A 71819-nucleotide genomic window follows, 5' to 3' on the forward strand; every position below is an offset into this window, starting at 1 on the left:
TATCTTCAAATTATGTCATTCATTTTAGGATAAAGAGAGAATATAGTGAACAGGGTATGGATATCTATTTCAAAGCACAGCTTTGACATAATTATTACTGTGCTCCGTATATTAAACTGAGCAACACACCCATACATCATATTATACAAGTAATTACTAGCAAGTATATCAATAAACATTGTTTGTTTGTTTGTTTGTTTGTTTGTTTGTTTTGGCAGAAAAGAAATTCAGTGTAATAAGGATACAGCCCTTCTCTGGTCTTTCAGAAAAGGTAGCAGAAGAATTTCTACCACAGTGTCATAAATGAAATGATAGCCTATGAAATACAGTTTCCCAACATAGCCATTAGAGGGAAGAAGAAGATAAAAAATGGTTGATTACTATACCACAATGTTTGGTGCTATTGCTGATAACTTTCATAACCAGGAGAAACTATAAAAATGATTCCTGAAAAGATGTAACCCTAAAGCAGAGGTGAGCAGCTCCATAGAGACTCAGGGCCATTTTTTTATCCCCACCCCACCATGGCACCCACTTGCCGTGGGCAGGACCATCACCACTGTGGGCTATTGTTTTTGGCCACAGTAAAGCACTAGAGGAAGGTTATGGGGGGAAGTAAATCAGCATCCCTTCTCAGCAACTAGTAGGACTGGGTACCTATATAATAAATTCTACTCAGACTATCCTATGGCCAATGTTTCAATTCCCTATGATTGTCTAAATGGGGCTACTGGCTGGAGTGCATTCCCTCCCATGACAATGGAAGATGAATTTCCAATAGTATATAGTATATAGTATAGAAGCAAACAAATGAAATTGAAGTGCGGATGTGGCCCATCTCCCATTCCAAGAGCTATGAAAACTGTACAAGTAGGTTTTTAGAATGAACATTTACTCCCTGCTCCATCCTCAGCCTTTGTTTTGATTTGAAAAGTGTACAGTCATCCCTCCATTCTTGCTGTTTTGGAAACCTTGTCTCTCACTTCTGCGCGAAGGATGAATAGAACGAGAAATAATGGGGTGTGTGCCCGAGGCATGCACACACACCCTCCCACAGCTGCATGCCTATATTCAAGCCAATGGGGCTTGAATATATGCAAACTCTGTTTTCATGGGGGGGGGATCCAGAACAGATCCCCCACAAAAACAGAGTCGACTGTGCTCTGTTCAACTATATTTGAAGCTTAATGTATTGTACTTAATGGCATCACCACTTGTAACATCACCACTTGTAATATCACCATTGTAGTATCAGAGAGTCCACTTCTTCTGAGGAGTTTTCCCCACATCTCAAGTTTTGTCCCTGAAAAATTAAAGCCTGGGATAGTCCTGACCTGGTCACCCTAGAAGGGGTTGCTGTGGAGGCACCTCATAGTAAACCTCACCCTGCAAAGTTGGTTCATTTTGTCTAACTGAAACAGTTGTGTCTCTGATAATATGGAATGTCAGAAATTAAATTATAGGAAGGAAATTATCAACATGGCAAAATACAGAAGTTGCCCGAACATTTTGATCCCTGAAACAAAGAACAAGATAATTCCATGTATGAAAGCCAACCAGAGTAGTAGCTGAATTTTACTTCAACACTGAAAATGCAACAGCATCTTACACTCCACTTATTGCAGAGACATGTGATAATGGCTGCTCCCAAACTGTTATGTTTCCGGTTTTTTTAACAAACACAACTGCTGTGAGAATGGGGCATGTGTAATAAGGTCTTCAGTCAACCAAGCTGTAGCAGGGTGGGATATCTATCTCAAACACAAGGTCATGGAACATGGCATTACCAAATACCTGTGAAGGTTTTTTATAATAAAAACCAGCACTCTGGAATATTTTTCTTAAGTATTTGCTCCACAATGGGAATTGGAGTCTGATTAACTTCAGGGACACTTGAGTGAAGATGATGAGTGCTATCATGAACCCTGAGCACATTTTTTAAATATCAAGCTGACATAACATTCTTTGGAGGTTATTCCTCACTTTTTTTAACTGGCTTCAGCCTCCTGGGCTGGAAGCAGGATGCAGGATGGAGGCCAAGATTATTGCTCACTAAATCACCACCAAACCACCAGCTGCCTTCAGCCCGGGTTCAAGCTAGGTCCCAACCAGGCTCCATCAGCACTTTTTAGAAGTGAGTTTAAAAAGGTGAGCAATAAAAAAGGTGGCACTGTTTCCTTTGTGAAACAGATGATGGAGCCTGATTTTAAAATCTAAAATGTTTTGTTTGGGGCTACATCAGCAGAAACCCGCCCTCCCAATCCAATTACTTTTCAAAAGTCCACTGGTTCATCCATTTTTTAAATATGCAACCAAAAAAGAAAAAGGAAAAAAGGAAAAAAAAACATTTCAAGGTGTAAAATCATTTATATCAAGAGTGGTTTAAGATTATTTCTTTAATTATAACATCTGTAACAACTTAAAAATTCAAGGAGAACTCATCTACACAAAGTTCCTTCGAGATAGTGTTGAAAAAGGATTTCACTGATCATTTTTGAACACCTGTGCACGAAATACTTTCTGCTCAGCTATCTGGGGAACAAAGTATGAGCACTACATTTTAAGGAAATAGGTTCTGTCTGAAATAGCTCTCCAACTCATACTGCAAATATTTTTCACTTTTCCCAACTACTCCTACAGGCACTTCAGTTAAGCAAGGTTATCTAAGTTGGCCTCAAGTTTTGCTATCGGCAAAATTCAGGAACAAATCCCACTTGAGCTGAAACTTTTCCAGCAATGCTGTCCTGATTGCCCAGAGGGTTGTCCATTCATGGGCATTAGGGGGATGACAGCGCGCGCGCACACACACACACAATCCCAGTTTTCATTTTTAAGGGGAACTATGCAGCTACTATTTTGCCCCTTTCTTGTTTCAGAAGCTAGTTTCTCCCTTCCTCCTTTTTAGTTTCATCACTGAATAAATAACACAGGGGGTGGGCCTGCGGTTGAGAAAGTATCAGATGTAAGTTCTACAAAGGTTTTCAGCATTGTTATACCCATTTTGCTGGAGGAAATTTGGAGAGCAGAATTCTCATTGGGGGGCAATACCTTCATCCCCCCCCCCCATAACTATAGTGTCCTCCCCTATTTCTAAAGAGGAAAAAAGGGTAATCGATCAAAACATCCCTGCTCTTCTCCTAACTGTGCAAAACCTGGCAGGTTTACTGCAGGTGCCTGTCAGTTTCAGTGCTCCGAACCACCTAAGTGGTTACAGATGTTATAATTAAAGAAATAATAGATTCTTGTGGTGGCTGCAGACCCCTAAATATGAACATTGCAGACAAACAAAATCCTTCTTCATCTTGTCTACTCTCTAAATGTGATGCAAAGGGACTAATCCACAAGCACTGCTTAGGCCCCTGAATACACACATTAGAGAGATGGCACTGCTGCAGGAAATAATAATAAATAATAAAAAGTTTATTTTTATCCCGCTTTTCCAACTTTTATCAAAGTGCAGAAACCCCAGAGTAACCTGGCCTTAGGTTGTTTTATCTCTCTCTCTAGCTGTCTCTCTCTCTCTCTCTTTTCATGTTACTCTTTTATTTGTCAAATAAATTTTAAAAAATAGATTTTCTCAGATTTTCAAGCTATGAGGATATTTTTCTAGAAGATTTTATTCTTGATGTTTTACTAGCATCTGTGGCTGGTATCATCAACGAAAGGTGGCATGAAAGAGAGTGATTTATATATACTGTTGATTGAGAGGAAGCAATTTACATGTTAATTTGTGTATTGTTCTGTTGTTGAATGGCAAGGCCTCAGGATGTCTATTTAATTAATGATCCATTGTCTGCTGGGAAAACCCTCTCACCCTCAGTCAATTTCATTTGCACTTCCTTTGTCTTGATCTTGGTGTTTTTCAGGACTGGTAGTCAAACTTTGGTTATTTCAAGGGTTTCTTCTTTCCTGTTGAAATTGCCCAAGTGTTTATGGATTTCAATGGCTTCCCTGTGCCTTCTAATCTGATAGTTGTTGGCATGGTGCAGAATTTCAGTGTTATCAAACAGTATTTTATGCCCAAAATGGTTTGTAACATGTTCTGTTACTGCTGATTTTTTTGGCTGACGCAGTCTGCAGTGTCTCTCATGTTCCTTGATTCTTGTTTGAACACTTCACTTTGTAGTCCCTATGTAGACTTGTCTGCAGTTACACTGTATATGGTAAACTCCTGTGGCCATGAGAGGGTCTCTCCTGTAATTCGCTAAGCGCAGCATTTGCTGTTTTTTCCTGGTCAAGCTGTAGATTATTTGGAGGTTGTCTTTCCTCACAATTTTCCCTATTCCATCTGTGACTCTTTGACATATGGTAAAAATGCCTTCCCTTTGGGCTGTTGTCCATCTTCTTTCCTCTGGGTTTTTCTGGGTCTGGCAGCCCTTCTGATGTCTGAGCTGGAGTAACCATTAGCCTGTAGAGCCCAGTCTAAGTGCTTCAATTCATCTTCCAGGAAGTGGGAGGAATGGATCCCCTGAATGGATCCCCACTGTACACTGTTTTGAGCTTATTGGGGGAATAGTAACATATGAGTGCAACAAAGACACTCATCAAAGGCATTGGCAAAGTTAAGGTTTCCTCATCATACAAACAATACTTCCAAGAAATACCTAGAGGATGAAACAATTGGGGCAATGTGCCCTTGGACCCCACCATGCAAAGGCCTCCTTCCTCGGGTTCTGTCTGTACCACCAGCATCACCCTGGCTCTTCCATATTGTTCACTAGAAAATGCAGAGGGCTTTGCAGGAACAAGCAACAAAAGCCACAACATCATATCTGCCACAAGCCTTATGGACCCTCTGAGTAGCCCTGAATATCCCCACTTTTGAAAGTGAGCCTTTTCCATATTATGGAAGCTAGGTTTGTGCTCATTCCCAAATGGATTAAATAAGAAATCGAAAAAAGGTTGCTAAAGGAGAGGAAATATCTAGAGAAGACAAAAATGAAGGAACATATCATTACTGACTTCAAATATCTGAAGAGTTGTCATTTAGAAGATGGGGTATATGTTCCCTGTTGTTTAATGTTTTCAGCAATGTTCTAGGAAAAGTTATATACAGCAAAACGTATGATGAGTTGGACCATAGCTCATTGGTACAGAATATCTTGCATTCCAAATGTCTGGGAGACTGGACTTCTGTAGAGAAACCCAGCTTTAAGTCTCTGCTTGGCTACAGGTTGGCCTTAGGTCAATCACTATCTCTCATCACTTATGATTTCTATCACAGACAATTACTTTTTGTGAGCCTAAACTACTGATCCAAGCTCCTGAAGGGCTCCGAAAGAGATTCCAGTAATAGAAAGTAATGTGTGTGAAGGGTATTTAGGTTAAATGTTCTTTCAGTTTAGTTTTTTAACAGGAAGTGATAGTGACTGAAGAGTATTAATCTCCATGTAATTCTTTCCTTATGAGTTTTATACATGGGAAGATCATGGCTGACAAACCAATTAAACAAACATGTTCTGATTTATAACTGGTATACTGGTTCTATATATAGGCATGTAAAATCAAGTTTTTAATGCCTGCATATTTTGCATGAACCTTGTCTGTACCTTCAGATGTGCAAGAGTGCAGAAATGCCAATGGAATGGATCCCTAAAAGAGTGGTAGGAAAACATTTTTGCCCCTGAAAGCAACATGCAGGAGTGAGTCAGTGGGCATGGTACATATGAGGAGCATGACTAGAGCCTATGTAGGATGGAACCTGAATGGCACTGGAAAGAAGACAGGGCCAGTGACCCCACCACCACCACACACACACCTCAAACACAAATAAGTGTGTATATGGTGTGTGTGTGTGAGAGAGAGAGAGAGAGTGCATAATCTCTCCTTTTGCTGCTTTCCATCAACTACCTACACTTAAGAACTTGCTAGAGAGAGCTGCCTCATCATTGTGCATTCAAGTGTTGCATCACTTGTGATTAACTGCATGAAGCAACAACTTTTAAAAACAGAAACACTGGCAAAATCTAGCTTACTCAATTGAATATCGGAACTCTGGATGCAACATGCAATATGTGGGGAAAACCACCATTGATCTGGACAAAAATCTAAGTGTTGAGATAGATAGATAGATAGATAGATAGATAGATAGATAGATAGATAGATAGATAGATAGCCTCTTCCTCACTCACACCTATACATACCCACACTACATCACACATGAGTGGAAATGTTACATGTTTTAATAATAATAATAATAATAATAATAATAAATTTTATTTATACCCCGCCTTTCCAAAAAAATGATCAAGGCGGCTTACAAATGTTAAAAACAGTTACAATAGGATTTACAATACAAATTAAATTGCAATATAAAAGTTAAAAGACTAAAACCCACAGGATCCCCTGGTCAATATGGTCAGTGTCCATGCTGGTTGGGGATTCTGAGAACTTTTACAATCTTTTTCTCTCACACTCTCATGGACACAGTCCTCCCCTACATAAACTGCCCAACACACACAAGTGCACACTATGCCATTTGCTCAACCACATCTGTGCAACACCCTCCTGTTGCTCATCTCTTTTGGGAATCATGCAGCCCTTCAGATGCTGTTGGAGTCCAGAATAGGTAAGGAATGCTGGGAGTTGCAGTCTAATAAAGGAAGGCTGTGGCATTTACTAGGATAATTTGTAGGTTTGGTAAAATGAGGAGGCCTCATTTACATAGTAAGGATATATAAATGCAAGCAGGAGCATTCATACATACTGTCCCTCATAAGAAAAGTATGCTCCCTCCAACTCACCAAACAGTTCTGTGGAGCTCATCTCTGTTTGGTGAATCATAGGTTTCAGCAGAATCCAGTTGAGGCAACCACATCTGTTAGTGTTGGAGTACATTACCCATTTGTGCTATACACTACCATGAATGTGTATTGTTTTCTAGTTCAGAACCACTTTATGTTTTGGCTTTGGCATTACCTGATTCTGAAGTCAATACCTCTGACAAACCTTATTCACCTTCAAAGGGCAATGTCACACTTTCAGGAAATTGATAATGTTGATCTAAGGAACATTGAGCTAGGTAACCTGAGAGAAACTGCACCCAGACAAAGTCAAGAAAATTAGGTGAAGTGTGGCTGATTGACAGATATAACAATGAGTGGTTTTTCTGGGTGGCTGATTTTGAATGAAACAGATACCTTGTATGTAAATATTCCAAGTCAAAGCAAATGTTGTTCAGCCAAGGTTTCAAGTTATCAAATACAGCTGAGGGAGGGAGAGTGGTAGGCTGTCTCATGTACATATCACAGAATGCTAGGGAGGAGCATCCAAACCAGACTCCTTATACTCTGAGGTGAATTAAAAATAAAGTTAAGTAACAGAAAAATAATACCATGAGGAAAAGAGTAAGAGAACTGGACACTGGAAACTGAAATTCAAGGTATTGTAGTTTCTGCCTCATGCTCACAAGGGTCCAAGGTTACTCTATAGACAGTGCAGAGTTCGATTTATCAATCAATGGATAGTAAGAAATAACTCTTAACTGTGACTGTAACAAAATTCTCTGACCATCAGCAATGGTGTAGCATTTTCTTATTATGACAGCTCTAATGGGTCTGAAGTATTTCCTCCAATAGTTTTATTAGTGATAATCTTGCAAGGGCTCAAAACGTATCTTTCTCCTTGTTTATTTTCAGAAGAGAAGTTTCACATCCTGAAACTTCACCATATTAATTATCTATAGTGCTGTATTGATTTAAGTGGTAGAGATCAGATAGGTGTGCTTTGCTTTCTTTCCGAATGATTGTTTATGTATCACCAGCACCAAAAACTCAAGTTTGCCTAAATATGCTGATATGTACATATATTGAGATGTAGGCTTAGAAATGGTTGTTGTTTTTTTGTGCTTTCAAGTCATTTCCAACATATTATGAACATAAGGAGACCCTATTATGGGTTTTTCTGAGGCTGAGGCTGTATGGCTTGCCGAAGGTCACCCAGTGGGGATTCGAACTCTGATCTTCAGAGTTATAGTGCAGTGCTCAAACCACTATGCCACACTGGGATAGAAATGAATTACTATAATTTAAATAGAAATATAATACATCAGATAATTATAGGGGGGAATGGTAATAAAGAGTCCTGCCTGCCAATTTTGTCCATGGTCCAGGTAACCTCCTTTCTGAGGTTTTATCTTTCATACAGACTTGGGATGAATAGCTTTTCAAACAGCAGAGATAGTTGTCTGATGCATTTTTAAATACAGAACTGCCTTCTGCCAATAATAATAATACAGCGAGCCTGCGTCATACGCGGGCATGCTTTACGCAGACTTGAGCTTACGCGCTCAAGCCGCAGGAAGCGCACGGGGCTGAAGGGGTGGTGCATCCCATTCAATTGAATGGGCATGCCCGCCCATGGCGCCTGCGCACCACAGCGCTGCCGTGCACAAGCCCCATTGTTTGCAATGGGGCTTGAAGATAGACGGAATTCACCTTACACAGAGGGATCCGGAATGGATCCTCTGCATAAGGAGAGGGCCGACTGTAATAATATTTATTTATATCCCGCCTCTCCCTGTATTGGATCGAGGTGGGTAAGAAGATATCAAACACAATAAAATCAAGTAAAAAAAACACACATGGAAACAATAGTTAAAAGACATATTACATTTCAAGTTCCCAAACTCCCTCCCACCCTATAAAACAATAAAACAATTCCCAGTCGATGGTCAATAAAATCAATCAAGATCATTCAATCCAATGGGAACAATTAGGTAAGTGGGAAAATTGTAAGTCAATTCAGGAAGGCTCCCAGAAAAGATCCATTTTTATTGCCTTGTTGAAGGCACCTAAAGATGTTATTTGGCAGATCTCATCCAGTAAATCGTTCCAGATTTTTGGAGCGGCAATGGAAAATGTCCTCTGGGAAGTGGTTACTAGTCTAGTTCTCTCTGACTGCAATAGATTGATCCCAGAGGACCTGAGAGTGCAGTAAGGATTATATGGAAGGAGGCATTCCCTCAGGTATGTTGGACTCAAGCCATTTAGAGCTTTATAGGTAATAACCAACACCTTATACTGTGCCCAGAAGCAAATGGGGAGCCAGTGTAGGGGTTTTAAAATAGATGTAATGGATTATGGTACATGGCCATCCACTTTGCAATCTGGTATAGTAGTAGTTACTCATATGCTGTCAATCCAAAGAGAAAAGAGCTACACCAGTTTGTGGGATCATAAGTAAATCATGGCATAAATTCTGTTAGCAATAGCAATAGCAAGTACATTTCTGTACTGCTTATCAGTGAACTAGCACTCCCTAAGCAGTTTACAATGTGTTTGCCAATTGCTTAATTAAGACTTAATTAGGTTCTGAGAACTCAGGCTGTAATGCAGAGTGATTACAGTATGTCATTTCATTGCATTAACATTGCCTAGTAACACACTTTGTTGTTTGTTAGATATATTTGTTTTCCATGCTGCTTCTAAAGTGTTCAGTGATGGTAACATATGTGGATCTCTCTTTTGTAGGCTGGGAGTGTCTAGCCCAGTGTTACCCAGTGAGTTTAATGACTTAGTGGAAACTAGAACTCGAATCTCCCAAGTCCCAGTCCAAGACACTAACCACTACACCAGAATGGCTCTTTCATTTAGTTATTATTGCTGTTTGAGGATTAGACATCTTCTGGAGTTTGAACTAATGAAAGTTGCATAAGGTCGAACACTCTGAATGCCCCACTAGCATTTTGATTTTTCAAAATTTACTGCATTATGGCTTTAGGTATAGACTTGTAGTCTTACACCATAGAAGATTATCATATGGGGAAAAGGACATCCCTGTCCTGTCCTTTCCCCGTCCTCATCCTATCCTTCCCATGCAATCGCAGGAAGGACTTTCACATGACGTTGCACCGATCCTGTCATTGTCCCATACTGGAAGTACAAATGACAGCAATTGCACAAAATACTTTCATATGATGTCATGCTGATCCTGTCTTTGTTCCATGAATGAAGTGGAATTGTCCCCTCATTTCCTGTCATTTTGTATTAATGGAAGAACCCATTAATACAATTCCACTTCACTGACAGGACAATGACCGCATCAATGCAGTACATATGAATTTATTTTGTGTGATTGCATTCACAGACAGGATAAGGAAAGGAGAGCAACCAGCTCCCATCCTGTCCTGTCCTGTCCCTGTCCCCCTGTGATAATCTCCATAGAATCAGACTGTGTGCTCTTAAGTCTCCTGCCCTGAATCTAACTTCTAGCCACAAGTTCCTAAACTTGCAGCTGAAGGACTTTCCAGGATGTTTGAGTTTCTATTAAACATGGCAGTAAATCAAAGTTTACCTTGGTGGCACATCACGTAAATGAGGTTTTATTGTGTGCTTTTAGAAAGGTTAATTTTAGTGACAAAAGGAAAAGTTGCCTGTCAGTTATGCATTGGTCAAAGGTATATTTGTAGAAAGAAAACATTTAACAGAGCTGTTTCCCTAACACTTCTTTTTAAGTTAATTCAAGAGATAAGATGAGGATTCTTTCACTGTCTTTGGCAGTTAATGTATAATGTAGTCAGCAGAAAACCTTTTGGCCTTTCTGTTCAAGGAAATGCTCCTTGTTATTTGATTGCTTTTTCTACCATATCCCTGCCAGTTCACATTTGTTGCTTTAACATATAACTGGATAGCTGATGTGATGGCGGTATCATGGGGGTGAAGGAGTATGACCATACAAAGTGGGTGACCTTTGCTTTATTTCATTTTAATTTTTTATACTTAGGATGGCATTCTTTATCAAAAGCCAACCAAGCTTCATTTAGAGTCTCTAACACCTCTGCTGTTTTTGTCTGCCAGTATATGAACACTTCCCTAAGGGAAGGAAGCCAGTGACTACAAGATGGACTGTCTGAGGGACTGTAGACCTTGAAAGAGCATACCCTTAGATGTTTTTTCCCCCTGACAGGTGCCAGGCTAGAGAGAAATCCCATTAACAAGATGCCACCATTTTCAGAGCCAAGAGCTTTCTCACTCTCCTCTGCTCAACTGGTAGATTTTCTCTTCCAGAGCCCATCAGTTTTTTCTGCAACTACCAGTATTTGTGTAATGTAGAAATGGGCTCCAGTGTAGTGTTATGAAAAAGCAAATGGAAAATCGTTTACAGAAATGACATAAAAGCATTCCCCATTGATGCATCTAAAGGGACAGCCCATATAGTCTGGATACGGGGAGCAGAAGATTTGGAACAGAAGATCTGGCTGAATATTAGACTTTCTTTTCTCTGTTTTATACCACAAGATGGTGCTGCTCTACCCATGAATGTGTGGCTCCTGTTTTCTGTAACTTATCATTAATATTTTAAGTATTTTATTATGATCAGTTTAACAGTGTAACAACTAGCCTGCTTATGCATATTTGTTGAAAATTAAACCCCACTGAGTTCAATAAGGGTAAGTTCTTTGCTAAGCTGTACTTGGATGTGCAGTATAAAGCCAGCCAACTGGGAACTGTGGTCATGAAGAAAGCAGCCATCTATTATCATGGCTGTGTATGAAGGACAGAAACCATTAATTGTCCATATTGCCTAAATTTAAAACTAAGAAAGGCGTGAAATTTCTCCCATAAAGAATGGGAGAAGTCTATGAAAACACCACAGTTTAACATTATAAGTGACAAAGTGGTTTCAGTTTTGTTATCCATTGTAGCTGTGTTTGCCATACAAACTTGCACAGCAGCTGTTTCCATAATATCACCAATAAAGTAATTCAATTTAACTCAGTCCTCTGACATGCAAAACTCATCTAGATTTCCCTTCTGTCCTGACCTACTAGCTGTTATGTAGCCACGTCAGCATCTACTGCATTTTGCAACAGGATATAAACTGTCTGCATTCAAATGCCAAGGGAAAGCAGCACAGAAGTTTTGGTATTTCTAAAAGAATATACTAAATGCCAGGGAGGCATGGCAGAGAGTTGCTTTTGTAAAGAAGACACCTGATTTGGACAGCATTAAAGAACACCTGGTTTATCTTATACAGAAGAGCTTGGAAAAATTACCTTTTTGGACTGCAACACCCAGAAGCTCCTAACCAGCATGACTTTTTGCTATAGTGGCTGATGGTATCTGGGAGGTATAAGATGAAAAAGCTAACTTTTCCAAATTCTGTTCACATGTGATTACTAGTTCATTCTACAAGTTATACAAGTTTTCAACTCATGCACCTGCTAAAACTGAAAAGTTTTGAGTTGTCCAAATACCTTTTTTTAAAAGTTCCACTGGTTTATGCAGTGGGACAGAATTGTGGTCATATTCCTTTGTCTCAATAAAGACCTACAGCAGAGTCAAACATGACAGTTGTAGCAGATGCACAAGACTCGTGCATACCACATCCTCTCAACATAGCTCACAGCCTGAATGTTTGAGATGTGCCTGCTTCTTCATCAACACTGTCACTTTCTCAGACCTGTTAATTATTATTAAAGGGGACTAATGAAGAGGAACACATATCAAAGTCCGCTGTGAGATAAAGAGGCAACAGTCAACGCCTTTTGGGCAGTCATCATGAGCCAAACACCAGCCACCACTGAGCCACCTAGCAACAGGCCTGAAGAGAAAGTCCTTGTCTTAGATGTTCCTGACATCATTGTTGTTGCAACTTATTTCATCTTTGTCCTTGCTGTTGGAATATGGGTAAGTTTCAGATGCAAGCCATTTCTCAATTATTAGGAGCTCAGTTATTAGGAACTTTATAATTTGCACTAATGCCCCAATTTCCAGAGATCAGAAATGTCACATTTTTTTACTACAGTTTCCAGAATCCCTGAGCCAACATGGGCCACAGATAAGATAAACATGATTGGAGAATTCTAGGAGCTGTAGTCCCAAAAGTGGCTTTGCCCAATTCTACCTGTTTCACATTTTATTCTGTGCATGCTTGAACAGAACTAGGTTCATGTTTGAAATCAAGAGGTTCTACTTGGATAAGAATTTATTGTAGCTAATTTTCTGCTTATAGCAGGGTGGGCAACTGTAACAGGAGTGGGAGCAGAAGCTGCAGCCCCAGTTTTTCAGCTGCAAATTTGCTAAGAATGGTCCTAAAGTAACAGGAAGTCTACTTCTGGTTTTGTTTGGGTTTTTTTTTTTTGGGGGGGGGAGTTACTTCTGGGTATTAGAGGCTGATGTTTGTGTACTTTTGGGTTGGGGGATGGAGGTCAGGCAGTATTTTGTGGTATATTTTTGTTTCAGGTTTTTGTTTTGTTTTTTTTAAAAAATGAGACATCCAAGGAGCTTGGAGGCTTTAGGTAGGGTCCTGGGGTGCTCACATTCTGCAAGCTTCAGGCGTGCCACAGAATAAGCTTCTCATCCTTTCTACATAGTACATTGTATATGGCTACACAAAGAATATGTGCTGCATTTCTAACTCAAAGTCCCGAGGTTATGCATTCTCCTTGCACTCTGTGTTCTGACAGCTGCTCCTCTTAATCCCAAAGATTTGAGCGGTTCTTAGGGTTGCTAAAAAGTAAGAAAAGTGGTTTGTTATTCTGACAGCACATATGCATACACATGAGTCCTGGGGATTATGGGTGGTGTAGCCCCAGGTAACTTTTCCACACTCATGCATAGCATACATGCACTGCTCTGATACAAACATGCCATATTCTATCAGAAATACTGTCCTGGATCAGGCTGAGTCCAATGATCTATGTTTCCCTCAGGATCTGAAAAACTCACAAGTGCCTCCTCACACACATGTATGTGCATACACATGCACACACGCACACGTACACACACAATGCTTTCTCACCATCAAATAAATCAAAGCTATCCTGCCTCTAAATATGGAGTTTGCATTAAACTACTATGATTTACAGTTTTTCTAAACACTATTTTCAATGAATATATCTAATACATTTCAAAATCCATCTAAGCTCAATGCCATCATTGCATTAATTAATTCAATTCCTAGCTGGCAATGAAGCCCACTGGGTGACCTTGGGCAAGTCATATGCTCTCAGCTTCAGGGGAAGGCAATTGCAAACTTCCTCTGAAGAAACCTCTCTGCTGCTCCAGAGAACAGAACCCGGAACAATGGATGCAAGCTACAGGAAAAGAGATTCCACCTGAACATTAGGAGGAACTTCCTGACAGTAAGGGCTGTTCGACAGTGGAACACACTCCCTCGGAGTGTAGTGGACTCTCCTTCCTTGGAGGTCTTTAAACAGAGTTCCTGCATGGCAGGGAGTTGGACTGGATGGCCCTTGTGGTTTCTTCCAACTCTACGATTCTATGATTCTATGAAATCTTGCCAAGAAAAACCCATGATAGGTTTGCCTTAGGGTTGCCATAAGTTGGAAATGCTTGAAGGCACACAGACATATCTTGATTTTAGTAAAGCCTTTGACAAGGTCCCCCATGGCATTCTTGCAAACAAGCTAGTAAAATGTGGATTAGACAAAGTGACTGTTACATGGATTTGTAATTAGTTGACTGGCAGAACCCAAAGGGTGCTCAACAATGGCTCCTCTTCATCCTGGAGAGAAATTACCAGTGGGGTCCAGCAGGGCTCTATCCTGGTTCCAATGCTATTCAACATCTTTATCAATGACTTAGATGAATAAATAGGGGGCATACTTATCAAATTTGCAGATGACACCAAATTAAAAAGAATAGCTAATACCCCAGAGGACAGGATCAAAATTCAAAATGAACTTAATAGATTAGAAAGCTGGACCAAAGCTAACAAAATGAATTTCAACACAGAGAAATGTACTGCACTTGGGGGGGGGGGGGGAATGAAATGCCCAGATATAGGATGGGGGACACATAGCTTAATGAGACTACGTGTGAAAGGGATCTAGGAGTCCTAGTAGACCACAAGTTGAACATGAGTCAACAGTGTGATGCAGCATCTTAAAAGGCCAATGCAATTCTAGGCTGCATCAATAGAAGTATAGTGTCTAGATCAAGAGAAATAATAGTGTCACTCTATTCTGCTTTGGTCAGGCCTCACCTGGAATACTGTGTCCAGTTCTGGGCACCACAATTAAAAAAGGATGGAGAAGATGGAATGTATCCAGAGGAGGATGATCAAAATGGTGAAGGGTCTGGAAACCATGCCCTGGCAGGGCTGGGTATGTTTAGCCTGGAAAAGAGAAGGTTAAGTGGTGATATGACAGCCCTGTTTAAATATTTGAATCGATCTCCTATTGGGGATGGAGCAAGCTTGTTTTCTGCTGCTCCATAGAATAGGACCCAGTTCAATGGATGCAAGTTACAGGAAAGAAGATTCCACCTCAACATTAGGAAGAACTTCCTAACACTGTTTGACAGTGGAATACACTCCCTCGGAGAGTGGCGGAGTCTCTTTCCTTGGAGATCTTTAAACAGAAGCTGGACGGCCATCTGTCGGTGATGCTTTGATTGTGAGTTCCTGCATGGCAGGGGGTTGGACTGGATGGCCTTTGTGGTCTCTTCCAACTCTATGATTCTCTTATTCTAACAACAACAACAACAACAACAACAACAACAAAACCCATGAAAAAATCTAATGGGACCTTCAGTGGAATAGAACATGAGAGGCTATAGATGGGTGGAAGAGTTGACTCTAAATCAATTTGAGGTGTTCTCCCTAATCCAGAAGTCCCTCCAACCACCACTCCATGGTATAGAAGGATGCCTGATGCATCTAGAATCAGATGTTAGAATCCACCACTACCCCGTTCAGGATAGCCCTCTCTCTTTCAAAAACAATTATTTTTGGTGGGATTCAGGGGAGGATAGGTTCCATGAAACATTCCCTCTATAAGCAAACTTTTGTTCACTTATCCTAAGACCCAAACTAGTAGAGGTTTCCACACCCTTTTCATTTCATTGTTCTTCCATTTCAGTCTTCTATTCGAGCCAGTCGGGGAACAGTTGGAGGCTATTTCTTGGCTGGAAGATCCATGACATGGTGGCCTGTAAGTCTGTAACACAATTTTAAAGTTCTTTAATTTACAGTGTAATGTACAAGGGATGCAATGCACAATACAAACTATGTTCCTACATGTTGCCATGAGTGTAGGTTTAACTCAGCTGCCTTTTCTCCTTGGTTACAATTTCCTCATAAACTTGTAATACATGCTGAAATACAGGTCAGTGCTAAACAGCAAAATAATCTAACTTCTACAGCAGAAAATGTAAGTTTCCTTCCCCATCTGTAAGCCAGTTTCTCCCTTTAGTATCACAGAATCGTAGAACCATGCATGAGTATACAATTAAAATACTCCTGAAAGATGACCATCTGACTTATGTTTTAAGACCTCCAAAGAAGGAAAATAACTTTTGCAATCAAAATGTCACTATATATTGTGGTTTTGATGGCCATAGAGGAGTGATAGGAATGTAACACATTGCATTATCCTTCAGCTGCCCCAACCTGCTTCCATTACTTGGCTCTGTCCCCATGCCTTGTCCACCTCCACCACATGCCGGGTGCCTCATTCTGACCTCAGAATGAGTGACCTGTGGTGGGACAGGATGTGCTGGATGGATTGGCGGGCTACCAATTCAGGCAGTCAGTATTTGGGAATGGGGACAGAGGGCTCCAGATCTTCCCAGAAGGTCTGGAGTAACAAGTAAGGCCCTAAACAGACTGGCACTTTGTGCCAGCCTGGGGCCAAAAACAGAGCTAGATAGGGCTGGGCATTCACATGCGCCCAGCCCTACTTTTGCTGCCTCTGTGCCATTATGACACGCACCTGTCCACACGGGCATGCCATGATGACGCACGGGTGTCAGAGCACCCAAACGGTGCCACCTCTTCCAGGAATCTGCTTTTAGCAGTTTCTTTTTGCTCTCAAGAGAGAGCGGGTTATTGCCGTGCCATGTGGTTGCCACGGCAATGATCCGAGGCGACATTTCGCCACCCGTCTGTTGAACCCTTAAGTTTTTAAAATTTGTATTTAGGCTGTTTTGTCCCATTTCTGGTGTGAAATGTGCCAGATGTCATCTGGACTGCTTGTACCAGGAACGGGGTTAGGGATGTGTGTCATCCAAACAGGACGATGCCAGAATGCGGGGGGGGGGGGGGGGCAACAGGCCTTTGGGGCTGTGCAAGCAAGGCCAGAATCCTCTGCTGCTTATCTCTGTAGGTCAGTCTTTCTCAGGCTTCCAGAAGCTGCCTAGTCATGTCCAGGTTTATTGCCAGAGTTATGAATGCTATATGCTGATGCTCTGTCCCTCTCAATTACCTAGCTGCCATGTTCTACACGGCCTTTTAAAAACAAAGAGATGGTAGCTGGAAATTCTGTACAATCGTAGTAACAAATATCCATAATATCATACCCAATTATAACAAACTAAAAAATTCTGGTGGGTAGGGCCAGCATTTATGCCTTGGATGTGATTTAGACAAATAACACAGAATAGTACAGAGCTAGGAAAGAGGAATGAATTAAAGAAGGTGGCATGGTTCTTCCTATAGCAAAAAGGGAGATGGAGAGGGGAAAGGATGCCAGTGTTCATTCTGGAGACAGGAGGGAGAGAAGATTAAGGAAGAAAATGATACAGATCGATGCTGCCATAACTTGTAGGCAATTAGGATGGTTGTATCAACTGCTGCACTCCGTGTCAGAAATCATGTTGCACCACAATTGCCTCTGTAAGCACCAAATAAACATTTAGATCACACATTAAATATTTCAAAGTTATGTTAGTCTATCACAATGTAAAAAATAAAATAAGGGTTGTGGGCAAAGAGATCCAGTAGCACCTTTAAGATTAACTTCTTCATTTTTGGCATGACCTCTTATGAATATTAATCCATTTCTCAGGCACTGTAGCCCAGTTATTTATGTTCAGTTACATAGCTGTGGGATTGGGATCAGAAAGTAATTGGATATAAAATAATGTCATTTAAGAGCAGTGCAAGATGCTACAAGGCTTTCAGGTAGCTGTTCTGTAGTATAGAGATGTTCAAAAGAGTTTTTGGCAAGGGCTTGCTTAATGGAGGTATGCCTGTTATAATATACATTGTGGTGGTTCCAGATTCTTTCTTTCCACCATCCCATATTCAATTATATTAAACACTTGTAAATTTTGAATCATTATAAAATATACTGTTTGGAACTATGTGTGTGATAGAGAAAGATAGGGTGAGTGCCAGTTTAAAACACATATCCATACTAATGAATCACCAAAAAATTGTAACAGCTTTAAAAAGATGCCAGTGAAAAAAGTTCTTAGGCTGTTGAGATGCTGGCCACCATTTCTTAGGCACTACAAACAGCCTTCTGTTTCTGGCATCACAGATCACGTAAATATTTGCTTATGTGTGCATCTGTGCATGCACACACATGCGTGCACGTACACAAATATGCAATTTCATTTGTATAGTAGTATTGACTGTTGCAAAATGAAGGCGAAGACCTTAAATCAAAAAAGGGATTTTTTTTTTAATGATAAAAAGACTCTTTTAAAAAAATAATGGGAAAAAGTAAACTCAGGTTCAAGAGCAGTTACCATTCCTCCCTTGCCTGAAACAATGGCAAAGTCTCGTTTGCACTGCCTAGTAACTTCTTCATTTATTGAGCAACTGCAGTTAGGACTGCAGCACTCCAGCACTAAACTACCCATATATAAATCTCCAAAATGATTCACTGGGAAGGCATAAACCTTTTGAAGGACACATTTTCTTTGGAGCAGAAAGGTAATATAACAATAATTTAAAGACCCAGAGAAATAAGTGTCAGAGGAGTAAATATTCTTTTTACTCTGTGACAAAAGCACAGGGCAGTAGATCTCTCAAGTGTTTAACTGAAAGCTGAATGCAGTTTCAGACACCAACTTTGTCTTGTATCCTGTGGGTTACATTAACTATAATTTCTGTAAGCTACATTTTCCCATGCCACCTCCGCCTCTTTCCTCCCTTCATCCTCTCTCTATATATGTAAGAAAAGTTGTTATTGTCCTAATGGGCTTTGTGTTATAGTTTCTCCTAAGTCATGTTTGAGGATTGGCTTTCCTCTAGTCTATCTACATGGTTACACAGCAGACATTTTAAAAGGCTGACAAGAAACCAATTCTTGTTATTGCAGTCTTCCCTGTTAAGCCTGGTTTTCTCTAGGGCTGCATCTACACTGCAGAATTAATGCGGTTTGACACCAATATAACAACCATGGCTTAATGCTATGGAATTCTGAGATTTGTAGTTTTGTTGGATATATAGTCTTCCCTGTGAGAGAGCTCTGGTGCCACAACAAACTACAAATCTCAGGGTTGTATAGGATGGAGCCATGACAGTTTTCCTGACAGGATTTATTCAGATGAGGTTTGTAATTGCCTTCCTCTGAGGATGAGAGAATGTGACTTGCCCACGGTCATCCAATGGACTTCCATGAATGAGCTGGTATTCAAACCATTGTCTCCAGAATCCTAGTCCAATACTCAAACCACTACAGCATGCTGTCTCCCTTTCCTTGTTTAATCTAGGGATTGCTAATCTAAAGACATCATGGGGCAGGTGCTTTCTCAGATAAGAACCAATCTGGAGAAGCAGTATCTTCTTTTTCTGCCCACTTCTAGCTGTTTCTACCCACAGAGTCATGGACCTGAATAAGAGATTTGTACAGGAATAATTGTTCCACAAATGCCTCTCCCTTCTTCTATGTTCCAGGATATAGAGATGGCACAACTGCTGCCAAGGAAATGACAAACTTTTGATTACTTAAAGCCACTTTGGCACTGTATTACACAATTTTATATACTTTTTTCCTGCAAAAGATCCTGTCTATTATGATAAGGATATGTGTTGTAGGAACAGTGTTTACATTTCTGGGAAGCCTTCCTGTTTGCCCAAGATACGAATGCCTATTGTACACTCAGTCTTTTAATCAGAGACATCCCAGAAGATATGTTTTGTAGTGTTTGCTTCAGGAAAGGTTTTCTAGTCTTATCCCCTATTAATATTTTAACTATCCCTAAGGTGAGAAACAGGTCAAATTCCATTAGTCTTGCTGAGGGCTCAGTAGTGCTGAAGCAGAAAGACCTACAATATAAAAAAGGAGCAAAATGAATCACAAGTCAGGCAATTCCTTTTATTGGAAAATATAACTTCAAATGTCAGCCTTTGTTTTTATATATATATATTCTTATAAAGATAGATGTTCAAAAAAGTTTTTAAAACCCTCTAGTGATCAAGTATGGTGGTGGTGGTGGTGGTTACGTACCCTTAACTCATTTATGACTTTTGGTGACCCCAAGGTGAACCTATCATGGCTTTTTTTTTTCCCCGAGGGGTCAAGGTTTGTTCAAAGAGGGGTTGCCGTTGCTTTCCTCTGATGCTGAGAGAATGTGAATTGCTCAAGGCCACCCAGTGGGTCTTTATGGCTAAGTGGGATTCAAACCCTGGTCTCCAGAGTCATAGTCCAACACTCAAGCCACTACACTACAATTGAAATAGCCATAAGTTGCTTAATTTTTTTTAAAAAAACAGAATCTTTGAACAGAAATATTGTTAATATTGAATGCATATTGGGAAAATTACTTTGTAAGGCCACAGCTCACAGAATCCCCATGTGAGCATGGCCAGCTGACTGGGAGCTTCTAGACGTTATAGGCCCAAAAGGAGAAATTTTTCATATTGTGAGAGAGTGGCCTATTTACTGGTCTAGCAGGTGCAGGAGCTGCAGGATTCTTGCCATGGCCCCAGTCTGCCTTCGGAAGGGGTGGCTTAAAGCTACCCCTTTGGGGTGGTCTATTTCACCACTTAGTGACAGCACCACTTTATACTGAAAATCTTTCCAAGATCCTACATGAAGCTACAGTTCACACAGTAAACTACCTGCATGGCTTCTGCCCTAAAGCAGATTGATGCCTTGTTTCACATCAAACTGGGATCTAGCCTCGGGATGACAAGCAGCTGGTCTGCTACAAATACACCAAGCTGGGAGTCCTTTCTCATATTTGTAAGATACCTGACAAATGTTTTCATGTGTAAAGAAAGAAAAACATTCATTGGCCTGTTACAGACTGCCAAAATAAAGCTGCTTTGGGTCTCTTTGGAGGTATGCTGTTTAAATGATGCATGCATCCTAAGAATCCAGAAGCTGCACCAAAGCTGCACTCCAGTGCTTAGGAATGGAGTGTGGCTTTGGCGCGACCTCCGGACTCTTAGGACCCATGCATCATTTAAATAGCATACCTCCAAAGAGACCCGAAGCAGCTTTATTTTGGCAGTCTGTAACAGGCCATTGTTAAACACAGATTTGATCATATATGCTCAAAATATAGAAGAAGAAGTCTAGCATCTTCTAGAAGCTAAGTTTTCCTTTTGTTTCAACAAAACAATAAGGAGACCAATCTGTTATTGGTAGAAACACTGCAAATACCATTATTATTATTATTATTATTATTATTATTATTATTATTATTATGCTTTATTTAGCGCTGTAAATTTGCACAGCACAGTACATACAAACAATAAAATAGATAAGAGTAAACCTGTCCATGGCGTACAAGCTAAGAAATAATAGCATAATACATATAGAAAACACATAACAATACAAGAAAGGGTTCAATAAAACAGACAACAAATTAAAAACGTCAAATAGCAAATAATAGTCACACAATGCTTGGGAATGCTTCTCTGAACAGGATTGTCTTTAACTCAGTTTTGAAACTAGTTAAAGAAGTGATGACCTGTGCTTGTGTGGGAAGGAGGTTCCAGGAGTGAGAGGCAGCAAGTGAAAAGGGATGAATCTGGGATGTGGCAGAGAAAATCCTGGGCTGAGACAGCAGACCTTGACTACCAGAACAGAGGGAGCTATGGCAGTTAGAGGAGTCAAGATTATTAGTGACTATTAGTGACAATGTAGAGAAGATGGGAGTTATCATCGTAAATTACAATTATGATGCACACATCAAGCAATATCTAACACATGACGGCTGTGTTTTGCATTTGCAAGAAATAGTAACAAAACATTTAAAAAAATGAAAAGTCTGGGATGTAGGCATCATAGGTTTCTGAGCAGAGTCTACAACAACAGCAACAGTTTCCATCAAACTGGCATCTAGCATAATCCCTGGCCATGCTGGCTGTGGGAATCTGGGAGTAGTAGTAGTAGTAGTAATTGTGTATGTGTGTAAATTCCAAACATAGCCATCATGTGTTAGACATTGCTTGATGTGTGCCTCATAACTGTGATTTACTATGACAACCCCCATCTTCCCTATGTTGTCACTAATAGTCTTGTGAAATCAAACTCAAGGTTACTCAAAGTATTTAATCATGCAGATTAAAATATGAACAAGTATTGGGGCAATATCACTCAAAGTAGTATTTGTAGTATTCCAGGCATTTTTGTGGCACCACAGCTGTCTGACAAAGAAAGCTAAATGTCTAAAAACAAAAACCTACAATCCCAGAATTCCACAGCATTGGGCCATGGCAGTTAAATCAGTATCAAATTGCCACCTTAGCTAATGCTGAGAAGTTCAGTTAAACATAGAGGTTTACATCGTTTCTAACCCTATTCTAAACAGAGAAATCTATGCAGTGAAAACCATTTTAAAATTCTACTGTTAACAGGTTCAAAAAAATCCACTTTACTCACTATGAATTAACCACCATTTTTTGTTGTTTGTTCATTTGTTTTAGATTGGAGCATCTTTGATGTCAAGCAATGTGGGCAGTGGCCTGTTTATTGGTCTAGCAGGTACAGGAGCTGCAGGAGGCCTTGCTGTTGGAGGCTTTGAGTGGAACGTAAGATTATTTTCATAGATTCAGTCTGTTCTATCCAAGCCATTTGGTGTGTCTGGATTTAATTGAGTCAGTGCATTATTTGGAATTCTCAGATATCTGAGTCTTGAAGTAACACACCCGCCAACCTTTTACAGATCAAAATCGTGAACATGAGTCAACATTGTGATGCAGCAGCTAAAAAGGCCAATGCAGTTTTAGGCTGCATCAATAAAACTATAGTGTCTAGATCAAGAGAAGTAATAGTGCCACTATATTCTGCTTTGGTCAGGCCCCACCTGGAATATTGTATCCAGTTCTGGGCACCACAATTCAAAAAGGACATTGAGAAACTGGAACGTGTCCAAAGGAGGGTGACTAAAATGGTGCAAGGTCTGGAAACCATGCCCTATGAGGAACGACTTAGGGAGCTGGGGATGTTAAGCCAGGAAAAAAGAAGGTTAAGAGGCGATATGATAGCCCTGTTTAAATATTTGAAGGGATGTCATATTGAAGAGGGAGCAAGCTTGTTTTCTGCTGCTCCAGAGACTAGGACCCGGTGCAATGGATGCAAGCTGCAGGAAAAGAGATTCCACCTCAACATTAGGAGGAGCTTCCTGAGAGTAAGGGCTGTTCTATAGTGGAACACACTCCCTTGGAGTGTAGTGGAGTCTCCTTCTTTGGAGGTCTTTAAGCAGAGGCTGGATGGCCATCTGTCAGGTATGCTTTGATTGAGATTTCCTGCATGGCAGGGGGTTGGACTGGATGGCCCGTGCGGTCTCTTCCAGCTCTACAATTCTATGGAGATTATCGCACTGCGTTCTGAGAACGTTCTCATCACGTGATGAGAACGGAACGCATTTGAGTATACCGCACGTATGTGTTCCAATCGGGTTCTCAGAACGTTTAAATGTGTTCCAAATGTGTTCCAGGAGGGTACAGATATGAATGTGTTCCCAGAGAGCTGAAACGTGATGAGAACGTTCCAACAGAGGTGTGTGCGATATTCTTATCTGTTCTCAAATCCGTTCTCTCATTCCTCCGTCTCCTGATTGGCTGAAAGAATGACAGGCAGGGAGGGAGGCAGGCAGGCGAGCGACTGCAGTGAGGGAAGGTGTGTGTGTGTGAGGGGGGAAAGAAGGAGGGAGGGAAGGGAGGAAAGTTGGGACAAGTGAGAGAAGAGGAAAGAAGGGAAAGAGAGAGAAAGAGAGAGGGAAACAGGGGGGCCAGAGCAGAGAGCAAGAGGGAGAGGGTCTGGCTGCTTCTGCGGGGGCCTCTAGTGTCATGTCCAGCGGGGCTCCTGTGCTGGCAGCCTGCAGGAGGCAAGGATGGCAGGGATGCCCAGGACCTTCTCCTCCTTCCCTCCAGGAAGGAACCCACAAAAGCTCCTCTGTTTGGAGCAACACACAAAAGCAAGCAAACAAGTCCCAGAATTCCATAGCAAAGAGCCAGACAAGAATTAAAGCGGGGAGGGAAGCTCACAGGCCCCACCTGGAATATTGTGTCCAGTTCTGGGCACCACAATTCAAAAAGGACATTGAGAAACTGGAGTGTGTCCAAAGGAGGGTGACTAAAATGGTGAAAGGTCTGGAAACCATGCCCTACAAGGAATGACTTAGGGAGCTGGGGATGTTTAGCCTGGAGAAGAGAAGATTAAGAGGTGATATGATAGCCCTGTTTAAATATTTGAAGGGATGTCACATTGATGAGGGAGCAAGCTTGTTTTCTGCTGCTCCAGAGACTAGGACCCGGAGCAATGGATGCAAGCTCCAGGAAAAAAGATCCCACTTCAATATTAGGAGGAACTTCCTGAGAGTAAGGGCTGTTCGACAGTGGAACACACTCTTTCCTCAGAGTGTAGTGGAGTCTCCTTCCTTGGAGGTCTTTAAGCAGAGGCTGGATGGCCATCTGTTGGGGATGCTTTGATTGTGATTTCCTGCATGGCAGAATGGGGTTGGACTGGATGGCCCTTGTGGTCTCTTCCAACTCTATGATTCTATGATTCTATGAAGGCACACATTACATGCGCGCACACACAGGAGGCAAAAGGCTGACAAGCAGCCAAAATGGGGAATTGGGATGACAGCAGAGGACTCTTCTTTTCTAACCGGTTTAAAGAGCTGCTATGGCTGCCGGGGCTCTGCCCTTGGCCCAGTCCCCTCCCTGGCAACTTGCTTTTCTTCGGCTTGAAGAGACCTGCATGGAGCTCCTCCTTCTTCCCAACCTTGCAAAGGAGGTTTGGGATGTAACTTGCAAGGCTCATCTCTCCCCATTTCTCTTTCTCCCTGCCTTCCTCCCGATCCCTCCTTCTTCCCTCCCTTCCCTCCCTCCTCCTTTCCCCCCTCTCTCTCACACACACACCCCTTCCCTCACTGCAGTCGCTCACCTGCCTGCTTCCCTGCCTCCCTGCCTGTCATTCTTTCAGCCAATCAGGAGACGGAGGTGGCCTTGGTGGAATATGTTCTCGGAACGGTTTCAGGAATCGCTGTGCGGTAAAATGCAGTTCTGATCATGTTCTGATCACGTTCTAGTTTACTAATGCAGTAATATCTGTTCCAGGAACGTTCTCATCACGTGATGATAGGAACGTTCTCAGAACGCAGTGCGATAATCTCCTATGATTCTATGATCCTATGAACACCAGAGTGCAGTCAAAATGGCAAAAGTTATCAATGAGGAAGGGCACACAAGCTAGGAAAGGATTGTGCCCCCTACTGTCCTCTGCTGAGTTAATTGAAGGCAAATTATTTTTGGACTTTGAACTCAGTTTGCAGCAACAAAAGTAAGCTGAGAATGGATAGGGAAAGTGGGAGGAGAAGAGAGAAACAGGGACATTTTAAAAGCATCTGAAAAAAGTGGGAAAGCAGAAAATTAATTGCTACTGTCTCTGCCAAATCTGGACAATTAGAGGGTATGATGTAACTTTTAACATCACAATTTGTAATGTATAATTGACTTCAGTAGAATAATTAGGAGGTATACAAGTATATTGGAAAGCACATATTGTAGAATCCATTCTCTGACACCAAACAGCACTTTTGACACCCTTCTCTCAAAAGATAGAACTTCTGAATTTTCAGTTTTGAGTTCAGAAAGAACTGGATTAATGCTGGATGATGAACACAAGCACTAGGAGATGACATTTCAGTTCCCTAGAGTTGCATAATGTTGCGGAATCTACACAGAACTGGACCTACAATGTAAGCTTTCTATAATATTTTCATCTGTAGCATTTTAAAAACTGTCTCCAAATTGCTACTCTTTTCCTATAAACCAACAAACAGTTGGAACAACAAATGTTTCCAAAAATATTAATTTTTACATTGTGTTCCCATTTCCCCCCAGACAATTAAAATGTTGGACCAAAAGAATTGCCTCATGCCAATTTTTAGCAAATCATGACTGAGCAAAGTAAAAGTGAAACCAGCTGGTCCCATTTGGGGGAAGTTGAAATTTCTCCCATTGGGGATGCTTAATTTCATTTGGGTATGGAAATAATCCACAATAAGCTATGACTATTTTATTTTCCTGTTGTTGGTTTATTTTAATTTCACTTAGCAGTTTCTGGCTTCATTGTTAGGTGGCATTCTTTTAGACTTTGGGCATTTGTATACTCCACAATACCTTGGAATTCTCATTGGTGTCAGAAAAGATCCCATAACTCATACACATTGCATGCCCCCCATCTCATTACCATTCTAGTGCATGAGGGTTAAGATCTTTATGTTTTAAATCTCTATCACTCTCTTTGTTGCCCATGTTCACAGTGTTGATGACATGAACATTTATTTGAATGGAAAATTGGTCTCTGGTTTTGGGCTCATATTGTCAGCAGCTTGAGAAAGTTGTTCCTGATCAAGCTGCCTCATCTACACCTTGAGCCCACTGGTGCCCTTGGGGCATTCTCTCATCCTTAGAGGAAAACAAAGGCAAACCCCCTTTGGACAAATTCTTCCAGGAAAACCCCATAATGGGGTCACTTTATGATCTCCATAAGTAAGAAATGAGGTGAAGACACACAGTAACAACAAAGATACCAAAGGAATGAGAACACAGCAAATATAAATGTTCTAAGTGTGAATATCTTTATACCTCGCTCCCTGCATTGTTAGAGATTTGGGCACTGAAGGAAAAGTTCATGTGAGGTGAAATTCTTATGCAGAGGGGCTATGGCCCAATTTCCAACCTCCCCTGGTTGATGATGAATGTCTTCAAGTCATTTCTGACTTAGGGAGATAGGTTGGCAGAATTTGTTCAGAGAGGGTATGCCCTTGCCTTCCTCTGAAGCTGAGAGAATGTGATTTGCTGAAGGGTAACTCAGTGAGTTTCCAATGCTAAGCAGGGATTCAAATCCTGGTTTCACAGTGTCCTAGTCCAACACTCAATCCACTAGACCACATTGGCTCTCTCTGAAATCTTTGCCTGCCCATTTTCTCTAGGTGCCTAAACTATGGCAGCATTGTCAGCATAGTTAAAACTGACTAAGACCTGGAATAGACAAGCCAAATGAGCTGTGCTGGTGCCAATTTTAGGGTTAGAGACCACGCACCAACTGCACAGTCCCTAACACTAGCACGGCACGGTGGCGTAGTAATGGTGGCATCCCATCCATATAGGCACCGCCATTTTGATGTAGGCAACACACAGCATCCGCACATCACTGCATGTTGCTTACGTAACGAATGTGCCATTGGCACACTCATTATGTCAGCCTGGTGGCACAAAAGGAACCCAGTTTTTCTGGGTTCTTTTTACTCTGGATGGATGCCATGCGGTCTGGTGACTGCGGTGTCCCTTCAGAGGGAAAAAGGCCACTGGCAGGCCACCCCTTTTAGGTAGTCTGTCCCATGCCTAAGATCCTACACACACACACACACACACACACACACACACACACACCATAAGATACCTGCCTTTGCACTCTGGCAGTGCCCTGACAAAAGGATTTCTGAGATACTAGAGATCAGAGTGCTGTGAAATATTATCTGCAGTGCACTTTAGTTATGAGTTGCCTCAGGAGTTGCCCCAGGTGTATGCCATGGACATCATTTTCCTGTGCCCTGGACTCCAGAGCCTCAGAAATGCTTTGATCAGGGCACTGCCAGGCTGTGAAGGTAGGTTTTGGTTGTTCATACCCATAAATATGAATCTTCAGCTGTTAAAATATCATAAATCCAGTTTATGATGTCATAATTGCTGAGCAGGATGCCAGCCTATATTTCTAAATGCTCAATTGAGGTGTTAAATTGCTGCAGTGCCAGAAGTGTGGGATCTGTAGGAACATTTCTTCTTCTTCCGCAGGAGTTCCCTGGCAAAGCAGAACTTAACAGCTGTTACTGCCACCTACTGATGCTAGAGAAAAAAATCATTTGAAGGGTAGAATTTTTAATGTGGCGAGGGCAGTGCTCTCTATTCCTCTCTCCACAGCTACATGCCATGTGCAAGCTCATTATACGTTCCAGTGGACAAGGTAGTTGCCAGCCCCTTAGCAGACTTTCTAAGGAAAAAGCAGTTGCCTACTGACTTGAATTGAATTCTTCTTGAGCTGGCATTTTAAAATATACTGAACATGAATGTATGACCAATACACATCAAATTATGTTGCCCCAGTGCAATAGTCCCATCAAGACTGTGACCTCTAGTACATCTGTAGTTGCCCAAGTGAAGTTAAAAAAGCTTACTCTGTGCTAGTATTGTTTGAAGAGCATAACCATTCCACTCTTTGAATAGCTGGTGTTGCTGGCAGTGACAATACTTCACTCACAACACAATCCTGCAGAGATCCTAAGGGATATATGAACTTCTCAGCTGCTAAAAAAAATCTGCAGCTCAGCTGTCTCAAAGATGAATGATTTCTCTTGGTGCTAAAGGTCATCCAATAATACACCTCCTGATGCAATAAAGTGCACACTGGCTAGAATGACAATGAGGCAGGGCTGGATTCCAGTACTTAGAAGTTAATGAATTAAAAAGAAGTCTCCAAAAGCGAAGAGCGTTCTGACCTATAAGCAGGGTTCACCTTCAAATAGCTTGATCCTGTTGCTTGGCATGAACCAGACCTCTGCAAGTTAGAATATATAATGTTAGAAGAAAGGGCGAGCCAATGGCCTGTTACAGACTGCCAAAATAAAGCTGCTTCGGTTCTCTTTGTAGGTATGTTATTTAAATGATGCATGCATCCTAAGAATCTGGAAGCTGCACCAAAGCTGCACTCCAGTGCTTAGGAATGGAGTGTGGCTTTGGCGCGACCTCCGGACTCTTAGGACCCATGCATCATTTAAATAGCATACCTCCAAAGAGACCCGAAGCAGCTTTATTTTGGCAGTCTGTAACAGGCCAATAACACTATACAGCCTGAAGTAGAGCAAGAATTAATGTCCACCCCACACAGTGGTGGCTCACATGTCATGGGGTGGGGATGCTGCTCTACGTTTTAGCCTATCCATGGTGAAGAATCCTCCTGGGCATAGGGTTCAGCACATTGCATACCTCCTTTACAGTTCAGGCTGAAGCATGAAACATTAACCTCACTGCCATTAGACCCCCTCCACCACTGCAAATCATGGTAAAGGTACTCACGGCTAGATATTTAAGCACCTGAGGCAGAAAAGCTCTTAAGTACCTTTTTTTAAAATCTCCATGGCAGTAACAATATAATAATAAATTACCCATTGACCATGTACGACCTTCATAAGACGTTCCACATTGGCCACCAGAGGTAGGTGTTTCAATCTGCAGCCAGCCCAGATGTTAAACTCCTCTACCCAGCATTTAGGGTGGAGCTAACTCTACACATTTGCCAGAAATCTCCACATCTTTCTAGACTTTGCCTTGTGTATTATTATGCTTTTGTTCAGTTGTCTGTTTAAAAGGTCCACGAGATGTCCACGTAAGGTCTTACCTACATCCTTGCAAAAAGTAATTCTCCTTTTATGGCACGTTGGTAACCCTATTGTTAAGAGATTTCCTTATGTTGAGAGATCTGGTGGATCACTAATGGAGGGAGTGATCTGTTCCAAAACCCCAAAAGTCCCAATGTCTACTTTTGCCAATCTACACACAAGTCTTCCTTGATGTCATGATTCACTTTTATACTTGAAGAAGAAAAGAGCTAAGATTGCATCCATATGCTATTTCAACACCCCCTCACCACCCCCTCACAGAATTATAGTTACAGGAGCCTTCCATGTTTTTATTTTATAATACCTTTACTTTCTTTTTATAGTATTTTTGCATATCTTTGTTGTTAAATAACCATGAGTACACAGAAATTTGCTCAAAAACATGATCATGTGCTTGAAGAGAGGTCCCTCCCCCCCAAAAAAAAATCAGTAGAAAGGAGAATGTTTTTTCTTGTTGGTGATGATGTGTGTACACAAGTCAAAACAGTATTTTAAGTGTATGAGGAACTGCATTTTCATCCTTGATTGCTACACTGACCTTATACCGGACAGCCTTGCTATTTCTCAAGTAAGGCAGCTGCCTAAAGCAACAGCTGGATAGAAGCAGGGAGCAGATAGAACTATGTGTGTCTGCATCCTATAAGCTATCCTGATGTCCCTAGGTGTGGTGGAAGATGTTGCCCTGTCACCATTGTTGGGATAAAATTGAGCTGTCATTCTGGTCAGCTTTCATATGTGAGCAGTATCATTTTGTCTTTTCCCTGAGGCAGCAAAAGCTTGAGCCATCTCTGCTCCTTTACTGAATCTACAATCCATGGGAAGTGAGATGGGGCCAGTTCATTCAGCTGTTTTGATCTGTTTTATTGTCTGTTTTTCCTAGTAACAACCATCTGTCCTTCATCTCATCTAGCTGAAAACCAAGCATGACATCTTGTCTACATAGCATATTTTGCCTCTGCCTCCCAATTCTATAGAGATGCTGGCCATTTGCTCTGTCATTATTGTTATTGCTTGCATAGAAATGATTGCACAGACTGCACAGACTCTCTTCAAAAGTTCTTTTTCTTCTTCTTCTTCTTCTTCCCTGATAGGCCACCTGGGCATTATTGGTCCTCGGCTGGATCTTTGTGCCAGTTTATATCTCTTCTGGGGTGGTCACAATGCCTGAATATCTGAGGAAGAGATTTGGAGGACAGAGAATTCAAATATACATGTCTGTACTGTCCCTTATTCTGTACATATTCACCAAAATATCAGTAGGTATTCCTGAGAAATTTAACTTTATTTTCTTGACTGGAACATTTCCATAGAGAGATAATCAGCATTGTTTTGGAGGAGTCATTCTCATCCCCATGAAACTATTCCTCCATATTTAGTCAGCACCATCTCAGACACCAGTTTTCAGAACTTACTCCAGGTCTGAGTCCCCTTGACTTAGCAAAATGTCCCACAGTGGGTCCTCTCCTTCATCAATGGGTACTGGTTAGCTAATATGTCAGTCAGTTATTATGGCCACAACACCAGAAAGCTGGTCTCATTGATCTTTCAATCAGAACTTAGAAAAGCTAATATATGGGACTATGACTGCCAGGATTTCCCCACCAAATTAGCCATGTGAAATTCTGGCTGAAGGGGACTGGTTGGGTCTAGGAGCTATAGTCCAAAAAGCAACATTACCTAAATCTGATATTAATATCCCTATATATTTAGTGTTACTTCAGAGATTTGTGGGAAAATTAAATGCAGCTAAACTAGTTGCCCTGGTATAGCAGACCCACGTGTTTCAAAGTGCCAGGCTGGGGAAGAAAAATTAAAGAGGTCTCAGGGCACATGTCTGGATGCCTGGCATCTGCTCAAGGAGGCCAGGCATCCATGCTATTTGTGCTAGCTTTTGCCAACGCATGTATCACTGAAGGCTATGGCATTTTTGATGAACAGTTTGATTATTTACAGTATTTTTTTTAAAAAAGGACAACTGGTTAAAATTAATCATATCAGTCAATCAATTTCTTTTTTGTATTTGTCCCAGACAGATATTTTCTCTGGTGCACTTTTTATCCAAGTCTCTCTGGGTTGGAATCTTTATCTCTCTACAGTGATCTTGTTAGCAGTAACAGCTGTCTACACTATAGCAGGTAACTATTCTTTCTTGGTAACATTGCCTTTATGCAAAAAAGAAACTTATTCAAGATGTCTAGTGACAATGCAATTTGAGTATAAACAAAATACAGTTGAAAACACTCCCCCCCCCAAAAAAAAGCAAAAAACACTGATGAATGAAAAGAAACATACCTTTACCAAAAAAGAGAGAAGCCTAACCAGTAAATTCCTCTTTAGTGACAAACCAGCCAAAGTGCCTGAATGAAACCCTCTCCCTACCAGCAGATGGACAATGAAGAGAAACCATGATTAGTTTCCCTTGGCAGTTTCAGAGCATTCTAAAGAGCACTGTAAATAATATTGTTATTCAGAACATGAAAGACAAGAAATACCTTTACAATAAGAGCAGGAACTGGGCAGCACTTCAGATGTTCTTGAACTGCAGTTCTCATCATTCTTCATTATTGACTATGCTGGCCAGAACTGCTGGGAATTGCTGTTCAACAGTATCTGGAGGTCCATGCAGTTCCCACCCCTCCAGAGCAGTACAAACCATCTAGGCTCATGGATGCCTGTAGAAAGAGATTTCCTTGAAATGAAACAAGTTTCCACAGAATGAACTTGGAGCAAAACATCAACAGTAGTGCTGAAGGAAATAGCCGAAGCAACTAATAATAATAATAAAAAAAACTTTATTTCTAGCCCGCCTTTCCAAGGATCAAGGCGGGTTCCAATAAATAAATTGTACAGTTACTGAAACTGAAACAAATGGGCCCAAACAGACAGACCAAAATAAAGCTGCTTCAAGTCACTTTGCCTGACTTTTGGGACAGGGAAATGGCAGATTGGTGGACACAAATTGCTCATAAGCATCTCCTCCCATGGAGTGGAACCAAGCAAGTCCTCTGGTTCATTAAGGATCTGGTGCTTATGAAACAAGTGGGACAGTGACTAGACTGATAGTGGCAGAAGACTCAGAGTATGGTCAACTAAATTTGGGCTAAAGCTTATTGGAAAATGTGTACCATGACAGTAGGCTGCAAAAAGTATTTCTTCACTGCCACCATTGCATCTGCATAATTTCATCCAGTGACCTGTCTCTAGTGATCAGGGGCCTTTTATACATTGGCCCTAAAAAGGAAATTAAAAAATCACTCAACAGTCCATGTGAAGAATTTGAAAGACACTTTACAGACAAAATTTATTCAATACACTCTGATGTGGATGCTGTAGTTGAGACAGGCCCAAGGGATCTAATCTTGGCTCCTGGTGGTCCCAGGTTAATGAATTTTGTGTAGCTTGAAAACATGGACAGGATCCTTAGAGAGGTGAGAGTCACCATATGTGCACTGGACCCTTGCTCTTCTCAGCTTATAAAAGTGGCCATGGAGGAATGACTGAGTGAGTAACAGGAACAGTGAATGCCTCACTGCAGCAAGGCAGAGTTCCATCCTGCCTAAATGAAGCTGTGGTGAAGCTTTTACTAAACAAACAAACAAAAAACCCTCTCCTTGAATCCACCTACACTGGATAACTACTGGTCAGTCTCTATATTCCATTTTTGGGCAAAGTTCTGGAGTGTGTGCTGGCCTTTCAGTTCCACAGTTTCCTAGATGAAATGGATTATCTAGATCCATTTCAATGTAGCTTGAGAAACTCTATCTCTCCTTTCTATGAAATTCTAACTAATCTAAGCCTGTCCACTAAACCAGTGTTCGCTGTTGGTAAGTGACTGGATGAGAGTGAACAAATTGAAACTTAATCCAAACAAGACATAGATGCCTCTGGTCAGTCTCAAGGGAGATCAGGTAACAGAAATTTAACCTGTACTGGAGGGGGTTACACTTCACCTGAAATCTCAGGTTTACAGCTTGGGTATACTCTTGGACTCAGAACTGTGCCTGAATGACGAGGTTTCTATGGCCTGGTACATACCTGCTTGAAGGTCTGCATCTTCCCTGCAGAGGAAAAAGAACCCGCAAAAAGCAGGTTCTTTTTCTGCTGTGCCAGTTACGTCCAAGTGCACCAATGGCGCACTTGTGACGCAACTGGTGCGACGCAACGTGCGAATGCTATGCATCCGTTATGTCATAATGGCGGCGTCCATGTACACAGGGCACCACCATTATGCCGCCGCCAGTACATGCTAGGGTTAGAGAGCATGCAGTTGCTGCACAGTCCCGTAACCCTAGCATGGCATGAGCACAGTGCTTTTGCACCATCTGCACCACGCCAATGATGGCCAGAAGTGTGTTTGCACAGTTAAAACTGTGCATGTTCCTCAAGAAGTCAAATGGTGACATATGCCTTGATTACAACCTATGGGAATTCAGGCCTGGCCATTTTATCTCAATCTTGCTGACTTTATAGAGGTTTTATGTTCTCTGAAGAAAAGGCAATGTGTGCGTGCGTGTGCGTGTGTATGTGTGTGTAATAAGTAAATAAATAAACAAAATAATGAAAATATACGCTTGGAGCTTTTTTCATAATAATGGAAATTGAAGCTGAATTGGATTGGATTGGCTTGGCTTAATTTTTCATCCATTGTGAAGCCGTTACTTACAAAGAAGAGCAAACAAAAAATTTCAACAAAATTCTGAAGCCGTGAGATCTGAATCAGTACTTTGTCATCCTTTCTACAGGTGGTTTAACTGCAGTAATTTACACAGATGCTCTGCAAACTGTGATTATGGTGGTTGGAGCTTTGGTTCTCATGTTTATAGGTAAGGAGACAGAAAGGGGGGGGGGAGGAAAAATTGTATCATTTGTTTCATTTTGGCCCGTTCTGCACGGGCAAAAAGTACGTGCTCGGCACATACTAGGGTTAGAAAGGGGCGTCCAGAAAGGCGCATCCGCACATCTCAGCGTCATTATGATGCCGCAAGTGTGCCATTGGTGCTTTGCGGAGTCATAATGGCGCCACAAAAAGAAGCTGCTTTTTGCGGCTTCTTTTTGCTGCACGGAGCAGTCACGCGGTTTGGCTGCTGAGGCTGCTCCACCCAGCAAATGAGGGCGCCAGCAGACCGCCCTTTTGGGCGGTCTGGAAAGCGCTTTCGTTAACAAAATGAGGTATCTTAAGGAAACTCCCCAAACCAACTTGATTAATGTTATATATATGATTTGAAGAATATCCATGTCAAACAGCTCTTATGAGAAGGGGGACATGAGCTAGTGTTGAGTTGTTTCTCCACTATGGCTCTTCTCATCTTCACATAATACATTAATAGGAATATAACACTCTATCCTTTCCCAACATCAGCCTAATAAAAATGGCCTTACAATGCTTACATGTAGTGGTCACAATACTCTGAAGGCACCAGACTAGATGCCTTCTGTACTTGGAAGCTAGGCAGTTTAGTTATCTTCGCTCCTAGGTTCACACTTGATTTGCTCTAGGACTCGTTCATATGTTTTTTTAGCAGTCCATGATATCTAGAAGTCTTCTCCAGCACCACATTTCAAATGAGTTCATTCTCTTCCTGTCAGCTTTCTTCACTGTCCACACATAGAAACTGGAAATATAATGGCATAAACAATCCTAATTGTAGTAATTTATATTATATGTCTTTATACCTCAGGATCTTGTCTTATTCCTTCATAGCTATCCCTTCCAAGTCCTAGTCTTCTTTTGATTTCTTGACTGCAGTCTCTTGTTTGCTTAATGATTGAGCCAAGATATGCAAAATGTTAAACTATTTCAGTGTCTTCATCATCTACTCTGAAGTTATATAAATCATCTATGGCCATTCTTTTTGTTTTCTTAATGCTGAACTGTAAACCTGCCTTTGCACGTTCTTCCTTAACTTTCATCAGTAGTACTTCCAAGCCTTTGCTATTTTTTGCTAGTAGTATGGTGTCATCTGCATATCTTAAATTGTTAGTGTCCCTTCTACCAGTTTTCATATCTCCTTCCTCTGTGTCTAATCCTGTTTTACATATCATACTTTCAGCATACAGGTTCAACAGATAGAGTTCTAATATGCAGACTTGCCTGAACCTTTGCCAATTGGTTTCTCCATATTCTGTTCTGATGGTAGCCTCTTGTCTTGAGTATAGGTTACATATCAGGACAATCAAATGTTGTGGCAAACTGATTTCTTTAAGAGTGATCCATAGCTTCTCATGCTCTACACAAAGGCTTTGCTACAATCTATAAAGCACAAGCTGATTCTCTTTTGAAATCTGTTGGTGCACTCCATTGCTATGGTGCCATTGCCAATGTCTCTGAGAGATCATCCAGCAGGATCACCCTGCACTATTGCTGCTGCCCCTTATTGGTTTGGCACATTTAGTCTGGTTCCTCAGTAAAATCTTGTTTGACATGGGAGACCCTACTAGCATCACTGCTGCCATCAGCATAGCCTCTTGTCTCAGAAGAACATGCAGTCCAACCACCATGGAAAGGTAGTGCCATAGTGAGGGGGTTTTCTCAGCTGCCTGGCAGCAGGGATGTAGCCGGGGTGGGGGGGGGGGGCTTCTGTGGGGTCCGCCCCCCTTCTGTTAGATACAATTAATGGCATGTGCTGCTGCACCACCGCACCCAAGCTCCATTATAATGGTGGCACTTAGTCTGGACCCCCCCTTCCCAAAATCCTGGCTATGTCCCTGCTGGCAGGACATTGGAAGTGATACGGTACTTAGATCTCAGAGCACTTTAGCTTATCAGTAGGATGCTACATAAAGGGAATTTTCACTTTATTATTATAACTTATTATTATTATTGACTGAAACATCAAGTTCATGCTATGATTCAAATGCTTACCTCCTTTCCACTTTGGCTTATTAATAGGCTGCCATATAAAAGAAATTATCCCTTTATTATTATAACTTATGTTTATTATAGATTTAAACATCAAGATCACAATATGATCCAAATGCTTACTTCCTTTATTCCTGCCACATAACTTGTATATGTCAGTTTATCATTAAGTTATATATATTATATTTTACGTTATAAACATGACTAAATATTTTAAAGTATTGGAAAACCATGACTAAAAACGTTTCATAAAACAAAGTTATTTTTAAAAAAATCAAAACCCTCTAAAACAGCAAGGAGTTTGATAAATGTGTATTAGAAAACAAGACAATCAGAATGTATCAAACAAAACTTGTCTACCATTTTGAATGGAAGATAATGACTTGACAATTATTTCCAGCTGAGATTGTGGTGGAAACAAAGGCTTAAATCCACATTGTGGTCCTGTTTAGTTGGTCCAGCTATTTATTACAAGAAAAACAGCAATGCAAAATCATTCCATATGACAAATGTCATACCTAGCTCAGCTCTTGGAAAATGAGATGGAGGCTGGAGAAGAACAACAGATAATACATATGAAGGAAGGAATGGATGGATGGGTTAATGAATATTGACTGTATCCTCTCTCTCTTTATAAAGGCTTTGATAAGGTTGGATGGTATGAAGGACTGCAAGAGATGTATAGTAGAGCAATACCTAGTGTTATTGTCCCAAACACTACCTGTCATTTGCCACGGCAGGATGCTTTCCATCTCATGAGGGATCCTGTCAATGGGGATATTCCATGGCCAGGGCTTGTGTTTGGCCTTTCAGTTCTTGCTCTTTGGTGCTGGTGCACTGATCAGGTAAAATTTAAATCTTATTTTTATTTTCTTGTGGGTGGGTGGTTTGGGTCTCCATCTCTCTCTCTTTTTAAAATGTGAAATAGATTTCTCATTCTTCTCTGCAAGGATGTTTTTAGTAATGGTTCCTGTTGAGTATTACATGTGGAAAACATTGTGTTTAAACTGAAAAGCCATTGGATTTTTCAGTAAATACGTGTCATCAGGATATGAGATTTACTTTAATTATATAGTACATTGAAAACTCAGAAATTATTATATATAATCTCAGGTTAAAAGTGGAAGTTTAGTCACAGTTTAAAGATATATTAAATTAATTTTAAATACTTAAACTAAATTGGGTATACATGAATGGCCTAAATCCTAATGTTAATTTGGATTAGAATAGAACCACTGAAACAATTGAATTTACCTATGTTTTGACTCGCCATTCAGCAACTGATTGGGGCTGCATCTGCACTACAGAATTATTAGAGTTTCATATTACTTTAACTGCCATGGCTCACTGCTATGGTATTCTGGGATTTGTAGATTTGTGAGATATTTAGACTTCTCTACCAGAATGCTCTGGTGCCACAACAAACTGCAGGTCCCATGATTCTATAGGTTGAAGTCATGATAGTTAAAGCAATGTCAAACAGCCTTAATACTGCAGTGTGGCAGCAGCCTTACTGGGTATACTTGGGACTAACCAGTAGGATTCTAGCCAATACTATTTCTATTTTCCATATTTGTTATTTAGGTAGCTTCTTTTAATTTTAAAGATCTTATATCATTTAGATTATGGACATTCTATACAAGTAATTTGATTATCTCTTGGCAGCTGAGTTGAAATTACTCTGAGCATTTTGGTTCACTTTGTTCCCCACCTCCAAATGTAAAACCTCAGTACAAGAAAGGTTTCCTTCTAGCCAGTTCTTCTTTCAGGTAATTGTGCAAAGATCGCTCTCAGCCAAGAACCTCTCTCATGCAAAAGGCGGATCAGTGTTGGGCGGATATTTGAAAATCTTCCCAATGTTTTTCATTGTTATGCCAGGCATGATCAGCAGAGCTCTCTTCCCAGGTAACCTACTTCTGGCACTGTAAAAAAAAATGTCAATACAGATAAATGATCATTTCCATGGGGAGCCCAGTACTAACTTTCAATTTATTGAAAGGCAGAGATTTCAGATTGCACTTTCTTCCTATTCCCTTCCTCTCCAGTCCCCCTTAGCTCCAGGGGTTTTTCAAGCCATCAGAGTAAGATTTTGGTGTGCATGAGTATCTGCACTAAGGAACGAAGTTCATCACCTCCTGCTTGTTCTGACAGAAGCAGTTCCATCAGTAGATGTATCTCACTGTACCTTGGTTGATGAAACCCCCTAGGGTAGCGAATAGCAATGCAGTGAAGCAAACTTTATTGCAGCCCCTCTATTCCACATATTCAGTTACTTGTAGTGATGGATTGCCACATTGTTGCACAATCCAAATGAGGACCAGATGTCTTTATGCTTTTCTGGACAGTCAGCCTTCTGCATCCAAGGATTCTGCATCCATAGATTCAACTATCCATGGTTTGAAAACATTTTTTAAAATCCAAAAAGCAAACCACTATTATTTCTGTGTTTATGAAATGCTGTTTCTTATATAAGGGATAGCATTTTATTACATCATTATATAATAATAATAATAATAATAATAATAATAATAATAATAATAATGTTAGTTATACCCTGCTCTTCAGCTAAAGGCTATCAGAGCGGCTTACAAATTGTTAATTAGACATTTTTGGGTAAGTCCTGGAACCAAATCCCAGCAAATAGTAGGGGACCACTGTACCTCTCAGTAAACTTAGAAGCAACCACCACAAGGTAAAAGAAGGGGCTGAAATGAGTGGCCCTCCAGATGTTGCTGGATTGCAGTTCCCATCAGCCAATGTTGGGGAACTATGGTAGCTGCAGTTTAACAACATCTGGCAGACCATACATTTCCCAGCACAACAGTAAATACTTATCTATAGTCATCAGCTGAAATCATGTATGGCAGTTACAAATGCTTAACCTGGAGTTATACACTTGTGACTGTTATGTATTCATGGTCCTTTGGTAGCCCATACTTTAGGGAACATGTAGGGACCATGCAAGGTCCCAACCTCCCATTTAGCAAGCAGTGGACACCACAGTCAATGGAGGGGGGGGGGTTGTTTGCCTGTTCACTGGGAAGCAACTGGCTGATGGTGCCACCCATCCTCTTGTGCAAGTGATCTCTGGTGCAAGGGAGAATTGTGAAAACAATCTTGTTTCTGCCAGTCACACCAGAAATCACACACAGGAGGGGGTGGAAACAGGATACAGCTGATTTCCAAGTGACAGTGGATGCTGCCCAGTAAGGGAAGGGGCAGCAGTTTAAGCTGGAATTCACTGTGTAGCACTGTAACTAAGGTTTTTACGCATACATAAAGACTATACAGGATTCCAGCCATCTTGTGACTGTTTTCCTGTTGGTAAAATACACACATGTAAGTCCAACATATACCTCTGCCCTTTTGTGGTCCTGGCTACCTCCTCCATACAGTGACCATCCCACATGGAGAACTCACCTTCCTTCTGTGCCCACTCCTCCAGCATGGCCACTGAGTTATAGGGGGGAGCCAAAAAGCATTGTTCCTACAGCCAAACACATGATGACATCTTCCACGGATCCAGGGGTATTTTTAGTAGGTCCCAAAGGATGAAATTATTGTTGTGGAGCTGGCTGTAGGAATATAGCCAGACAGATATTGGCTGCCTCTGCCTTTCACAGGCCACAAAATGGTTGTGTTAAAGGTGCAAAACACAGTCAGTTATCCATGTAAGAAGAGGATGATAGGCAGAGTTCCATCTGGTGTAACTTTATATGCTTCCATACAATGCAGGATCTTGTCCTACATGTATATAGATGAAACTGTCAGATGCTCATAATCTTTCAAATATGGAATGTATAGTCTGAATCCCAAACACAATATGAAAGATGTTTCTCTTTGGGCGGGGGGGCACTCATGCAATCATAAAGGCCAATTGCTTTCTTTGTATTTCTTGTTAAAACTGTCTCTAGATATTTTGCTACCTGAAGTGTTGCAGCAAATGTGCACCACTGGTCCCATGATAAAACATAGCCCAAGATAAGGTGAACTGTATCAAAGCCCAGCCAAGTTATTTTGGCAACTGCACCAAACAGGAAGAACAAATACCCACAAAAACTCCTACTATGTCTGCAACTACAAATATAGCAAATTGAATTATTAACAATTTGATGCTCTTTAGTAGGCCTGAGATTTTGTTCTGTTGAGGCTGAGTGTAAAACTCCATCAGCATACTTCTGCCCTAACATTTACCACACTGTGCTGCACTGCAGCTTTATAGCAGGAGGATTGACACACAAACACATTCCACCAATCTGTGGCTGGCTTCCCAGGCTCCATCTGACTGCAGGTTTGCAGCCAGGAGAAAACAAGAGCCATCAAAGATTTTCATACCAGCGCTTTACTGCTGATAAAACATCATTAAAATGTTTAGGAAGCTCGTGTGTGTGAAAACCTGACACACTTCCTAAATATCAGGGAATCATCCCCTCACCTTGGGCATCCCTGAATCGTTTGGGGAGCAGTCATTTCCCATGAACGTAAAGTTTCCATTCATGGGAAATGACTGCTCCCTGAATGATTCGGGAATGCAGAAGGTGAGGGAATGATTCCCTGACGTTTAGGAAGTGTGTCAGGCTTTCAGACACACTCGCTTCCTAAATGTTTTACCAGCACTTACCCCATGGTAAGCATTGGTATGAAAATCTATCATCTTTATAGAACTCCAGCATTCTCATACTGGAAAAGGGAGGAGGTATTGAATACCTCCTTCCACAATATGTAAGAAAGTAGATACACTGGTGTAATGACATCTGCTGTATGAGGTAACTATCTTTCTCTGCTGGCTCAGTTCTCTAAACTTAAACCTTTTTTAACCTTTTTTACCTGCTGCAGATGAGGTGGGCTGTGTAGACCCCGAAATCTGTGAGAAGATCTGTGGAGCTAGAGTGGGTTGTTCAAACATTGCCTACCCTAAGCTGGTAATGGAGCTCATGCCTATAGGTGAGATGATTTCATGGATTTTGACACTGAGAGCTAGGCTAATTTTTTTTGATGCTGAACATTAACTAGGATTTTACTTATTGGTTTCTTAGGCCTCCGTGGTTTGATGATTGCTGTGATGATGGCTGCCTTGATGAGTTCTCTCACCTCAATATTCAACAGCAGTAGCACACTTTTTGCCATAGATATTTGGCAGCGACTCCGCAAGAAAGCCACCGAGCAGGAACTCATGATCGTTGGCAGGTCCTTTTTGTATTCTATGACTTCATTCACTTGTTTGAAACATTCACATATTACCCCAGAGCAATGTACCTCTTCTATGCAGTCCTTAGTGCACTCAGCTGCAGATTATGCAGTGGTGCATTTAATTCAGATAATGCTTCTATAGAGATTTCATAGGCTCAACTGCCAGCATTCCATTAATTGTAACGTTTTTGTATGCACCCAGACCTGCCAATATCTTGTTGGAGCCCAAACAATCCAGGAATTGTAGCAAGTCTTCAAAGTGCTACAAAAACCAGTGGAAAGTTGTCTCAAATTAGTCCTGCAGATTGAATATATATCCCATTTCGAGCTAGAACAGGGGATTTAGCTTCAGATAAGAATAGTCCCATCTGAATCATCACTAAGCCTGACTTCAAACCACATTTGAATGTGCAATGGCACATGCACTTGTCCTATATAGCTGGTATCCTATTGTTTCCATACATATTTCCTTGGTGTGTACTGCGGGATGTATCCTTTCACCACTCCTATGACTGCACTGTTGCTGTCAAACTGAGTCCTGCAAGAAAACATCCAAAGGAGCAGCAGATGTCTCATATCTCTGGGGTCACAAATTGTCCAATACGCTTTAGTAGGGCCATGTTTACAGTTCCATGTTTACCCTGTATATGAACTCTAATCACAATGAACATTTTCAGGGTTTCCCCTAAACCCTGTCAAGTTGTTCAGTTATTATTTTTCCCATTTCCATGGATTTCTCTGAAAACAAAAAGTTAGATTTTCAAGTTGTGCAGAAGTAATTACCTTTGTTCTGCTTCCCCAGGGTGTTTGTTCTAATCCTTGTTGCCATTAGCATCCTCTGGATCCCCATCATCCAGACAGCCAACAGCGGTCAGCTCTTTGACTACATTCAGTCAATAACCAGTTACCTAGCGCCACCCATCACTGCACTCTTCATCCTAGCAATCTTCTGCAAGAGGATCAATGAGCCAGTAAGTACAGAATCAATGAGGAGGTTCGTATGAATAATAGCATCTCCCAAATGTCATCGTTTCATAGTTTTTAAGGGCAGACAAGACCATTCATTACAGTTATATTGACTACTTTCTCTTGAATGCAACATCTGTGGAATTTAGCCGCTGTTAGAATATAACATTTCTTTTAAAAGACTGTTAGGACTTTGATTGTTGGCTTAACAGAAAGTAGCAATATGACATAGGAAGAAAGAGGGGGAAGAGGGAAGGAAAGAATTTCATAATGAATAACCAACTCTTAAGTAGTCCCCACCCCCATATAGCTCAAAAAGTAATTCTTATTCTCAGACAGAATTTCTCCAACTTTAATCTACAAGGCATCAAATCTCCTTTGGTTTGAGACTTCAAGAGAGCAGAGCCTTATATAATTATGTGGGCGATCTATCCACAGGAATTGAGCCAAGCTTCACTGGTATCTTTTTTAGCAAATGGAATAAATAGGCTGATCTCCTTCAAGTTTTACAGCTAGGGATTACACTAGCCTTCAGTATCTCATGCTGTGGGGAGTCCCATGTTCCCCAGACTGACACACGCGAACATCAATTCCCCTTCCTGTGACCCCCCAGCCTTGATTCATAAGAGATGAATTTTCATATCTCTCTCTCTCTGTGTCTCTCACAGAACAATCAGAAATCTGCCCAGTTCATTTTACTTCTTTGCCTTTATGTTAGAGAATAATTCAATCACTGAACTGTTTTGAAACAAAATTACATGGGACAAAAAAAAGATATTGCCAAGTGGAAGTTGCCTGCTTAGGCAACATCAAGGTATAAATTCCTTATTCTAGACCAATACTCATTGTAAATTTCAGGTATTTCAAAAAGCTATGTCTTTTCATCAATATCCAAGGCATATGCCTTGTACAGGATGCTGCAGATGAAAGACAACCCTCTTCTGATAACCTAGAAATTTCTGTCCATTTGATCCTTTTAACTTCTGATCCCCAGCATGACTAGGAGATTGACACATCAGAACTCATTGTCTAACTCAGCAGAATTCCATTGCTGTTCTGGTTGCATCCTTATAACTCCACCTTGTCCATGAAATGTACCATATATGTAGGAGACAAATTCATTTTTCCCCTTGCTAGAGAGACTGATGGTGCTGAAGCATTCAGGAAAAATACCAGAACACCGTGATTGGCAAAATACATGCTATTCAGTTTTGATTCCAGCAGCACACGCTGCTTTATCATTCTCATTCTTCTTTCAATATGACTTTAAGGTGTAGCAGTCAAATGCCTAGTGATCAAGTAATGTATTATATAAACAAATCTAGAGAACTACAACGAAATTTCATTCCAAACTTCCTAAGTCCAAGTACAATCTTCAGTTACATCTTTCCCTAACCAGGTGCCTTCCAGACACATTGGACTGCAGCTTCTATAATCGATGCCTATGCTAACTGGAAATGGTGAAAGCTGTGATCCAAAACATCTGGAAAACACTAGTTTGAGGAACAGAGTAGGATGTGGAACCTTTGCCCTTCCAAATATTTTGGATTACAACTCGCATGGTTGTAGATAAAAGAATATCTAGCTGCTCACATTTAAAAATGGTTATTAGATTTTAAGGATAATTAGTTTTTTTACGTTACTTTCTCACAGACAAAGCCAAAGAGAAAGAATACCATACTCACTGATACATGGCATTTATTAACATCGTAATCAAATTGGCATTTCCCAGATTCATTTCTCCACATATCTCTTCTTATGTTTTCTTCCCAGGGCGCTTTTTGGGGTCTGATGTTTGGGTTAGTAGTCGGCTTCATCCGAATGGTTATGGAGTTTATCTACATGGCACCCTCTTGTGGCGAAGAAGACCAAAGGCCATCTGTGATGAAAGATGTTCACTATCTGTACTTTGCAATCATCCTGTGTGTGCTCACAGCAGCTGTTATTGTCTGTGTTAGCCTCTGCACACCACCAATCCCAGAAGGAAAAGTAAGTGGATCTGCAATTGGGATTTTTTTTAAAAAACACTATCTATTTGCTTTGTCTTCCAATGTGGCTGCCTCAATTTGGGTGCCTTTAAAGATTTCAGGCTACAACTTGTATCAACCTGGCCATCATAGCCAGTAGTCAGGAATAATGGGACTTCTATTCTAAAAATCATCTGGGTGGTATAACTTGATGGAAAAGATTTCTTTGGAGCGTGTTGCAACCTAGTATTACAGTAAACTAAGTTGCCCTACAGAAAAGTCCTTCCAAAAATTATCTTACTTCATAGATATTATGGAGTTAAAAAAACATTTAGGATCATGATCAAAAGGAGAGCAGGCTGGCTTCCATGCTGTGAGGACACTACAATGCTTCCTATCAAGGAGAGAGGCAGACAGTGGGGAAGAAATCATATTACAGTGGGCTGCTGAGAAGAGAATGTAATGGCTCTAATTGAACCCTCTTTCATGTTTTAGCAGAGATGGCATCAATCTTGTAAGCTAACAAGATTAATATTGTTGGAGCACTGGCATTTAGAGAGAACATTCCACCCCAGAGTGATCTCAGTTACATTGAGCAACTGAGGTTTGGTAGCAAAAAAGCCTCAAACTTTATTTCATTTGCTGCATAAAAAAGGCCAAAAAAAGTTTACATTCATCAATTACTTTAAGAGATTCTTTTAATGTTTTCTCAGATCACTCAAAGCATTCAGATACTGAGAACTGCTGGGCGAACAATTTTGTGATTCAGGAAAATAGTGTCACATCAGTAAATGAAGCAGCCATGATGTTAGGCTGAACTTGGACCACATCTTGTTGTATGTGGCTAGAAACATGTTTTCAGAAAGATTTTTAAGGAAAAAATCTAAGAAAGGAAAATAGTAAAGCACAATTCAGATAACTAACAGAGGAGTTTATCACATAGGAGGGATTTCTCTTAATTTCAAATGAAAAGAAAGTGGAGCCAGAACGCATTCACTAGTTCAGCGTTCAAACTGACTTCCCATTGCCCAAAAATTGCTTGCCATTGCCCGAAATTGCATGTGATCACCCCTCACACAATAACTTTAAACTCCATGATTGTGTTCGGATTCCCATTGGATTATACTTCCAATTTCCGTTGTCTGATAACTTCCTAAGTACTGTATTCTGAGAATCTAGAGCCAGTGGATCCATACAGCATTTGTCAGATAATGAAAGAAGTTGTGTGCTTAATTTTTTCTTGCCAAATTTACAGCTCAGTCCATAAAATGTATGTTAAATATATATTAAAGGATTGGAGTTGTATTGTGAGCTGAGAAGGCAAGTAAATACAAAAATTGTTCGTTGGAGTTTGTTTTTTTTAAAGTCACTCAGCATTTATTACTGGGTCAATTGATAGAATAAATTAATGCACAGCTTGCTACTTCACTATAATGATTTCCACGTGTTGTTACATTCAAGCTAGCTTGGGTCACTGAAGAAAATAATATATTTTGAATCTAGTTACCAGTTAGAAACAAGGGAAGCTGCACTGAAGTGAATTCAGAAAGGTGAGGGAGATTTTGCATTATAAAATCCAAATTTCTTCAGCCAGCATGGCCAATGACTCTGTTGGTTGGGGGATTCTGAGAACTGTTGTCCAAAAGAGAAACTTTTTTAAACTCAAAAGTCTGGACCCATCCGATCTGGGCTGAATCAGATCATTGGCACATCTGTCTCTGTATTACATGCACAAACTGGCAGCAGCTACCCAGGATTTCATAGAGTTATCCTTCAGCCCCTATCTGGAGCTGCCAGGGACAGAACCTAAGACCTTCTCTATGTACAGCACACAAGCTAAATTTACCACCTTGTATTACTACATGTGAAGATCCTACTCCCTCTACAACAAAAGTAAAGATCATATACTTAATGGAGGAAAATGGATAAAGGATTTTACATGGCATCGATGGGTTAAGTATGACTCCACCTGGTCCCACACAGCTTTCCCAGATAACCTTGTTTCTGTGGAAATATCAAATAGACAGAGGGAGGAGGGGGAGAAGAGATTTGTATCTGATGTTTGAGTGGTAGCATTAATGCACCAAGCTTTAAATGAATTACAGCCCAAGAACAGCAAGCGGAAGAATTTTCCCCTGCTGTTTGGACACTCTCCCATCCCCCTGGTGATGGATGCTGTGCCACAAAACAAATATGCAAAGAATTTGTTTGGTATGCCTCAAAGTTCATATGTCTTCATTGTACAGTAGCCCACATTGTGTCATGTTGTCCTTGAAAACTCTGCAAAGAAGCTTACAATTAAATTTGAGACTGTGAAGCTGAAATGCAACTGCCAGATGCCAGATGGCATTTTGGAAAAGAAGGATTTATTCTAGTTCTACTGTGGAAAAAAAAGAGTTGGGGGAGGGAAACTTTCCTAGATCCTTACAAAGTTTATTTTAGAGATTGTCAGAAGAAGATGTGAGGAAACCAAAAGTGGCAGAGGAAGTGAGATCAAAAGATTATACTTTTTGATGAGAAAAGATGACAAGATGGAGTAGGCCATTAGTTTTATGCCATGGCATTTTATGCCACATACAGTACATTGGTACAAACACATTTTGCCCAGCATAAGTAGTAGTCTTTGTTGTTACCATCCATGGCAAATGCTTGTCATTTATTGCTTAGTATAAGCAGCTGCCAGTTATAAGCATGTATAATATATAAGTGAAATGCACGGTACTGGGAACTCCAGTTGCTAATGTGCATGAAAGCTTTTGTAGATACTATATGAATTATTTTTAATGACATTTTCCAACTGAGGAGGTGAGAGCTAGTTTCAGTGAGTTTGGAAAATCTACTTTTAGGACCACAGCATGTTGAATCCCTCAGCAAACACAGCCAATGACCATGGTGGCAGGGGATTCTGGACACTGCAGTTCAAAAACCTAATTTCCCAAAGCTTTGCTCAAGTCTTTGCTAGATGGAGCCCAGTTCAGATCTTCATGCTGAATATGGAAATATCTAAGTAAACGCTAGGTGACAGGAATGTGGGGGGAAGGATTTGGGGTGCACCCATATTCTTACACATATGCAAGTAAATGGATAACCTAGAGAGGGGATAACCAGTAGCAAGGAGGATGGAACCAGTTTCAATGGTTTCACACTAAAACCAGTTTCAATGGTTTCACACTAAAACCAGTGGATAACTTGTGCACATCCATATTTTAATATGCAAGACTGTATTACGGTGCTCGTATTGTTTTATCTAAAAGGAATTTGACATTCATTGATGATCAGTCTTATCAATCAATGAAAATTAATATTGCTAAGCTATTTCTGCTTTCAGAGCACAGCTCGGAAAAAATGTTGTTGCTGTTGAAATTGGATTATAAAAATCAGATAGCAGAAATCTGTTAGTGGATTATGCATGTGCATGTCTCTTTTTGTTTGGGACACAGAGGAGCTATTCTCTGGCATTTTGTGGCCCATCCAGATCTTCCCCTTACACATCTAGCAAGCTCCAGGAAGGAGAGATGCTGCTGCTCCTTACTGATGGGAAGGAGAGGGAGGAAGGCAATTCAAAGTAGGGAGAAATGGCTGGTCTTGTTCCAAGGGGAAGAGGAAGGGTGATGCATTCTATCTGGGTTTGCACCCTCATTTATCCCCAATGAGCCCAGAACAGTTGCATCTTCCTCTTAAGAACTGTATCTAGTGACCCTCCCCTTCCCATCAGTAAGGGCAGCTGCAGCTGCAGTGGCCCCTCTTGGAGCTTGATACCTAATGGAGAGGAAGAATTGTATTGGTGGAGTATTGTGGTATCCCCATGATGTAGGATCTCAACTAGAATCTCCTACCCTGCTGGTCATGTTGGCTGTGATGTTTCCAACAGTTTGAATTATCAGTTGCTAGAAAAACAGAATGAAATAGGACTATTGTCATTGTGTCCTGCATGTGAACTACCTAAAAGTATCTGGCTGGCCAGAGAAAGAAACAGGAGTAGCTAGACCTTTGTTCTGATCCAACCAAGTTAATCTCGTGTTATTAAAACTTTACAAGACAGGTTTGTCATAAGAGTGGTGGCCAGGTTTTTAGCTTCAGATAGTCCTTGGCACTTTGAAAGCTCTCCAGAACCAAGATATTCTTTATGAACTGTATCTTTTGCCTTGCCACTGAGATACTTGTCACTCATCCTCTTCCCATGAGAGGTTAGAATGCAGACCTTGAGATGGGGGTCAAATTAGAAAATCAGAGGCAGAGGAGGATGGGTCAAACAAGTCTTTGGGGCTTCAGGACTTTTCAAGACACAAATATCTTCTGCAAGTGAGGAATAGGTATCCTCCACATGCAGGATAAAGTGTATGCTGTGAGCCTTGGCCACCAATCTCTTTCACTCCAATAAACATCTGCATTTTATAGTCACAGCATTAGTCAAAACTGCACTTAGACTGGTTTCTGTGTTTTGTAGCTTCAGTCAAAACTATTTCATTTAATTCTAATGTGAACATCTTCCCCTTGACTCACCGACAATCATTCGTGCAAAGAAAGAAATGTCTCTCGGCTCTTTTTGTGTCCTCCAACTTCATTACATTCTAGTTAGATTTAATGAGTAACAAAAAAGCACCCCTTAAAAGGATTCTTCAGGAAAGATGAGGATCATCAAATCAAAGCAATTTAGCAGAATGTGACAAGAAAGATTAGCCTTGCCTGATGCTCATCTTGGTTGAAAATAATTTAAATAAAGCTATAAATCTTCTGGAGATTATACAAGTTTTTGTGTCAGCTGAAAACTGCCTTCTAGATCTTGTACCTGAAATTCAGCATATTAAAAGTACTGCTCATTTATAAGTGACCTTTGGAGAGTTACTTTTCAGGTAGACTAAGAGGCTAATAATATATTAGTGCCCCAACACCATTTTTGTTTTTTTGTTTTTTAAAAAAGCCATTTGAGGAGGTGGTAATTTGAAGCATCGAAGCAATGAGAGGGGTTTTTTTTCCCAACACAATAGAGAGTTTTGTTTTTGTTTTTTTGGAACTTGTAGAAAAATCCAGGAACAAAAGGAGACAGCTGCAGAATTAAAATTGGTTCCTAAGGTGTTTTGAAAAAACTCTTTCTCAAGGGAAATCTGTAAAAACAAAAACAAAACAACACTACAGAAGTCTTCTCCCAAAAGACACAGATATATAGTATAAAAAATGAACACCACAAATGATAAACTGTTTCAAATTTTACAGTATTTAATTATATACACTATGCATATGGCTGAAATATGCTGTATATAAAGTTTATATAAAGCTGAAATCAACATGATTGATAAAAAGCATCTAGTACTTGTTGTTGCCTTCAAACCATTTTCATCTTATAGCAACTGTAAGGAGACCCTGTCATGGGGTTTTCTGGACAAAATTTGTTCAGAGAGGTGTTGCCTTTGCCTTCCTCTGAGGTGAGAAAATATGACTTGCCCAAGGTCACCAGATGAGTTTCCATGGCCAAGTGGGGATTCACACCCTGGTCTCCAGAGTCTTCTGAGTTTATCAAATGGGAAGAATTTCTCTTAAATTCTAATGAAAAGAAAGTGGGGCCAGAACACATTCACTGAAAGTCACTAGTTTAGCGCTATTACGTGAATGCGCATTGCGTTCGAACTGGCTTCCCTTTGACCGAAAATAGCATGTCATTGCCCAAATTTGTGTGTGGCAGTCTATCACACAATAACGTGAAATCACATGATTGTGTTTGGACTGACTTCTCATTGCCCGAATGTATGTGTAGTGGGTTATCACGCAATAACGTTAAACCCCATGATTGCATTCAGATTGCCATTGGATTATACATCCAATTTCCCTTGTCTGATAAACTCCATTGTCCAGTGCTCAAACTACACTTACTCTTGTACTCAGTATTGAGTCAACTTCAACTCATAGAGACCTTGTAGATGAGGCATCTCCAACCCTACAACCCCCATCCTCCACTGCTCTGTTCTGCTCTTCTTGTAGATTCATGTCTGTAACCTCCCTAATTGAGTCCAGCCACCTGGCATGTGATCTTCCTCTCTTCCTAGTGCCTTCTACCTCTTCTAGCATTATTATTTTTCCTAATGACCCATTAGATACTACAGCCTCAATTTAATCATCTTGACTTCCAGGGAGAGTTTAAGTTTGATCTGTTCATGGACCCATCTGTTGCCTTTTTGGCTGTCCACGGCATCCTCAGCACTCTTCCCCAGCATCCCATCTCAAATGAGTAGCATCTTTGAGACTAACTGAGAGAAAGAAGTTGGCAGCATGAACTTTTATAGACTACGGAGCAAAACAGGCTGGCAGTAAATGCCAGCTTGGGAACAGCGTGGGGGCATGATTTTAGATGCCGCATGCCCCGATACAGCCAGAAAGCCACATGGCTAACTGCACATGTGGCGGTTTCACGGCATTTCAATGGTGTGGCATTTACATGCGCCACACTGCACGGCATCGCACTGCAGAAATGCAGAAAAGCTGCTGCTGTGGCAGAAAGGGCAAAAGGGGGCAGCATTTTGACACTTCTTTTTGGTCCAGAAAAATGCCAGATCGGGGCCACAGTGTGTGGTTGCCATGGCCCTGATCTAATACTCAAAGGGGTCGCATCACACCACCCCTTTAAGGCCATCTCTTTCAGCTCTACATCTGAGGAAGTAGACTTTAGTCTACAAAAGCTCAGGCTACCAATTTCTTTCTTTTAGATAATCTCAAAGGTGCTACAAGATTCTTTTAGATAGTCTCAAAAGTGCTAATACTGATTCTGCAGACTAACACAACTATATCTTTGAATTCTACATCTCAAATGAGTTGATTTTCTTTTTATCAGCTTTCTTCACTTTCCAGCTCTTGCATTTGTACATAGTGCTGGGAAGTATAATGGACTGGACAATTCCATCTTTTTTCCCAGTGGTATATCTTTACTGTTTAAGACAGGGGTAGGCAACCTGCAGCCCGTGGGCCAGATGTGGCCCGGCAAGGCCTTGGGACCGGCCCCAGCCCGGTCCTGCCACCGATTGCCACCGGAGCCTTTGGCCTCTCGCGTGAGGGTGTGGGGCCTTTGGCCTATCAGGAGGAGGCGGGCAAGGGGGGGCAAGTGGCAGGCAAGGGGGGCAATTGTCTATAGAAGCCTCCAAAACATTTATTTATATTAACATTTTTTTAAAAAAACAGCAAATTTTTTTGCGTGTCCTCCATTTTTTAAAAAGTCTCCTCCATTTGAAAATTTTGTCCTACATTTGTCCCGGTTTATTTATTTAATTAATTTTTTAAAAAATTATTTAATTATTTATTTTTTGCCCCCCCCCCCCCCCCCGAGTTGTCTGAGGGACAGCAACCCGGCCCCCGGCTCAAAAAGGTTGCCTACCCCTGGTTTAGGATTTTGTCTAGTTCTTTCATTGCTGCTCTTCTCATTCCTAGTCTTCTTCTTACTTCTTGATTGTAGTCTCCATTCTGATCAATGTTTGATCCAAGGTACTGGATAATTATCAGACTTTAACTATTTTGATTTCCTCATTGTCTAGGTTGAATTCATGTAAATCTTTCATGGTCATCATTTTTGTTTTCTTGATGTACAGCACCAAGCCTGCCTTTGCACTTTCTTCCTTGAACTTGCTTATTAATTGTTTTATAGTTGCTGCAATTTTTTGTGTCTCCTTTTAGTGGATGGGAATGTATAGTGAATGTTTCCAGTCTGTTGGTCACCATTTTGCTTTCCATATTTGTTGGCATACTTTAGTTAACACTACAGTTGCTTCTGTCTGTGTCTTAATATCATACATCATGTAAATTTATGCATTAAGAAATTATTAAGAAATTATAGATTAGTGTGTAAGTTTTGCTATAAAGCTCAAAACTTCATAGTTATTGACAAACCACTTGGGAGAGTTTTTCTCCTCCTTTCTCACATCAATATCTTAAAATGTAATCAGCCCACCAGGATATATGCCAAGTTCTCTTCAAAACCAGCTGTCTCTGTTAAATTTTAAGATATGAAACTACAATCTGCCCAGCCATCCAAAACATTGTATTTCCTGTCCTGTGCCCTCACGTTAAATAGGAATATGGGATTAGGGGGTTTCTTTTATGTTGTCTTATCCCTAAAGTAAAGTCATATTCCTCCCCCCCCCCCCCGCCCCGGCTAGGTTTATGATTGTGATACTGGATGCTACTGAATTCAATAGGACTGCCTTTGGATCAGATAGGATTGTGTTGCAAGTGTCTTTTTGTGTGAATAGCACAACATCCTGTCCACACACAATATGTGGGGTGAACTGTGCTATGCTCCCCCATCCCCATTCTTCACTGTAATCTTCACTAGATACATAGCCAAGGCTCTCAGACACATAGCCATTCTGCAACTTTCCTTTCTTGTGTTCTGATTTGTAATTCTCCAGCTCAACCGATTAACTTGGTGGACTAGGTACAGCAAAACACCTGTACAAGATGTGGAGAGCAAGCGCTGCCAAAACACAGAAATGTCTTCTACCAAAGAGGAGAATCATTTGGATACTTTGCAGCCAGAGAATGGAGATTTAGTGCATACAGACCATAGTGGTATGTTTCCTGTTGGATTTGTATGTTTTGTGTGCTAATATACAAAGACTTAATTTTCCACAGTCTATCAAATCCTGGAAGAATGATTGTGAAATAACTGACATGGAGTGAATGGAAGCTCATACCTCCATTTGGGTACAGAATGTGAGTCAAAGTAGAAATTGCAGAGTAGGTATATGTGTTAATTTCTGTTGATGAGGGGCATTTGTAGGAGATAGCAATGTAAATATTCATCCTCTACAAAAAGGGAGGGGGGAAAAAGAGTGTCTCAAACATTAAGACAGACAAATGAAAAAAAATCAGTTTCAGGACATTTCTTCAAATTGTTTGTTTGCACTAAAACATGTGCTTTTGCACAATAAAACAGTTTTATTGCACAATAAAACACTCATTTAGTATGTCATAAGCCTTTGTTGTTGTTCTTGTTAACTATCTTCAAGTCATGGTAACCCTGTGGATAAGCCATCTCCAAGACCCCCTGTCCCAACCACTCTGCTCAGGTCTTGCAGGCCCAGGCCTTTGTCCTCCCTGAACAAATCTATCCATCTGGAATATGGTTGTCCTCTCTTTCTACTACCTTCACTGCTATGAAAGAACTGGACAAGATAATAAAATGTAAAGGCATAACTCTAAACACTAAAGTGAGGATCATCCAAGCCATTGTATTTCCCATCACCATGTACAAATGCAAGAGCTGGGCAGTAAAAAAAAGTCAATGGGAAGAAAATCAACTCATTTGAGATGTGATGCTGGAAAAGAGTACTGAGAATACCATGGATGGCAAAGAAAATAAACAAATGGGTGCTAGAAGAGATCAAGCCTGAACTCTCTTTCAAAGCTAAAGTGACTGAAAGGAGGCTATTGTACTTTGTGTTGCCTCATCATGAGGAAAAATGAATCATTAGAAAAAACAATGATGCTAGGAAAGATGGAAGGCAGTAGAAAGGGAGGAATGCTGCATGCTAAGCAGATAACTCAATCAGGGAGAACACAGGCCTGAGCCTGCAGTCTCTAAGCAGAGAGGCTGAGGACAGGAGATCTTGGAGATGTCTTATCCACAGGGTCGCCATGATTTGAGGTAGACTGGAGAGCAACTAAGAGCAGCAACAAACAACATCAGGAAAAGCCATAGCTTCTCTTTTTTAAGTTTTAGTATCAGGGGCTAAACAGACTGCCCCTAAGGGTCCCGATCTTGCCTTTCTGCAGTGCAAAAAGGAGCTTCTTTTTGTGCCATGGAAAGGGTGGCATAGCCTCTGGTGCCATGGCTTTTTGGCACTCCTTTGGCACTGCGTCATCTGGATGCAGCAGCAGAGGAGTACTGTGACACCACTCACCATGCGGTCAGGTGCACAGCATGACAGTGGTGTCTAGGCAGCATTAGGGTGTACATCGTGTGGACGTCATGCTCCTACTCTGCCCTGAGGCTGCCTTTTATCACCGGTCTGTTGAGGCCCTCAGAATGATCTAATTATATTCTTTTAAAAATGATATTGTAAGCCATTTTCAGTTCCATTTGAGAAAAAGATAGGATATAAATCAAATCCGTGAGTAAGCAAGCAAGCAAGCAAGCAAATTTTTTTGCATACATGTTCCCATACCAACAGAGGACAAATGCAGGAGCCGTTGGTCTTCATGAATTAACATAATTATCAGACTTACATTAGCAGGTATTTGGAAGTTATCAACCAACGTCAACTTACTGAAGGAGGAAACTGAAGAACTCCCTAAAAACATTCTTACTTCAACCTTATCGTCAATATTAATGAAACTGGGTGGCCTCTTGGGATTCTGGATTCAGTAAGATTGCTGACATGATCTTGGACTAGAACTGACACTGAATTTTGCCTAGTTCAAATTGTTGAGGCAAGTTTGGAAGTTACTAGGAATACTGAACAGGAAAAAATAAAAGACAAGGAACTTTGTGTCTCACAGCTGTGGTAATTCATTACAGTTTGGCTCAGGTGTGAGGCACAGGAGTTTATCGCATTACCATTTGTCTGGGGATAGACACGAGATACATCTTTAAGAAGGTGGATCTTATCGCACTGCCCTGTCGCTGGGCAGTAGGCAGCCCATATGCAGCCCGGACTTCTCCCACAGCTCTTCACGAATGGGCCAATATACCCATTTCTAGGGACTCAACTTTTCCATACCCTTCCAATGTCCCTATTTGGCAGGAATAGTCCAATTCTTTGCTTACCATGTGAAATACAACGATGATACGAAGATATTTTTTTAAATATGACCTACACCCGTGTTACTCAAAGCAGTAACCCCTGGGCCAGGGCCTGTCTCTGAATCATTGGATGCTGGTCCTTGGTGAGTTTCCAGGAAAGAAAGAAAGAATTCTAGCTAATGGTCACAAATATGGTACTGGTTCATGGCACATTGGAAAAAATAATGAAAGTTAACCACATCAGATAACTTGTGAAGCATTGGTCTATAATCTATTTAAAATACCATAAAATAGACAACCGTTATTAGGAAGAGACAACAAAGGTGAGCAACAGTGACCCTTCAAATCTTTTTGGCCTGTAATTCCCATCAGCTGTGGCCAGCAGAGCCAAAGGGGACAAATTATAGAGGGTCACAGCTGCCCATCATGGCATACATGCCTTGCTCCCAAATACTCTAACCTTGCTTCTGAACCCCTTCAACAACAGCAAGTCTGAGAAAATGACCTCAACCCTGCATTTTAGCCACCAGAACAGCCAGATGTTTACTTTTTCATAAAGTGAGGCTTCTCATCTGAACTACTGCTTGTGCTTGCAATTTCTGGGCTATGTTTGGTGGCAAATCTAAAAATCACTGAGGAAATCACAATATTTAGAAATGTCCCCAAGTGCCTGGATGTTCTAGCTTTGTTGTCCATTCTTATATCCCTTCAATCTGCCTTCTTGAAATCGTCCTTTTCAGGTTCTCTTTTCCCAAACTTGATTGTCTGTAAGTGATGTTTGGACATATTTTTAACCCAAATATTTTGAACTGAGAAAACAAAACAAAACCCTAGAGTAATGGTAAAACCTAGAGTAAGTGAGGAGAGATCTTGTTTTCTAAACTATAATCCACAAATCCTTCTTTTTTGAGGAGGTCAAAAAGAGGCAGATTACTACCTACCAAAAATGATGAAAGGAATTAAAACTTTTTATCTCTGGATCTGACAGCTGGTTTGATTCATATGTGAAACAGCTGTTCAACCTAATGTTGTTAATTATTTGTCACCTTTGTTTTTACATCAGCTAATTCATCCAGTCCTTGCATCTGCTTATAAACAGCTATCTTGATGATTAGGTTATTAATGCTGATGATAAAGGAAATGTAACATCCTTCATGTGAAAGTATAATGAAGTGTATGTGTGTATCGTGGGAGCAAGAGGAAAAGAAAGACAGAGACAGACACTATGTATGCGCTAGGTGTTTTGTGTCATTTTAGATAAGGACATTACATTGATGGTATACACCTCAACCAGCTGTGAATTTCACACTGCTCAAGAAATGGAAAAGTGAAATATGAGGCTGGCACAAGATATTTTGCCACCTGAGGGAAGGGGAAAGAATTGTGCCCTCTTTCTAGTTTACAAACTGAAAGCTGACTAGATTGGTAATAGAGCTGACCACATCTGAGGCGGCTGCCTAATTTAGGCAGCCAAGGACCGTTTGTGTGGTGTACACAGCATAGTCCTCCAACAGAGGGGCACATCAGGAGAATTAATGAGGAACAAAAATGGGACCATCAGCTTCTGCCTCCTGCAAAGTGAGGTCACTCTCTGTCTAATGACAGGAATGGTCCTGGTTCCTACTGCTTTGATGCTATAGTTCCAGAAAACAGGACAGGTTCACAATATCTAAGTGTTTATAAATTGCATCTCTTCCAGATCTTGATTCTTGATTCCCATTTACATTATCTCCTCTTCTCGCAAACTTTCAAAAGTATCATGTATGTCAGCAGTCATATAAACAAACAATATCTATTATTTATTTTCCTCCCTTTACCAGCAGAAGTGAAGCATTCTTGTTGGAAGAAAGTATGTTTCTGGTTCTGTGGAATTTCTGTCAGCCCCAAGATCACTTTAACCATGGAGGAGGAAGCAGCCCTTGAAAAGAAGCTTACTAGCATCAACGAAAAACCTCTCTGGAAAGCTGTCTGCAATGTCAATGCTATTGTTCTCTTGGCTATCAATATTTTCTTATGGGGCTACTTTGGATGAGCCTAAATTTATGAGAAAATGCACAAGTATTTATTGGACTTGGCTTTATTTTGAACAGAGATGGGCATTGGCTAAAAAGAATGGATTAATCCTGAAGAAACAAATTCCAAATCCTTATTCATATATGGGCCTACCCAGTGGCTTTGGGCAGGTCCTTGTCTCCCATAAATAAGAAGAGAAACAACCTGATCTACCTCAAAAGGTTGAAGTAAAAATAAAAAAATAAACCAATTTACATATCAGAGATGCTTCTTGTTTCCAATGTGGCTCATTTATCTTTAAATTTCTTCTCCCAAATCTTATCTTTCTGGACAGAAAAAGACCTTTCCTTTAAAAAGAAAAAAAAAACCAATGAAAAGGCAAAGCTGAACTTGATTTAATGGATTTGATATAAGAATCTCAATTAAATCAGAAAGCCTCAAAAAGAAACAATGAAGGGTTGTCTGAAACAGGAAAAACAGAGGAAAGCATTGTTGCATAAACACTATATGGACTAGAGTTTATTCTACCAAATGCATCTGATAAAATAGGCTCTAGTTCAAGACTTATATTCAGTAAATATGTTATTCTTTAGCACAATTCAACTGTTACTTGAAGGAGCTGCACAAGTACAAAGAGGCTGTGGAACCAAATTATTAGATCCTCCCAAATTCCCTCTAGCATCCCATGTCTCCAAAGAAAAAATGTGCATCACAAAATCTGCCATAACTCTCAAGACAACCTGTACCATTAAGAAGCCTGTGTGGTGAAGGTTCTAAATCACATGGGAAGAATACCAGAGAGAATATTGCTCCTTTAAAAAGAACTGCTACAAGGTAACTTTTACAGCAAGAAAGTCTTTTAGGTGCGGTACAGACCATCCAAAAAGGACTGTCTCCCAGTGCCTAATTTTGGTATGCAGGAAAGCCGCAGCCTCCAGACCATGGGACTCCCCTGCGAACCAAAAAGAACCCACAAAAAGTGGGTTCTTCTTGCGACGCCATTATGATGAAACAGAGCGCCAATGGTGCACTCACAATGTCATACTGGCGCGGCGATGTGCGGATCCTATGTGTCTGGCACATAACAATAGCGGCCCCCATCTGTACAGGGTGCCAACCATTTTGATGCCCTCGTCACATGCGAGGGGTGAGAGGCATCTAGAAGCACCGCCCCTCGCATGTGACGAGGGCATCTTTTTGAGTCTGTCTGGACCGGGCCATAATTTCTCAAATGACGCTTCCTTAGAGAACGGCAGACAACCCTTCGTAACAATTCAATGCATTCTTTTACAGGTGCCCATGCATTGTATAGTTATGAATCTATTCCAGACTTGATGAGTTCTTCATGAAACATCATGGTTGTATGAATTGTGTTGCAATCTGGAGAGTTTTCTACATAAATATTCACCCACATGAACAAAAGGAAACCTCCTGGCAGTCCAGGATGAGGATATCATCTTCTATCAGCCAGCTACAGGAACAGAGCTGGCTAGCTGCCTATTTGTTGCGCATCTGCCCCTTTCCCCATCTTCCCCACTCATGGAATAGTTCTGGGGGGTGATAAGCCTGCAGACAGATAGATCAAGCAGGCATGGATAGGGGATGAGATGTAGCTGCACCAGGCTGGACTTTATGATCTGCTAGTGTGATGTGGGACATTGGCTTTAAGCACATCTGACATTGCTCTCAGCTTATGAGCACTGCAAGATGGATGGTTAGTAGTTTAGCTCATATTCCCGGTCAAAGGGCCTGGAGTGTTTGACAGATGGACAGGTGAAATTACTTGCAACCCCAGCCTATCCCTGGCTTCTTTGTTTGTTCTGTGCTTACCAGTTTTTAACCACAAGTGTGGGGGATGGGGTAGATTTTTCAAAGAGCAAAATATTGTGTCATGTGTTCTCTCTCTTGTAATACAGTGGACCCTTGGTATCCACTGCGGTTTGGTTCAGGATCCCCTATGGATACCAAAATCTGTGGATGTTCAAGTCCTATTATGTATAATGGTGTAATAAAGTGGTGCCCATCATATAAAATGGTAAAATCAAGGTTTGCTTTTTCAATTTTTTTCCCTTTTGAATATTTTCAAGCCATGGATGGTTGAATCTTTGGATGTAGTATCCATAGATACAGAGGGCTGACTGTATACAGGCATGAATCCTGTTGGTAGTGCCAACTAGAGTAGATGTACTGAATCGGCTATTGAATGGTGAGTTGACATATATAGACCCTTCATTGGTTCAATGGATTTACTCTAGTTGGAATTAATAGGCAGGATATAGATCAAGTGTGTGTGTGTGGTTTGGGCAAAGGTATTTTGGAGTGGTTTGACCATGAATGAACAATTAAATACCAGCAATTTTAGGAAGACTTGTTCTTACTGAAAATACTGACTGGTTTTGTTAATATGGATCAACATAGCAGTCTGCATTTTTGAGCTCGTTGGTAGTAATGGATTATTGTGATGGGGTAACAGTGCTAGGCATCAGTTCAACAGGGTAAAACTTTTCACTACCCTCAAAGACATCATTATGTGAATGAGCCTCAGCCTCCCACTGTGCTAAGCTATCTGTGGGTCCTAACACTCTGATTTGACAAAAAATAATAATTTTTCATGCTAGTAACTTGCAAGAAATGAAATGTCAGTACTGTAGGGGTTCATATATTCACATTGCAAGCAGATTGTGGTTAACCACACAGTTCTAGCTGCAATGTATTGCTTCAACTGTAATTGATATACAAGTCCATTGGCAGCAGACAATTTTAATGAAGTCAATACATGCTTTCTTATTAATCTTCCCTGGAAGTGCTGTGTCGATCAGGAAATGATTGTCATTCATTCTCCTGACAAATCTATCAAGGTCGTTCATTATTGTTCCACCAAAAAGAATCTTCTTTTAAAACCAAGATTAATGACTTGCTGTTTTCTTGTCAGGCTGGCTGAGCAAAAGGAAATGAAATTAACAATGAACCCCTACAAACGTGTCACTACACTAATTTATTAGGAAAATATTTTAAAATGTTATTTAAACTCTAATGTTACTTTAACCATATCTGCTTGTGTAAGCATTTTTAATCATATATAGGCAAAGAGACTACATAAATTTGAAGGAACTGGACAGCAAGTTTGCCTATTAGTCTTCATTTTTAATGCACTCCTATCTATAAATTCTAAATATACAGAGGCATTAATAAGATGACTTTCTCACCAATTAAGGCATTCATCATTATTACAATGCAATCATTTTGGTCCAATGGCAAAGAATTTATTCCATGATCATTCATTCAAATTTAAAAGACATTCAATGGCCAGAAACTATTCATTTAAGATAATTATCATCCATTTCCCCTCTGAAATTTTAAACTCTGTTCAGTAGTTGTATTGGTGAGCAAAAAATACTGCATGTTCTTCTTTGTGTTCTTACACTGATGACAAGAACTAAATTGATATTGAAGAGAATCTAACGGTGGCTTTCATACTTTATACAACAAATAAATGTAATTGTTGTGTGTGCTTTATTATACCGATAGGTAATATCCAATAGTGCTGCAGTAAATACTAACATTACAACAATGGATAAAATCTAATGCTCCAATCTCCAATATTGCACCAGTGGGTAAAATTTAGTAGTACTTGTGACAAATCCCCTCTCCAGGTTGCCCTCACAGTGCCAAACTCTAGGACTCCAGTCACTCACCTGGCCTCTTTCCCAGAAGAGCAGGTACTTGGGCCGCAAGGTGATTCCTATTTGGACCAGTGGATGTGCTGTTCAGTGGATTTACTGTGGTAAACATGATGAGATTAACAGCCAGACAAGAGTTTTTAGAAAGAATAGATTATTAATACACAACCCCTGAACTATTTAATAATTTCACAGCTCCCCAAAACCCTACTCAGTTCTTCTCCTTTGCTGACCATCCTGTCTCTATTACAGCTTTCACCATCTCTATGCCATCTTTTCCCTATCGCTCTGAAATCTTTTCCCTATCTCTATGCCATCCTTTCCTTATCTGCCTTCTGTCAGAGACAAGCCTCAGGAGTATTTCCTGAGCTATGATTGGGTGGAATCAACCAGGCTTGCCCAGTTCCCTTCCTTCACAGTTTGGTACAACCAATATACATTAAATAATAACATCTGGTATTCTATACTTTATGCTGCAAACCTACACAATTGTTGCATGTACTGTACAGTTGATCCTTGATATCCATTAGGGTTTGGTCACAGGACCTCCTGTGGCTACCAAAATCTGTGGATGTTCAAGCCCCCTTATAGACAATGGGGTATTAAAATGGTATCTGTTATATGGTGTAGTGCTTTGAGCATTGGACTAAACTCTGGAGATCAGGGTTCACTTCCCTACTCAGCCATGCAAATCCACTGGTTGACCTTGGACAAGCTGTAAACTCTCAGCTCTATGATAGGATCACCTTCAGATCACCAATAATAATAATAATAATAATAATAATAATAATAATAATAATAATAATAATATAGCCCACCCAATCACAAGGAATCTGGGTGGGTTACAGCAATAAAAATACAGAGAATACAATACAATACAATACAATACAATAAGATAAAAGAGAGTGACATAAGTAACAGAATTCACAGCTAAACCTGATGGAACTGGGCCTGACTTTTTCACTACCTCCTGGGTCTGATGATGACAGTAATACGGAGGGGAGGGTTCTTCTTCTTCAGGCAAGAATTTTATTTTAATTAATTTAAATTTAATTCTTCTCATTAAATTTAAGAGAAGAAATTGGTGGGAAAGAGCAACGTAAGTCACAGTAAAATGGGAAGAAGAACTAGGTAGGAAGGCCTGCTGGAAGCAATCCGTCTTAAGAGCCTTCTTAAAGGCTGTAAGAGTAGAAATGTCGCGGATCTTCTTTGGCAGGTCATTCCATAGCTTCAGAGCAGTGGTGGAGAAGCCCCTCTGGCTGACCGAGGTTAATCTAGATTTTATTGGCTGAAGTAGATTCTTCCCTGAGGACTTCAGAGTGCGGGATGGACAGTACGGAAGAAGGCGTTCCCTTAAGTATTCTGGGACTCAAGCCATGCAGGGCTTTAAAGGTATTACCAACACTTTGTACCTTGCCTGGAAATTAATTGGCAGCCAGTGAAGGGATTTCAATACCATTGTTATGTGATCATTTCAAGAAGTACCTGGCTTCCATATTTTGCACAAGTTGAAGTTTCCGAACTTGGCATGTAGAGCGCATTACAGAAGTCCAATTGAGAAGTGACCAGTGCATGTACTACTGTTTCAAGGTCTTCTGGTTCCAGGAAGGGGCACAGCTGGCATATCAGCTGAAGCTGATAACAAGTGCTCCTGAATGTCGCATTCACCTGAGCTGACAGATGAAGAGATGAGTCGAGGAGCACCCCAAGCTGCGGATAGAGTCTTTCAGGGGAAGTGTGACACCATCCAGAACTGGCTGACATAACTCCATACCCGGGCTTGGATTTCCTATAACGAGTACCTCTGTCTTACCTTGTGAGCCTACTGGTGAGCCTACTGAACAATCATAAATTCCATAAAAAGTGGAAAACCATACAGCTATACAAACATGTACATGCACCAAGGATTCTTGCCACAATCAAGGCTTCCAAGACCATATTAGGGGTTTTAAATATGTACACCTTGATTATTGCTGCAATCAGCTCTCTGTATCCATAGATTCTTTAGCATAGATTCAGCAATCCATGGCTTAAAAAGTACTTTAACAAATATATAAATTCTAAAAAGCAAACCTTGATTTTGCGTTTTTATATAAGGGCCGCCGTTTCACTATGCCATTGTATTTAATGGGACTTGCACATCCACGGATTTTGGTATCCAGGAAGAGTCCTGGAACCAAACTCCAGTAGATACCAATAGCTCACAGTACTTTCACAAAATAGCTTTCTTGTGGAAAATACTTGAGTACAATATAGAAACTGTATATGCTTTGGATACAACTTAAGTGTAATGGTGTATTCTTTCCAGTTGCCATAGTTAAATAGCAGAAAAATGTGTCACGCTTCAATCTTTTTTAAATGGCAGTTTTCACAAGTAGACTTCTTACATGGGATACAAAAGCTGACAAAATAGTGTTTGCAGAAAAATGAAATCACTAATAATTAAAACTGCATTTCAGCCATCACTTCATTGCATAAATATCGTACTTGAAATCCCACTACCCTGTAGTGGTGCTGAAGTTGCTACATTTAAGTAATATGGTACTGCTGAAATGCAATTCACCACAATGGATGCACAAAGAGAAGGCATCCCAATGGCAACCTGTAACCACACTGAAACAGTACATCACAGCTAGTGATGTAAAGGATATTCATCAAAATCTGATAAACAGAAGAAATATCTGTTATTCGAAGATTTCAAAAACTTTTTAAGGAGAAAAAATTATAGCACATCTCGATCAATGAGTATGAATTTTTGTTGTTTTTAATTCGATGGCCAGGATTTGAATATTTTGCATAAGCAAAGCTTATATTGGGTTTTTCTAGGAGAGGGAATGTTCTTTAAACCTCTGCCAAACTTCCTTTTGACATGCTAATGCCAGGTAATTAGTGTAAATGTTCGCCTCCCTTGTCCTTTTATTTTCATTCGAGAAATCTGTGAAAAATACTTCTCGACAGGGAGAGAAAAAAAAAACCCTTTGAAAGTGGGACTTTTGAAAATAATTTTTTTAAAAAAAATCACACCTAGTTCTCGATGGGAGAGAAGAAAAAAAATTGGCTTGTCACAACACTAGCTTTGTCTGCAAATAAATAAACCAACTGTGACATTGTGTGTGTTGTGCACCTTCAAGTCATTTCCAACTTATGATGACCCTAAGTTGAACCTGGTTATGAGGTTTTCTTGGCAAGATTTTGTTCACAGAGGGTTCGCCTTCCTCTGAGAATGAGACAGATCACCTTGTGGGTTTCCATGGGGTTTTGAACCCTGATGCCCAGAGTTGCAGTCCAGTACTCAAACCACTACACCACCCTGGCTTGTGACATCTGTATGGATGCAAAAAACCAGAGATAATCAGTATACAATTTGGAACTGTTCACCATCATTTTTATTTAAAGCAGATAATAGTTTTCCTTCACTTTCATTCAGAATGAACTGGAACTAGGCAAATATTGATGAGCGGATGCTATATAGCTTAAGTATGGCCATGCAAGGCCACTGGGAAAAAACTTCCTTATAACTGTGACCATAATTTTTAAGTGTGAAACTTAAAAAATCAGGGTTAGATATATGGTAAAGCAGTCATATAACTGCTCTACAATAACTCACATAATTTGGAAACCTGTTACCTTTTGTGATTCACCTAGTATCGGTGCAAATGCATTTTTTCGTGGCTGAGGTTTCATTGTTGATACTGCTGTTTTTGTTTCCTCAGTAGTCTACAGATTTTGTCCAAGCAATTTTGCCTTATGAATGGCAAGTATATTTATCTACCAGATATCACAAGCCTTCATTGTCCAGTGAAGCATTCTCTTATTGCAATGGCCAGATAGAGTTTAAAAGGCAGACAGAGAAAGAATTCCACTGACCTGTTACTACTGAAGTAACAGGTTTCAGAAATCATCAGACGACACACACCAATTGCATTGGCTGTTCTGTGCTGTGTTTTTGTCTACAGGTTAACTCCAGAGTAGAATGTGTTCTACAGACAGAAATATAACTATTTGCAGTAATCTTTTTCAGCCTAAGGCTTTTCAAGTTATAAGTAATCTCTTTCCTACCCTCTCCCAACTACAGAGGGTTTTTGCTGTTTTTGCTGAGAGGCAAATATCAACTTGTTAAACAAATATAATCTGGCACTACACTATGTCTGTATTTTAATATTCAGAAATCTAAAGACTGAGTAAGTTGGACAGAATATATAACGGCACAAGCACATAAAGTGATGTTAAACATGAGATGTTTGAATTCTTTCTGAGTTCCTTGGAAGTTCAGTTCCCTCCATCCTAGATTTCAACAGCTCTAGACTTCTTTTCAAGATTAGATCTTTTAAGCATTTGTTTTCTCTCCAGAGCAAGGGAGGATAACTTGTGACCCACCAGAGATTGTTGAACCACAACACCATCTCCCTTACCCAGAATAGCCATTGATGAAAGATGATGGGTGCTACACTTTCCAACAACACCTAGAGGCTCACAGGTTGCCCACCCAGAGCAATAGAAAGTGGAAGACAATGAAATGCTCTTCCATAAAAGACTTAGAATTGTGGCAGGAAGAGAGAAGATGGGGAAAAACTTTGGAAAAGAACAGTGAAACTAAAACCTTCTCAGAGTAGTATAAAAATAAAATCTGGTTTTTTTTTTTCCTTTTTTTTGCAGCACCTTTGAATATTTTCCTCTAGTTTCTGCCATGGACAGCTCTTGTCTGTAGGCTGTGGGACAATCAGGCCAGCTTATCCAAAACAATATAATTGCTGTGACAACTTTTGCTTTGCCTTTCAACAGTAGTTCAAAATGTGAATAGCAAATAAATATTCATCTACATGCCCCTTCCACTTAACATGTAGGATTTGTAACCGCTTGAGTAAAATTAGTTTACATTTGTTGGAAGAAGAAACATTCTGTCAGAAGCTCTGGAAGCAGCACTTTCAATTTTTTATTAACCTATAGCCACTTCTCTGAAGACTTGCACAGAGCCATATGTAAGATTGCTGTTATAATTTCTCTGAGTCCTTGGGGCTAAATGGTTTGGAGAACTTTAAAGATTATTCTTTAAAAAGAGGGACATTTGAGGATGCTTTAGTTTTCTTTAATATTGGTGGTGTGGTGTGGTGTGGTGTGAGGGAGAAAGCTCAGCTTTCAACAGGGCTCAGATGGAAATATAGCTGATTTTGACTTTCTGTTTTTTATAATTTTCAGTCAACCACCGGCAACTTGAGCCTTGATTTTTCAAATTTTGTGCAATAGGAAAGACACTAGTATGGTCATGTCCAGCATGCACCCAAGACATTTTGCTGTTTGAGGCAAAGCAAATAATACCACCGTGATGTATTTTGAAGAAAGCTGACTGGACCTTCCAATAAATCTTACTCCACTGATGATAGATAGCATCCTGCACTGCACTTAAGGACAGTTACAAGGGGCTAGCTTATGGAGCAAGTTGCATAGCACACACAGCACTCTCCTCTAACACTTCACCACTTCTGTAAACCACCATCCAGTGCCTGCCTCCACAGGGAGCTTCCTCATTCTGTCCTAACAGTAGGTCCACCCCTGACCAGGATCAACATAGCCCTGAATCTTATAGGTACAAGAAATATAGCCTCAGTGCTTAAGCTGCATTATTTCATGCATCATAAGAAGTGAGGCACAGATGGATCAACAAGAATGCAGCAGTATGCCATATTGTAGGCCTCCTAAACATCCTATGTTCCTAGATGGACTTAATAGGGTTCAACAGACAGCAAAGAAATTGCCCCTGGGGAAAGGAAAGCCCTGTGTTTTTGCTGCTGTTGATGTTTTACAGACTACTAGCTCCATAAGTTGATGGGCAGTTTGAAGGACACCAAGATAGGTGTCTCATGGGACTGAAAGTGCTGAAATGTGGCATCCAGTCTCCAAAATGAGGGATATTCCATTCCTTTCTTGTCATCTGTACCAGTTGCTACATTGTCCCTTAGACTACTTTGTGTAAGGAATAGAATTTTATAAGCAGATGAAACATAATCAAGGTTATGGTAATAAGGAAACTTCCTCAAATGGTGGAAATTTTAACAAGGGAACCATTAGCTTTTATGAAGACATCTGCTATCTTTTCTGTTTAAATGTGATCTATGTACATACAGTGGCACAGCAATTAAGAATCCATGCAACTTTCCAAATGATATCTTAATCTCCAGCCCTTATTTCTGGTGTTAACACTGGAACATTTATTCACTGCATGCACAATGCACAAGGCATAATTCTGAAAGGAACTCTCATGTGCACACTAAGCCCTAGTTTTGATTGGCCAAATTATCTTAGATTATTTAGAATGCGGGACCCTGGAGTATCTTCCAGCTTCCCTCTGCCACCGCCTCCCATCTTTGCCATTTTATCTCCTGACAAGTTTCCCAAAATAGAAGAATGGGATGCAGCAGAGTTAAACTGCATTGCAGCCAAGATTCTGCCTACACAAATGCCAGGGAGGGAAACTAAATGAACCCTGAGCATATGGTGCTCTGCTGACAGAGCTAAGAAACCAGTTCTGCATGAGCAGCGAGGAACATCTTGAAGTGCACAAGACATATGTGTTTTAGGGAAAAGATTGAAGTGTTTCATAATAAAAAAGGACAAAGTGAAATACAAGTGCTGTATAAAATTTTAATTAAAAACTGATTTCACCCTTCAACGTGACTAGGCAATGTGCTTCACAGATGGATTTCAAATTTTAAGTATTACTATCCATACCAAAAAAGTAAATGAGACAAATAAAGTCTTCAAATGCCACAGAGGCTAAGATGTATGTAAACACAACGATTGTGCAGAAAATGAGGCAGGCAAGGAAAGCAACCTTCTGTCAAATATTTACTGCTAGAGAGCAGAGAAAGCTAATCCACACAGTCACAGCCTTTGAATACTTTCATCTGCTTAAGTCTCCCCTACTGTCTTCCAGCCACATGGCCATAAAGCTTCAAAACATTAAAATCAGTTTTATTCTCTTTGGGTGCACCTAGATGGTAGAAATAATGCAATTTCACACCACTTTTAAGTGCTGTAGCTCCATCCTATGGAATCTTGGGATATCTAGTTTTGCAAGGTCTTTAGTCTTCTCTGCCAAAGAGTATTTTGATTAGTGCCATAGCCATGGCGGTGGGGCTTTGTGATGCCCCTTCAGTGCTGCATCATGTGGATGCGGCACCAGAGGGGCATTATGATGGTGTGCACTGTGTGGACCGGTGCATGCCAAAATGGCACACTGGGTGGGGTTAGGGCATCCAGCATGCGGACACCCTAACTCTGCCCACAGGCCGGCACAAAGTGCCGGTTTGTATAGGACCCAAGTCTATGTTTATCCTAGTCTAACCCCTAGTCCATGCTTCCTGGGACAGAGTTGCTCTTTCTCCATTAGCCTGAAACCACCTCAACTGCCTTGCATATCCAGATGGAGGTGAAACATCTCTTGTAGCTCCCTAGTTTCCATTCATTGCACAGCCTCACTATACTGTGAGCTCAAAATCTGTGGGTAGTTGTGTCTTGCAAGAGGTTCTGTTACTTATGAGTTGTTCACCCTGGCCAAAGTTGAACAGAACAATAGCAAAGCAACAAAGCACATGGGTAAAGTGATGCAATATTATTCCTGCTTGCCATTGGCAAATGCTACCAAAACAGCATGACTTTCAGTTCTGCAATGAAGTCATAGATGCCTCACTGAATGAGTGGTAAGAATGTTTGTTCCAAGGTATGTTCATGGTACACTACATTACACAAGTGATATTACACAATATGATCCTCATCTTTGAGTACAGTGACTTCTTTGGATTTTTCAGGGTCTTGAGTCTGTGTTGAGATTTTTCAGTGTCTGGAATCAAGTGCAACCACCTGTATCTTCAATTAGTTTCATTCTTTTGCTTCTGTCTCCCAGCTTTCCTTGCCTCCCTACATATGTTCACTGAAACTTTCAGGGCCCAAGGAGAAATCTTATTCCCACACTCCTAATTCCAAATATTTTGGCAACCAAATTGTTTTGGCTCCAAGATCTCTAACAATGGCTTAGATGGATTTTTTTTAAAATGATAAAATAAACTTTGTATTGACCAATGTTCTCAAGATACTTTCCTCGTTTTGAGCAGATAATTTCCCCATGATGCCAAAGTACAGTGCACAATCTACTACATAAGCACCACAGCAATGGGGGGGGGGGGGGGAATCCCTACATTTCTGGGATCATGAGATATACTTCTATAAATGTCAGTTCACTGGCATATGTTAAAGAGAACATGTGGTCATGGACAGAGTTTTGTGAAGTTAAATTCAATTATAGTACTAATCAATCCTGTACTTCAAACAGGAAAAAAAAGGACCCTACTGGAAAACAATCCTGGGAACCTGGTTCATGTATCAATTGTGATGAATAGCCTAAACCTTTGTTAGTAGCTAAGATCTCAATATCTTTGCTTTAGGAGAGGACTTCACACTGTGTCTTTAAAAAAAATTAACTGAAAAAAAAACTCAAGAAAGGTTTCTCACTGTCTAATACATTACAAGAATTCGCCATAATTCTTATTTTTGACAAAATATGAAAATGTTTCTTGCTTGCAACATAAAGCATAAATAAATGTCTCAATTACCTCATATATTTATAATTGCTCAAGAAGCACCATATTATTTTAACATTGGTAAGATAGTAATTAAAAATGGAAGAATTCTCAAAAATTGTCATTCTCTTTAATTGTCCATAGTTACAATGTTACCAAGTCATCAGCAGTTCCAGTAATTGCAATGGACTCTGTAATACATTATTCTGAACCTGCACGTCTTCATTTAAAGGAATACTATACAATAAAAATTTAAAAAATAATAATAGATGGTTCAATACAAAAGTATTGTTAGTATAATATACATATAAAATATAAATCTTTTTCACATAGACTAAGCATATATTTTTAAATGGTTAGTAATTCCTGAAATATGTTTCACACTGATTTTTAAAGATCACATGGTACTGAGGTATAAATTCATTTGGAGTTCAGATCCTATTAGAAGAAAAAAAACTGATATTTTTTCTTTTCAGTAAACAAAAACTGATGTTCTCCTTCCAGCTATGGCACTCACTGTACAGAGAAAGAAAAGCATGTTAACTAAACATAGGATCTAGAAAAGAGGAACAGCACAAACCAGAGATTCTGTTCACCAGAATGGATGGGATCTACACCCACACAATATGGAGTTCCATATATTCTTCCACAAATTATAGGGTTCCTCTTCCCAAAACATTCCTTTTTTTAACAACGGTAATATACAGCAAGAACAAATAGCCCTTTAAAATCACCCTCTGGGTGGCTGGGGAGCGCAGCACTTATATGCCACACTCCGAAGCTGCCCTGAAGCTACCCAAAAGTCAGGCAAGCTACCCAGATGTGCACAGCTTCAAAAAGCTCCAGTGGTGCTGCATTTACATGCTGCACGGCTGCTGGCTTCAGGCTTTGGCAGAGCTGCAAAAGCCAACTTTTTCTGTCCCCAAAAGGAGCAGATCTTTTCAGCTCCTTTTTGGGCTGGCTTTAAGGGAGAATGGGCCCGTGGCGTGTGGTTGCCATGGCCCCAATCCATCTTCAGAAGGGGTGGCTTCAAGCTGCTCCCTCTTGCCAGTCTGTTCCATCCCATACTGGTGTGAGTAGAGGGCTCATAATAATAGCTGGTTATTCTGGTTTTAATTTTAAAAAAATTATTCTAACATATGTGACTATGCAAGGACCTTGATTTCACTACTATTCACTTTTAGGATATATTTGATCATGCTCCAGTACTCATTATCCCAATGTAAGTTCTTTAGCATGATGAAAAACATAGCCCTTCAAAAGACATTTTTAAAAGTATTTACACTACAAAAATAAACTGATTTGGAACCGATTTATTTCCTTGATGATCACACTTGATGATCACACCAGTGTATTTGGCATGGGACCCCTTAGTGGTTCTTTTTTTAGGAGCCACAACAATCCGTGTCTTCGGTAGTGTGAGTACACTCTCAAATCAATTCAGATTGCACTGCATCGTTCCCAGAAATGGAGGCACATCTATTTTAAATCAATATGGTGACAAATGTGAACAGCAACAGGGTTAAAATTGCATGGGAAATTTGATCACAGTAAACATAGTGGGAACACAATCAATTCTGAATCGGTTCTGGATCGGTGCTGATATGCAAATCTCTTTGTGAATGACCCCAAAGTATGCAGTAGACTTCATATGGATACATAGACTTCATAGGGATACAAGAACAAGAGCAGGTCATATACCATCTGAGCCCTAAATAAGTGAAAGCTAAGAAGGGCACAAATAGTAAGCTTTATAGCCATAAATACTAGACTTGCTTTCTCTTTCAGAGGACTCTGACAGGTTTAACATTAGGCTCCATCACACACAAAAAACCCAGCGGTTGTTTATTTCTGACAGCTACATGATTAAAAACCAGTAAACCGGGAAGGCAACAGCAAAGACTTTCTTTAGATGTTTGGTTTCTTTAAAAGAAGGATTTTTTTAATGTTCTGATACATCACATCTATGACATAAACTGTCAAAGAAACAAAAACATTAATTTTTGTATCACTGTATTCCTGAGCCGTGAAGAGCCATTGGACCCACTTTAAAAAAATACAGAGATTGAATACTGTTAAACAGGTTAAAATCCAACAGTGGTACATAGGTTAGAATTTCACATTTTCCCATTTTTCTTTGTTGAAATAATTAGGAGGAGTAGATAATATCCCAGAGGACAAAATAAAAATAAAAATGACCTTAATAGATTAGAAAGCTGGGACAAGGCTAACAAAAATGAATTTCTTTTTTATTTTATTTTATAATTTTTTAAAATTAAATTTTATT

General features: G+C 40.4%; 1 protein-coding gene across 1 annotated transcript; it reads left to right on the forward strand.

Moving 5' to 3' along the window:
• Window positions 1-12485: 12485 nt before the first annotated feature.
• On the forward strand, window positions 12486-57298 carry SLC5A9 (solute carrier family 5 member 9). The gene is made up of 14 exons (XM_089518656.1): window positions 12486-12629; window positions 15827-15898; window positions 22576-22680; window positions 30650-30814; window positions 31588-31693; window positions 34301-34381; window positions 37057-37262; window positions 38187-38322; window positions 41254-41361; window positions 41454-41604; window positions 42410-42578; window positions 44347-44562; window positions 52931-53090; window positions 57090-57298. Exons 1-14 carry the CDS (start codon window positions 12501-12503, stop codon window positions 57296-57298), a joined length of 2013 nt encoding a protein of 670 aa, XP_089374782.1. The 5' UTR covers window positions 12486-12500.
• Window positions 57299-71819: the final 14521 nt, after the last annotated feature.

The sequence above is a fragment of the Sceloporus occidentalis genome, unplaced genomic scaffold (assembly GCF_023333645.1).
Source record: "Sceloporus occidentalis isolate IW3139 unplaced genomic scaffold, rSceOcc1.0.p SCAF_3, whole genome shotgun sequence".
NCBI classification, from domain to species: domain Eukaryota; kingdom Metazoa; phylum Chordata; class Lepidosauria; order Squamata; family Phrynosomatidae; genus Sceloporus; species Sceloporus occidentalis.

What these genes read in the sequence shown, in the direction of transcription:
- SLC5A9 (XM_089518656.1), top strand. Translation starts at nt 12,501, where the DNA reads ATGAGCCAAACACCAGCCACCACTGAGCCACCTAGCAACAGGCCTGAA. An exon ending in ACATATTCACCAAAATATCA is followed by an intron (nt 30,815 to 31,587) that starts GTAGGTATTCCT and finishes TATTTGTCCCAG; the next exon opens with ACAGATATTTTCTCTGGTGC. An exon ending in TTTGGTTCTCATGTTTATAG is followed by an intron (nt 34,382 to 37,056) that starts GTAAGGAGACAG and finishes CTCTTTATAAAG; the next exon opens with GCTTTGATAAGGTTGGATGG.